The sequence below is a fragment of the Microcebus murinus genome, chromosome 12 (assembly GCF_040939455.1).
Source record: "Microcebus murinus isolate Inina chromosome 12, M.murinus_Inina_mat1.0, whole genome shotgun sequence".
In the NCBI taxonomy this organism is placed as follows: Eukaryota; Metazoa; Chordata; class Mammalia; order Primates; family Cheirogaleidae; genus Microcebus; species Microcebus murinus.
In genome coordinates, this window is record NC_134115.1 from 15,576,899 (window position 1) to 15,648,987 (window position 72,089).

Consider the following 72,089-nt stretch of genomic DNA (forward strand, 5'->3'; position numbering starts at 1 on the left):
TGTAGCAAAATCAATATTAGGCAATAAAAACAAAATAGGAGGTAACAATTTACCAGACTGCAAACTATACTACAAGGCTATAGTAATTAAAACGGCTTAGAACTGGCACAAGAACAGGGACATTGACCAGTGGAACAGAACAGAGAACCCAGATATAAAACCATCCTCATATAGCCAACTAATCTTCAACAAAGCAGACAAAAACATACACTGGGGAAAACAATCCTTATTCAATAAATGGTGCTGGGAAAACTGGATAGTCACATGTAGAAGTCTGAAACAGGACCCACACCTTTCACCTCTCACAAAAATCAACTCACGCTGGGTAACAGACTTGAACCTTAGGTGTGAAACTATTAGAATTCTAGAGGAAAACATTGGAAATACTCTTCTGGACATTGGCCTAGGCAAAGGATTTATGAAGAAGATCCTGTCTCCAGGATTGGTTAAAGGGCTCTAGGTCCAGACTTGGGGGATGCCTGGGACAGGGGCTGCTCGTGCCCAAGCTGGCACGAGGTTTTCAGTGACGTCGCTCAGAATCTCCGTCACTTTCTCCCATACATGAATAGGGCTGGCATAAGCCAAAGATCAGTCGCAGGGGACAGAGAGAAGGAAGCTAAGGGGAAACACAGGGACAACCTGTGGCCTTCAACACTCACTTCCATGAGAGGAGGGCTCCACAGGGTAGCCGCCGCCGTCCTTTGTCCTTTGCCTATGGAAGGCTCTCAGCATCCAGAAAAGGCAGACGTTTGCGAGCAAACGGCAGCAATCGCCTTCCGCCCCGCCGACCACCCGCCCGCGTTCTGCTGTGTGTCTGCAGACCCCCTCGTGCGAGCAGCTTCGTGACTTTGGCCATATATAGCACCGCCAGCTGAGCAATTGATTATTAAATATCTTTCTTCAAATAGAGTCCCTTTGCATACACATGTGTTTATTAACAAAGGAAATTTGGCCTCTTTACTGTAAATGCAAATATAATATCATTGGCCACCATGAAAACAAAACAGTGTTATTAAATTCCAGCCAAATCTTCTTGCCCACTGTGGACTGTGGATCTGAGGGCTGCTGCCACTCTCTGTTAAAAGATAGTCCCAGCTACTCGGGAGGCTGAGGCAGGAGGATCCCTGGAGCCCAGGAGTTGGAGGCTGCAGTGAGCTGTGATGAGGGCACTGCATTCCAGCCTGGGTGACAGAGCGAGGCTTTGTCTCAAAATAGAGAGAGAGAGAGAGAGAGAGAGAGAGAGAGAGAACTTGCTCTTTGATTAATCAGAAGGACTGAAACAGGCCTGGGAGGGGTGCCCTTCTCACTCTGTGCTTCGGACCTATCTCTGGGAGATGGTGGCCTCTGAACATTCTGGTTTCCCTGGCTCACTTCATGCTCCTCCACATCGCTGGCCAGGGCCCCACATGCCTAGAAAATTTGCAGCAGAAGCAGGTCAGCACCAGAGCCGAAGCCCTCCCAACCCCTGGGGGGTGGTCGGCAGGGGTAATGGAGGGAGGGACAAAGGGAACAAGACAGGACGAGGGAAAGGGAAGCACACAGAACTCACCACCGCCCCTCGCCCCTCCGAGAAGCTGCGAGAAGCTGCAGCCTCCTCGCCTTGTTCACAGCAGGAGGAACTTTGAGCCCTATTGAACGCAGAGCCCTCCTGGCCGCCCTCCTGATTGACTGCCCCGATCCTGTCAGCACCACCATTTGGACTCCCAATTTAAGCTGCAAAAAAAGATTTACCCTTAATTAAAAGCCAAGCTGACCTTTTGGAAGGCTTGTCTCTGGAAGAAAAGAACTGACTTTTAAAGTTTAATAATTCCTAATAAGTTCCATAACCATAAGACCGGTGTGTGCGTGCACTTGAATATCTGATGGCGCCCCCGGTAAGGATGTCATACAAACCCAGGTCACGTCTTCCGGAGCCCAGATGTGAGAGGAGCAGATGGGAGATGGCTGTGCACAGGGCAACCCAATGGCACCCCTGTTGACTTCAGGATTGCAGCTAGCCCTTGGGGGGCAGAGGGCGGTGGCGATTGCTTTGTGTCCCAAGAATCCACAGGAAAGACTGTGCAATGCAAGATGTTGAAGTGAGGGGGGCTGGGGCTGGTGGAGGAGCCTGAGGGTGGTGGGGTGTCATTTACCCTTGGGATCTATTCCCACACTTAGGGGGTTCTGCTTTATGTATTGATAAGAAAGCAGCACATTTCCAGAGAAAAAAGATAGTTTGGACTTACGAAAATCTGAGCCTCATTCTTACCTTTGAAATATGACTAGAAAAAGGCAGAGACAGGCAAAAATAGAAGCAAATATGTCTTGAAGACAAAAGTGGAATTAAAGGTTTCGTGTTCAGTGTATCTAACCAGACGTCAGAAGGATTTGGTTCTGCGTCCTGCCCGTAGGGTGGTTGTGACAGCGCAAATTATCATCTCTGGCTTAGAGTCTTTGCTTGCAAAGAAGAGAAATAATGCCTTCCCTCTGTCAATCCATTTGTCAATTGTTTTCACATGCATTATATTCAACACTCACAATAACTCCGTTGGTGCAGACACCTGAGAGAGCAGGTATCATTGTCCTCATTTGACCAATACGCGCCCAAAGACCTGGGGCCACCATTCCAGTTCTGCTACCTGCTGGCTATGGGAATTTGGACGGCTTACTAACCTCCTCTGTGCCTCAGTTTCTTTATCTGTTAAATAGGAATAAAATAGTACTTATTTTATAGAGTTGGTGTAAGGATTAAGTGGGGTAATATACATAAAATGTTTAGAAAAGTCTTAGTACTTAATAAGGTTTCAATGAACATTATTAACAGTTCTTCTAGACTGAAGTGTCAGACCTGGGATTCTAATCCAGATCTTCTGACACCAGGGTAGATCACTGATTAAGAGCATGAGCTTTAAAGTCTAGCAGACCAGTGTGCAAACCCCAATTCCACAACCTAACTGTAAGACTCACTTTCCTCATCTGTAAAATGGGGAAGTGAAAATAGCACCTACTGCATGCAGTTGCTGGGAAGATTGTACACGCTCAACACTTAGTAGTTGTTTTCACCTTCTTTGTTATTATTCTCTGCTTTCTACTCACTCACAGAGACGTTGCCAAAACCAACTGGATGGATAAGAACACTGTACGATCTTAAGACTAAACACAATTCTAAGACTATGTGATACAGTTGCTCTTCAGTAGGACAACTTTTAAAATAAGCCATTCAGGAATTTCCTGCTAAAGATGGACAATTAGACATCCTCATCCACTTTTGCTCCCTCCTGAAATCCCGCACCCACCCTTACTGCCTGGTACTGCCTCTCTGTCAGCACAGTATTGACGGGAGCAGTTAACAGTCCTTCAAATTTTTTAGAATGGAGAAAAATGGCAAGGAAATGTAACTGCCAATGAGTTGGGAGACAAAAGAAATAAAATGAAATACAGATTTATAAAGAAGTATGAAAAGTAAAAAGAAGGTTACATTAATAGTGGTTTTTAATTTTTATCGTACAAAATTTAAAACATATACCAAATGATAGTTTAGCGAATACTCATATTTGTATTATCCAGATCCAGCAATATCAAGATATAGTTAATAGTAGTTTTGAAATAACAGTAATAATGTACTGAATGCTCACCATGGGCTAAATATGTTCTAAATATTACATACAGGTTGTCACAGATTAAAAATGGTTGAAAGTTCTTTAGCACTATTCCCATCAAGAAAAAGTCGGCTCTCACATCAACTCTAGCCTGGCCCTGTGACATGCTTTGGCCAACAGAAGGCAGCATAAGAGACACTGTGAGCCTCCAGGGCCAGGTCCGGAGAAGCCGTGGTGATCGGTTGGACATGTCAACTTGGCTAGGCTACAGAACCCAGTTACTCGATCAAACGCTAATTTAGGTGTTGCTGTGAAGGTATTTTGTACATGTCATTAAAGTCCATAATCAGTTGACTTTAAGTAAGGGAGATTATCCTAGTCATCTAGGTAGACCTGATCTCATCATTTGAAAGGCCTTAAGAACAGAGCTGAGGCTTCCCTAAAGAAGAAAAATTTCTGCCTGTGGACAGTCGATTCACCTCCCGCCCCAGAGTTTAACGCCCGCCCTTCCTGACAGCTTGCCTTGCATATTTTGGACTTGCCTAGTCAACCCACACAATCCCGTAAGCCAATTACTTGAAATAAATCTCTTAACGTGTATCTCCTACTGGTTCTGTTTCTCTGGTGGAACCCAAACTGATACAAATTTTGGTACTTGGAAATGGGGTGTTACTGTAATAAATACCTAAAAATGGAGAAATTGCTTTAGACTTCGGTAATGGGTATAGGGTGGAAGAATTTTAAGGAGTATGATAGCAAAAGCCCAGATTGCCTGGAACAGATTTTTAGTAGAAATATGGATGTCAACAACTCTGCTAATGAGGAATTGGAAGGAAGTGAGGAGCATAGTGGGGAAAACTCACAATCCCCTTGAAAATATTTCAATGATCATAAACTTGCTATTGGTTGAAATGTGGACATTGAAGGGCATTGCTGGTGAGGGCTCAGAAAAGATGAAAAATATGATATTAAAAACTGGAGGAATTGGGATCCTTGTTATATAGTGACAGAGAGCTTAGCAGAATTATGTTCCATAGTTACGTAAAAAGCAGAACTTATAAATGATAAGCTTAAATATTTAGCAAAGGACATTTCTAGGCAAAGTGTTGAAAGTATGGCCTGGTTGCTTCTTGCTGTTTGTAATAAAATGAGAAAGGAAAAAGATAGATTGAGGGAAGAGCTGTTAAACTAAAAGGAGCCAGAATTTGAGGATTCGCAATATTCTAAGCCTATCCAAATTGCCAAAGACACTAAAATTAGGATATTTAGTGTCAGGGAAAAGTGCTCTGGAGAGAAAACCATGGGTATGGCTGCACAACCTTTTGTGAGTGCCTTGCAGCATCAAAAGTTCCGATTATTCAACCACACAGAAGGATTAGGCATTTAGCTTGAGGAGATTAGGCACACGACAGCGGGATTCCCTGAGCCGTCTCAGCAGAAGCCAGGAAGAGAGAAGGGATTATCCAGAAAAGATTGTGGAAGAGCCTCTTGTCTAAAGAAGTGTATTCGCAAGACATACACAGTAGACTGACAAGATCTGAAGAATGCGTACCAGCATGAACACATCAACTTGAACTGAAAGGGATAAGAAGAAGATGAAAAGGCTGCCAGACTCCCAAAATTCCATAGGAAAAGTGGACAGGCTGTCTGCCTGTAGCATGGGGGAGAAGCAGAGGAGTCAGGAATAACTCAAAGGCTTTTGGCCTGAACAACTGCCAGGGTGGAGGTGCCAACAGCCACGACAGGAGCATGGAGGAATCTGCTTTCTTATGGGTGATAGGGAGAGTTCAAAATCATAGGACTCAATATTTGTGATCTTGGATGAAATAACAGTTTCTTAGATAGGACAGCAAAAGCACAAGCAACAAAAGAAAAAAAACAGTTCAACTGTATTTCAAAACTAAAATCTTTTGTGCTTCAAAGAACATCATCAAGCAAACAGAAAGAACAAATGCAGAATGGGAAAACATATTTGCAAATCATATATCTGATAATGGACTTGTCTCTAGAATATGCAAAGAACACTTACGACTCAATAATGAAAAGACAACTCAATTAAAAATTGGGGAATGGATTTGAATAGACATTTATCCAAAGAAAATATACAAATGGCCCATAATCACATGAAAAGATGATCAGCTTCATTGGCCATGAGGGAAATGCAAATCAAACCCACAATGAGATACTGCTTTATACCGAATAAGATGGCTATGATCAAAAAGACAGTGACAATGGTTGGCAAGAATGTGGAGAAACTGGAATCCTTGTGCACAGCTGGCAGGAGTATAAAACAAAGTGGCCACTTTGGAGAACAGTCTGGCAGTTCCTCAGAAGGATTATACACATATATTAACATATATTATACACATACTATTATACACATATACTATACACATATTATACACATATATTAACAATTACCACAGGATTCAGCAATTTCACTCTTAGGTAAGAGAAATTAAAACATTATGTCCACACAAAAACTGCTACATCAATGTTTGTAGCAGCATTAATAACAATAACCAAGAAGCATAAAGGACCAAAATGTCCATCAATTGACAAACGAATAAATAAAATGTGGCATATCTGTACCATGACATACTATTTGACAATAAAAGGGGATGGAACACTGATTCATGCCACAACATGGATGAACCTTGAAAACATTATGCTAAGTAAAAGAATCCAGGTACAAATGACCACATCTTGTGTGATTCCATTTATACATAAATTTTCATAATAGACAAATCTACAGAGACTGAAAGTAGATTACTAGTATCCCAGGGCTGGAGGGGGTGGTACCGGTGGTAAAATGGAGAGTGACAGCTAAAGAATATGAGATTTCTTTCTGGAGTGACAAGAATGTTCTAAAATTGACTGTGCAGATAGTTGCCCAATTGTATAAATGTACTAGAAACCATCGAATTATAACGTTAAATGAGTAAATTGTGTGGTATGTGGATTATAACTCAATAACGCTTTTACAAAAGGAAAGAAAAACCATGCCTGAGGTCTACTCTGTGTTCAGCCATGTGCTGGGATGTGTGGGCTCCAGATATATAACACATTTTCCTGTTTCATAGTTTGGGCAATGGAGGTGGGTCAGGGGTCACAGTGAGGCGATAGTCGGTCTCAAGCAGGCTGGGTTGTGCCTTTCTAGCAGCAGACACCGGCCATACTCATTTGCCCTGGGCTGAAAAAGCAGGGGAGGGTGTGGCAGATAGAACTACTCAGCTGCAAATATATGTTACTTTTTTGGAAAAAGAAGGATAACTCTAAGGGCAGAGTTGTGAGTAGAGTCTTGAGCCACAGAGGATTGTTTCTAGGCTTTGAAACCTAATAGAGTGTTCCCACTTGGATTTCAGAATTGTTTGAGACTAAGGATTCCTTTTTTCCTTCCACTTTCCCCCCTTTTGAATAGGAATCTCAAAGGCCATTATCCAATTCCTGTCCTGAGATTGTATTTGGGGAGCAAACAATCCACGGATGGAGAGGAATGTTGCCCCAGGACGGGATCATACTTAGAGTCTCAACCATACCTGATTTAGTCTATTTAGATCAGGCATCCTCAAACTACGGCCCGTGGGACACATGCGAGTGTTTTTGCCCATTTGTTTTTTTACTTCAAAATAAGATATGTGCAGTGTGCATAGGAATTTGCTCATAGTTTTTTTTAAACTATAGTCTGGCCCTCCAACGGTCTGAGGGACAGTGTACTGGCCCCTTGTTTAAAAAGTTTGAGGACCCCTGATTTAGATGATGAGATTTGGGACTTTTGGGCTGATGGGATTTAGATGAGATTTCCAACTGTAAGTTGATGCTGTAATGGGCTGAGAATTTGGGCAAAGTTGGAATGGGGTAAATGTATTTTACATGTGAGATGGACATGAATCTTGGGGGGGCAGGAGGGTAGAGTACAGTAGGTAGAATAATGGCCTCCCCAAAGATTTCCACACCTTAATCCCCAGAACCTGTGACAATGTTGCTTTACATGGTAGACAGAGGGACTGCAAGTGTGACTAATTTAAGGATCTTGAGCTGGAAAGAGTGTCCTAGGTTATCCCATGTAATTCTGTGAGTTCTTATAAGAGGGAGGCAGGAGTGTAGGGTCAGAGAAGGAGAAGGAATGATGGGATGATGGAAGCAAAGGTCAGAGAAAGGACAGATTCACAATGCTGCACTGCTGACTCTGAGAGTGGGGGAAGGGACCTTTAGAATCTGAAAAATTCAAGGAAACAGAATCTTCCCAAAGCACCCAGAAGGAACGCCTCCTGTCAGCACCTTCATCTTAGGCCCCTAAGACCTATTTCAGTCTGCTGACCTCCAGAACTGTAAGATAATAACTTTGTGTTGTTTTAAGCCACTACATTTATGGTAAGTTATTTCAGCAGCAATAGGAAACTAATACAGAAGCGTTTAGGCTTCTGCCTTCATTCTCTTAGAAGTTGGCCACGAAGTGAAAAATGTTTGACTCCCCTGATAGACAGAGAAGCCACAGGGAAAGAGAAAGGGCCTGGAGGGCCAGAGACAATGAAGAGAGAGAAAAACATACCCAGACAGTCCCTAGCCTTTGTAGCCATACTTTTGAGGCATCAGTCATGTGAGTAATGTATCTTGGATCCTGAGGTTCAGTTGAATCATCCCTGCCGTACCACGCGGTGCAAAGACCAGCTGTACCACGCTCGGGCTGCAGAACCATCAGCAAATAAATGGTTAATATTAATTTAACTCTCAAGTTTTGGGGTAGTTTTTTATGCAGCAATAAATAACTGAAACAATATGATATCCTTTAATGCTCATCACTAGCCAATGAGATAGGGACTAATATTTCCATTTCACAGATAAATACACTAAGGCTTAGAGAAGATAAACTAATAACTTGTCCAAAGTCACAGTTAGCAAGTGGAGCCAGGATTTGATCCTAGGCAGCAAGATTTAAAAAGAAAAACACCTATGCTCTTAACTTGGAGGATTTCATATTATTTAGCCATGACCTTTAGTTTTAAGCATCAAAAGTTCACCTTGAACTAACTTTATTTGATATTTAGTGGAAACTTTTATAATAGCAGGAAAATCTGAAACAAGACCTGAAACTAAGTCTTGATGGCTGTTAAAACTTGTGTGTATGTGTGTGCGTGTGTGTGTGTGATGCATTTTTACCCAGAAGTGTTGTTTTCCTTCTGTCAGGCTTTCTCCAAAACTTTAAAAGTTTTAAGGCTAAAAATGGCTGCATCATGGCAGAAAATATAGCTATAGCAGGTCATAGACTCACATCTTCTGACTTTGCCTTAAAATAAACAAAAACAAACAAAAAAACATCGAAGACTGCCTCTGGCCCCAATTAAAAACTCTTGGAGAAGGATTCTAATTGGTCCTTCATGGCTCAGGTGCTTGCCCTTGGAGCAAAACACAGCTCGAAGGAGTGAGATGTTTAAAAATATGGCAGCTCCCGTTTGCACATGGTTTACACTCTAGAAAGGAGAACTTTCCAGGAGAAGGCGGGGATTCGTGTGCTGATCTAGTTACACAAGCAGCAGACACCCACTTCAAACAGAAAGGGCTGGGTTCAAAGATGCAAAAACCATGTCAATGAAAGACATAGGGAGATCAAGGTGGGGGGGGGTCAAAATTCAGAATTACCATTTTTAATCTAGGATATCTGCCCAAGAGAAATGCGTACTCTATGAACTCGCATAAAATGCTTTCAGAAATGTTCCCTCTTTTTTTTTTGAGACACAGTCTCGCTCTGACGCCCCAGGTAGAGTGCCGTGGCGTCAGCCTAGCTCACAGCAACCTCAAACTCCTGGACTCAAGCGATCCTACTGCTTCAGCCTCCCGGATAGCTGGGACTACAGGCACATGCCACCAGGCCCAGCTGAGAAACTCTTCCTCTTGATTGTATTTATAAAAGCCTTCCTAGTGAGGTGGAATCAGTCAGCCAGAAGCAAACTAACACAACAAGCTTGGCCCTTGGCAACCAGAAGGCTCCAGGCAGAAAACGGTCCAACACAAAACAAGACAGGACAACTGGCTAATAAGCCACATAAAACCCAGAATTTCCAAGCCAGAGGAACCCCAGAGCCCCTCTAACCGTTTTGCCAACCACTGACCCTTGCATATACAGCATCAGTGTAACTACTTAGACACATCACTAATTACTTCCCCAACTAGAAAGTCTGAAAAGAAATTTTCCATACAACCAGCATCCCTCCTCCAGGCCCCACCACAAACTAAGTTCCTGAAGAGAACCTGCTCCTCTCTACACTGTCTGTGAAACCCAAAGACAGAATTTCAGTCACAGACGTGTACACATGATAGACATTAAGTGCTAGACTCGAGGTAGCACTGCCCATTCTAGTAGACCTTAAGAGTTATTAATAAAAATCCACACCTTTTACTTGTCTATTTATATGTTATATTCACGAAGACTATCAGCACAAGTAAATTAAAAAATCTCTACACGCAACGCTTTATTAATGCAATAATCACAGCCTTGAGCAGATCTGTAATTAAATACAGATTTCTAGAGATTTAAACAGATTATTTTAAAAGTTTGTTCCTGTGGCCTGTTGATGGGCATTGAGAGCACTAAACATGAAAGAAGCTGTCTTCTTTTCAGTAGGAATGGCTTATTTGGATCCGAGGGCGTGAAGGATGAGAGAGTTTCCAAGTTCTGCGCAGTGCTCTGAGCTGGGCACGCATTCCCAAGCGACGCCCTCCCAGGCTGATTAGGGCTTGGCGCTTATTTGCATCTGGTACTTGTATTTAATGAGTCCTTCCTCTCTGCTCATATTTAATCACTCTTCTCTTTTATCAAGATGTTCTCTGTCCATCTTCATCATTGTGAAATAAAATTTTGCTCTTGAAATCTAAGTGCCCTCTCCTCTCATGTTTCATTAGCATTTCTTCTATGGTTTCACAGAATTCTTGCACATGATTCAGACATTTTTAAACTGCCAAAAACTTTTAAACCTTTTATTATTAGTAGTCATATAAATGAAGGTCTCCAAAGACTCAAAATTCCTTGAGGAATAAATCTTTAAAAACCCAGACAGTTTTTAATATATGCTATCTGCTTAAGGAGTTCTAACCTTAATTTTACTTTTTTTTAAATACAATATTTTATTTTTTCTCACCTAAAAAACAAGCAACCTAGAATTAAGATATACATAAGCTTCTCAAATTTACCCTAATAAAATTTTGAATATTTATACGATTTCTACAAAAACATACAGTGTATCAAAATCTGCATAAATCAAATTTATAAAATATGTAGAAATGCATAGTGATATTATCAACTTACAAAGCAAGGATATGGGAATTATTTCCAAAGCAGCCTACCATAGAAAATAGTCATTATGGCAGCAGCTTCTGCTGTTTTTTGTTTGGTAAGGTTTCTGATTTCAATATAAAGAATTATATCCATAGAATATCTTAATGAATTGCACAAAATACCCATTTAAAATTTACATGCACAGTTCATTGACACCTTTCTTAGGCCTATGCATAGTTAACAAGATTATAATCTACTCAACTTGGAAAACGGAGCCTACCTGCAAACACACAAGTAAAGTATCAACTCTCTCTTAGTTTCTTTTTTATGGTTGATTTATTTTGCAATTACATAAGCATATAAATGTATTCCTTTTAAACATCCTTAGACATGAAAGTTAAAATGGTTGATCACAGACCAGTAGCAAAATACAAATTGACAATTCAAAATAATAAATAAAAGTCTGTTGAGGATGTTTAACTTTGACTCTCCAAATATAAAAGCTAAGCTTGGAAGAAACAAATTTGTAGGCTTTTCTTTTAGACAAATGTAAGTTTTTTCTTTTCTTTTTTAAGCTTTAAGTAAAAATATTTCCGGCCGGGCGCGGTGGCTCAAGCCTGTAATTCTAGCACTCTGGGAGGCCGAGGCGGGCGGATTGCTCGAGGTCAGGAGTTCGAGACCAGCCTGAGCAAGAGCGAGACCCCGTCTCTACTATAAGTAGAAAGAAATTAATTGGCCAACTAATATATATAGAAAAAACTAGCCAGGCATGGTGGCGCATGCCTGTAGTCCCAGCTACTTGGGAGGCTGAGGCAGGAGGATCGCTTGAGCCCAGGAGTTTGAGGTTGCTGTGAGCGAGGCTGATGCCACGGCACTCACTCTAGCCTGGGCAACAAAGTGAGACTCTGTCTCAAAAAAAAAAATGTTTCCCTCTTAAATTAAAAAAATATATATACATGGGCAATATATGTAACCTTAACACTTGTACCCCCATAATACACTAAAAAAAAATATATATATATATATATATTTCCCTCTGGCAGTAGTTTATGAATTCCTTTCATTGTAATGACATCATGACTGCAAGATCAATAATGCTTAATTTACTTGTCATTCCCTCATTGTTTTATTTAGCACTAAATTTAGGCATTTTAATCTTTTGGGTGATAAAAGATTACTTATTTAGAAATTAAAATCTAATTGGCTATTTGTAGTATTTGGTTCTCCTATAGTAGGTGCTATCTTAATAAATGTTTAAATCCAAATAAATCTTTTCACTGGAAAAGTACTAATCAAAATTATGATTCCTAAAAAGAAATTAAGAAACACTAGGGAACTAACACCCAATCTAACATTATGCATTTCAACATTTTTTAATGAACTATATCAAATAGTCTTTTGTTTAATTTTAAAAACATGTAAGGAATTTCATTTGGATGAAAATAAAAATGAAACATCAATTCACTCTTGTATTCATAGGTTGCACAGCTTAGGTTATAATGCACAGGAGTTTTATAAGGCTTAATCTAATAAGGGCTTGGAAATTCTTCAGTCAAAATGAACCTTTGACATGTTTATAATGGTGTTTTGTTATCTCTTGTTACTCCCCTTTCAAGTTTCAAAATTGAGAATTATTTATAGTTTTCTATAGTGACAGGTACGAAAGAAAAGTAAATCCCAAATGTTAGTGGACAGTTTCCCTCGCTAGTTAGAAGATTCCTTTGCAATCCTGGGTGTTGGCACAGACAGAGGGCACTGGGAACGCCAGCAGGTAAGGAAGATAATGCCACACAACTTCAAATCCTATGGAATAGCCTTGGGATGTTCCATATTATTTCTTTCTTAAGCTAAACAACATTCAACTTCATAGCAAAGGGCAGCACATAAATTCATTTCTGAGTAGTAAAAGTATTCCCCATACAGGTGACAATTCCATCATTACCATCCTACAGATTTCATCAAAAGCTCTTGAAATATATACTGAGTAACGAAAGAAACACTAAATGTGTTGAAATTCACATTTTTTTAGTCTCTTTTTCCTGTGAGCTAATCTTTCCAAGATCTGGGTAAGACCGGTAAGGAGGGCCTCAGATAAAGCCTGACTGCATCCATCATTTACTCCACTGATATAGATTTCCTCTGTGGATGCACAGTTCCCCTACAAAAGGACAACTTTTCTAAGCTATTCCTATGTCTGCAGCCCCTCTGAATAGCCATATTGATATATGCCAAAGAAGTATATTTGGGGTGGCATATTTTGGTTTTCTTCACAAAGATCAGGCCCTCATGAGATGCTGAAATTGCCAGTATCTTGATCTTGGATTTACCAGCCTCCAGAACTGTGAGAAATAAATTTCCATGATTTATAAATAAAAAAAAAAAAAAAAGGCAGCATGGCTGTGAAGGAAGGCTACCTTGGCTAATAACCTGTGGCAGTGCTTAAAAAAGATGTAAAATTAAATAAAGACACGACAGGTTGATAATTACCAAGTCATATATGAAAGTCTGGTGACTCCAACCTTTTTTCAAGTGTGTTTAAAAAAAAAAAATCAAACTTCCTTTCAGACCCCTGAGTGTAATCCCAAAGAAGACAACATGCTTTTAACTCTATTCTAATAAAAGAGAGCTAAAGGCACAAATTACCAACATCATCTAAAAACAAAACAAAAAAAGATGTAAACATCTACAAAGTTTAAGGTAAAAGCAGTTTTGTAAACAGTAACTGCAGATGATAATGTTATTGTAAAAATCACAGTTTATTAATGTCCTTCAAACTGACCAGGAGGTTCCGGGTTTGGAGCTGTACAGAGTTAATAACAATAGTTGCAGCAGGTTTCAGGCGGTTTTCAGTCCTGTATAAATTTACTTGTCAGTAGGTAGGTTATTGGTTTCTTTTATTCTTTCTAAACATCATGAATGTTATTCATTTCCCACTTTTGAGTCTTTTTATTGGAGTCACAATTGGAGATGAATACTTGATGTAGGACCTCTGAGCAATCTAAGCACTTTTCCTGAAGGAATATGTGAATAAATTTGTGCAGGTTCTTGAAGTACTGCCATTCCTTAAATCCATTTAGATTACAGTGTGTAATCATAACTTTTGATCCATCAGTCCCCTTTGTCAAACACTGGTCATACTGCATGAGTTGATTTGCTTCATGGATTCTGAAAAGCTGATCCCTCCATCGGATTCCCTGCCATCTTGTGGCAGGGTCCTAGCTCAACCAAGCCTCCAATTGTTCTCCCCATGCTATCAATGCAGTAAGCAGTTTCAAAGCCACAGATTTCTCCCCAGTCAACATTTTTGGGTGGCAAAGGATAGTGTGAGGGGATATCATAAGCTATTTCTTCCATGAACCACTTGAAACTTTTGCAGTTGTGATCTTCTTGAAATTTTTTCAGCTCCGATATATCCCCATATGGGAATGCCTTTGATTCAGGACGACTGGCATAGAAGTAGTCTTTGTGTTCATCCCACCAGACCTCGACAACCCTAACATAATTCTTTAGAGTTGGAGAAGAACCAACAGAAACAGGTGGAGGATTTCCTTGCCAGCCAAGGCAAGACAGTAGATGTGCCCAACATAAGAACAAGGGACAAACAATAACTTGCCACCACACTGTCATATCTGTTTAACTCAAGCTGTGACATAGTTCTCTCTCTCTCTCTCTCTCTCTCTCTCTCTCTCTCTCTCTCATTTGAAATGGGGGTAGGAGGGGGGGTTGAGTGGGGGCTGGAGCACAGAAGGTGGTATTGCTCAGGGAATGCCTCAACAACAGGGGAGGTGCTGCAGGAAGACAGCTCCAGGGTCAGTCTGAGGAGGCACAGTCACTGTGGGGGTCTGCTTCCGTCTTGAGTCATCATGTCCTTGTACGAGATCTCAAAGTTTTCACCACTCCAAATCTGGAGACCTGGATCATAGAGACCCAGTTCAAAGAGGAATTCTCGTTCAATGGCAAATCCCCCAGCCATGGCTGGGGACTGATACCATTCAGTTTTGTCTTTCTCAGTCTCTTCTCTTGAAGGGTCAGAGGCACCCATTTCCAGAGCATACCCCAATCCCATGCTGCTCGGGCATACCCATCTTCACCACCACCACCTTGGGGGACAATTTCATATGTGTTGCCATTTATGACATCTATAAGCGGCACAGTGCAAATGGTTCTGTCCTTAGAAATGGGAGCTACACGTGGTGCATACCAGTTAACTGCCACCTCGCAGTGAGCATCAAGGTATATCAAAACCTGTCCGGGTTTAGCCTTCTGAGCACCAATATTTCGTGCTTGAATTAAACCTTCTCTTCTCTCATTTCAAAATACCTTTATGAGGCCATTCCACAGCTTAATGTATTCATCCAGTTTCTCTTTTAAGTGTTCTTTATTACTGAAGTCATCGATTAACACAATTTCTGCTAAATATTTCCTTGGAGTCCTTTTAATCACACTGTGGACTGTTCTCATCAGGGTTGACCAGCCTTCATTATGGAGCACAATGACAACACTCTAAGTGAGCAGGTTTTCATCATAATGCCAATACTTGCATACTTTCCCAGGTCTGGCCTCAGCCTTCACCCCACAGCTGGCTCCTCAATTTTACTTTTTTAAAAATACCAAGTAAGGCCGGGTGCGGTGGCCCACGCCTGTAATCCTAGCACTCTTGGAGGCCGAGGCGGGTGGATTGCTCAAGGTCAGGAGTTCGAAACCAGCCGGAGCAAGAGCGAGACCCCGTCTCTACTATAAATAGAAAGAAATTAATTGGCCAACTAATATATATACAAAAAATTAGCCGAGCATCGTGGCGCATGCCTGTAGTCCCAGCTACTCAGGAGGCTGAGGCAGTAGGATCGCTTGAGCCCAGGAGTCTGAGGTTGCTGTGAGCTAGGCTGATACCACGGCACTCACTCTAGTCTGGGCAACAAAGCGAGACTCTGTCTCAAAAAAAAAAAAAAAATACCAAGTAAATGATCAGCAATGGTTAGTTATTTTGAACAGTCACTACCTACAGTTCATGTGGAATTTATACATTAACGGGAGTGTCTCCAAGTGATCATTGGATACTTGCACACTCATCGGTTAGAGCGATCAAGTGAAGTGGAAGCTAAACTCGGGGGCTTTTTGTATATATGGGTACACTGGGACAGAAGTGGGAAGCCCACCCATGAATAGGCTGTCCCAGGAGGGTGACACAGGAAAGAAGAAAAGAGGGACATGAGATCAATGGCATCATACAAGAGACTGGAGAGGTAAGTGGATGAGAGAGAGAGAGTTGGATGGGCAGAAGGGAGCCAGAGTGGAACACCATAGGATGCTAGGAAGTGTGTTACTTTAGGAGCTACCAAGCCAAATGCCTCCAGGGAGCACACTTATAGAGGAGTCAAAGTAGGGAAACGATAAGGTGAACTGGAACAGGCAGGCCTCACCCAAAGGCATTCAAGTTCAATTTAAAAAATAATCTATGAATGTCAAAAACAGATCTGTGAGCCAAATTCAGCCTATAGACTCAGTCTGTGACTTCTGCATTAAAGAAAGGTTATATCAACACTTTAGTTGTAGTGGCAGAGTACAGACTCAGGAGCCAGACTATTCGCATGAAATCCTGCTCCACCACTTACCAGCTCTGTGACCTTGGTCAAGCAACTTCACCCTCTAAGTCTCAGTTTCCTTAACTGTACAATCAGGGTGATAACTGGGCCTGCCCCAGAAGGAAAGTGATTATATATCCAGGTTGGCCTATGAGATCCTGGCACATGGAATATTTTTATAATAATTAGAATGATTAGAAGTATAATTATTAACAGTTTCCCTTTCACTGTCAAAATTGTCCTACTTACAGGGTCAAGTGTTAAAGAGATAATAATCCATGTAAAGTTCTGACCATACTGCCTAGAATACAGAAAGTGCACCAAAAAAAAAAAAAAATGACAACAGCTTTATGCAGACTAGGCGTGGCAGAATTAGGAAGTAAGAAAGGTCTGTCCTCACAGTTGTCTCATCCCCCAACCTCATCCTGATGCCACCCAGACTGCTTCACCTTGGCTTCTCACACTGCTCAGACCATTCTCAGTGACCTCAAAATTTGGTGTCCCTGGATCTATTTTTTCAGGACTCCCCTTCAGAGCTCAGCTAGCTCTGAAGTATTGCTGGGTCCCCAGGAAATGTATGTACTACCCTTTCTAGGTGAGATGAGATGAACGTGGATGAATGGGGTGGGGGGTGGTTAGGCTGAAGAAGGCACTTTTGGGTAGCTTTAGCTATTCCTTCAAATAACACCACACCAAAGCTTCTTATGAACATGAGGCCTACCCTGCTTACTGTAATTTATTTTATATACATACATATATATATATATATATATATATATATCCCAATATGAATTTATTTCAAGCATGAAATGAATGAGTTCAGTGCTTTCTAGACAAATACTATTCTAAAACATAAACCATGGCATTTCTTCAAGCTATCCTCATTTATCATGAAAATTAACAGAAGGCTGAGAGTTTTAACAAAAATACAACCCCTTAAGTTTCTTAGTTAAATTGTTTCAGTGATATGTTGCTACTTAACAAATCACCCACAGAACTTAGTGGAGTAAAGCAACTATGTCCTATAACCTCTCATGGTGCTGGGGGTTGATGGGCTCAGCTGGGCGGTTCTCACCTGGAGTCCCTCATTTGGTTGCAGACAGGCCTCAGCTGGGACTTGAGCCACTGGAATATTTTTTTTCACTCTCATGTCTAGTGCCTGAGCTGGGAAAGCTGAAGGCTGCTTGACATTTATCCTCAAACAGCCTTTCCATGTTGGCCTTCTTTACAGCTTGGTGGTCTCAAAGTGATTGGACTGCTCACATGGTCCCCGGATTCCAAGAGGGAGTATTCCAAGAGATGCAACAGAAGCTACAAGGCTTCTTATGATTTGGAAGTTAGATGGTGTCAGTTCCAGAGCAAGTCACAGGCCAGCCTAGACTCAATAAGCTGGTGGAATATGTTTTGCACTTGTCTATGTAGGGATAGAATGAACGGACGGCATCTTAGAGATAAGCTACCATACCATCCACCCATCTCTTTCCACAACGCTAAGAGTGGAATTCTTTCAGAATAACTGGAAGAGAGGATTCTGAAAGTTCTCACCACAAAGAAATGACAAATGTTTAAGGTGATGCCTATGCTAGATACCATGACTGGATCCTTATACAATGTATACGTGTATCAAAATATCACACTGTACCCCATAAATACGTACAATTATTATGTGCCAATTAAAAGCAAAACAAAATGAATGGAATGGAGGACGAAGAAAGTAAGATTTGATTATAATTTCCTGAATGGATAGTCTTTGATTTTTAAAAATTATCATATAAATGTTATGTAATATCTGTTCATTAGCAAACAGAAAGGAGTAAATAAAAAATAAACAAATGACTCCTGTCACCCAGAGAAAATCACTGCCAGCTTGGTTACAGTGAAATTAATATTCACCTGACTAGGAAGCAGGCAGACATAATTTTTCAGCTCTTCCCCTTTTGAATACCAACTTAGTGCAGGAAAGCACTCAATGTTACTCAACTTAGTTGAACAGGCAAGGAGCCAGCCCCCAGATGTCAGGACAAATATAGGGGCTTAGCAATTGAATGGGTTAGAGGAGACAAATGATTTGAGCAGATGCCACGTTGAAGTTGTGAGAGGGAACATCTGCTGTCGCATTCGCTAAGGTATTTGGTAATCAGGAAGATGGTATAAATGCACAAATGGAGCAACCTGTATTGAGATTCAGAGCATGAACGCTGATGTCAATGTTTTGTAGCTAATTAGATGGAGAGTGTTACATTGTGTCTCTAATTTTACAGAATGAAAGCAGAATGTTCCTCTCTAGCAGAGTTGACTGGCAATTTTCAAGCAGAGAGTGGCCTCATTCCCATCCTCCGACAACATAATGAACGAAAATGAACCACAATAACCAAGCCTGAGTTCCTTACACTATATAGCCCAAATGTCCACGCTTCACCAGTTTCAAACGGCATAATAAAGTCACATTTCTTTATGATACAGAAATTGTGGTGCCTCAGGTTCCCACTGACTTGGCCTTACGAAATCCAGTTCTTCTACCAGCTCCCTGTCTACCAGCCTTCCTGGGACTCCTAAAGAACTGTTTCACACACACGCCAGGATGCTCTTTCCACGGCTGATGGCAGCCTCGGGCGCAGAGCAAGCTCTGGCTATTGGTGGCCCCTGGACCTGCCTCTTTCCGGCCTCTGGTTTCTGCTGTGCCATTTTTGCCCCCCAAATGGACTCCCCCCCCCCACTGCCTCTCATTAAAAGTAGAAACCAAGCCATGATATTTAAAGGGGTTTTATGGGGGGCTTGAAGTTAACAGAGAGGAATTATTAATAGAACAACAAAGGAGAGAAATCTGGATGGCAGATACGGGTCCCTGTGGCTCACAGACAGTCTCCCCTGCTGGTCTCTCTCTGCCTGACCTTCCACACCCACCTTTAGACAGTGTTAACTTACCATTCCCCGCTAGAGGCCTCCTCAAATACCTATTCTATTTAGTGTCGGGGGCATCAGCCTCCACGAGAAGACAAGAGAGAAGAACTCCCTCCACCTCACCTTATTCCAGCCTCAGACTTGCCTCCCGAACCCTTTTCTGGTCCCAGCTCCTGCTTCCTTACAAAGCTGGTTGACAATGGCCATGTCCTTCAGCCAGACATTATGTCCAGAGACTTCTAGTCAGTTTTCTGTGACATCATTGTGAGATCCAGGTCTGGGGTGACCAAACCCAACTGAGATAGGGAACTGGCGGGTACCGCTCAGCACTAAGCCAAAAAGTCCCTACACACCCTGATCAAAGACAGGATGTGGGGACAGAACGAGTTAAGACTAGTCAAAACCAAGATGGCAAGGAAACCAGCTCAACCTTGCCGCTCATTATACCTAGTTATATGTTAGCATGCTAAATGAAACTCCCACCTACTCTATGACAGTTCCAGGAGGGACCTTATAAAATAAAAAAAGGGGAGGGTTCCTGGTTTTAGAAAATCACTGCCCCTTCCCAAGAAATAACATAGGGATTACTCCCCTGCTTAGCTTATGATTAAGCCATTGCTTACATTTAAAAAATCAAAACAACTGAAGGTGCTATTCTCCTCAGCAGGAAGAACTAGCCCCTATTCTGTCTGTGGAGTAGATCTTCTGTATTTCCTAAACACAACTTGCTTTGGCTTTACACTGCCGGCTCACTCTTGAATTTTTCCTCCTGGGAAGCCAAGGACCCACTTGGACTTCAAGTGATTCCCAGCATTGGGAATGTCCTTAAGCAACAGCTTAATATTCACACACACACACACACACACACACACACACACACACACACACACACCCCTCCCAAGAACAAGCAAGAAGCACGTAGATGTTGAAATTCTTACAAAGAGTGATTATGGGAACAATTTCAGCAAATGGGAACAAAGGACCGCAGAGAAAGCCAGCATCGATATTTTGCTTTTTGCATGGTTGTGGATGAAAAGCAAGGTGGCACGGATTCCCAGGACACTGGCATACCTTGGCAAGCAGGCACGTCACCTTTGCAATAAGAACTGATTGCAGGCAGACCCCCAGGGCATAAGACCCTTTTTATTTTACTGTGCATTTAAAGATCAGTTTATCAAAATAACTAAGACATCTACAAAATAAATAAAACTTTATTTTATTTAGAGAGAGAGAGAAAAAAGAAATTCTTACAAAGAAAAGCAATGCTTCCTGTCACTACCACTCAAAAAAGCAACCAAATCTACAGAAGAACTCGTTAAAACACCCACTCCATTACTGGTGCCCCACCAGACCACTTAGGGAGGGACTTCAGGCACCCAACTTCAGGAACCCAAGCCTGGGCCTTTGGGTAAATTCCCAGTATTCACAACTTCCACAGGGACAAACCAAGGGTTCTTGCTTCCTGACTAAAGACTCATTGTGGTGGTTTTCCCAAGTAATCAGACAGACTGCTTGAAAGGTTAATTTAAATCCTAATCCCTTAGAAAAGGAAATTTTCACCCTGGAAGCTTATTGTGGGGCTGATTTGTCCAGCTCATACCTACCCCTTGGAGAGAGACAAATAGCATTCTCATCTACAAATGTAACATATAAGCAAATGTATTCCAACCTGGCATTATGTTACCTCTCAGGGGCTGGTCCCAGAGAAAGGAAAGTTCCCATAAACAGAATTGGGAAGTACATTTTTAAAATTTTAAACAAATTTTTAATTGATGCATAATAGATGTACATAGTTTTGAGGTACATGTGATAACTTAATACATTCATATAATTTGTAAAGATCAAATCAGTGCACTTGGGATATCCATCATCTTAAATATATGTCTTTATGCTAGAAACATTCAAATTATTCCCTTCTATTAATAGCTACTTTGAAATGTACAGTAGATTATTGTGAACTATAATCATCCTACTGATCTATCAAACACTAGGTCTTATTTCTTCTATCAAATTGTATATTGGTACCTATTAATCGACTTCTCTTCATTCCCCCTCCGTGGCTCTGGTAACCACCAATCTACTGTCCACCTTCACAAGATCCATGTTTTTAGCTCCCATATATGAGTGAGACCATGCGATATTTGTCTTTCTGGGGAGGTACATTTTTGAAAGCTGTTTTTAGACCACCTGGCTAAGAAAGGAACCTTAATGATCAGACATTTGTGCAATGCGGGGCAGCTTTGGATGTTTACTTCCTATTCACCTGGCTCCATCCCCAGATTCCCTCATGGATACTCGCACCTCCCTGGGCTCCTCTCCCTCTCTCCTCTCCTCTGTCTCCCTTTCTTTCATTCTTGCTCTCACTTCCTCTCCTCCTTGTGTGTAGACAGTTCTTTTAACTACCTGGAGAAATAGTAACTGTGAAGCTAGTGAGGTAGGGAAGGTCCCTACCTCACCTCACCATAAATTCCTGGGCCTCAAACCTCACAAAGAAGTAGCAGGACTGCCATGTCTGAAGGTACCACGTGGGTGGGGTGCTGGGCGTTTTAGGAGTAACCAGATGACAAGAGGCTCACCCTCCAGGGCTTTGGCAGTATTGTAAGGCCTTTTTAAACCCGGAGGTGAAGATTCAGAGCTCCAATAATGACCAACATTCAGTTTTTCACCAACCCTTACAAAAAGTTTAAGAGAATTCAGAAAATTTTAGTAATACAATCTTTCTTGCACACCAAATTCATAATCTGAGAAGCATATGGGGCCACTTCTGCAAAGCTTTGAACCTAAAACTCCCCAATTAAACTTACCGGCCAATCCTGATAGAGACCTGGGCCCAGGCTCTGGGTTCTGCACTAACAAATGATGCTGCTTTTGAAGTTCCCAAGGCTTGTTTTGTGCATCCTGCCAGATAGCCTGCTCTTTCTATTAATAGCTGTTTTCCCTCAACTGTTACAAATTACAAACAGTTACAGATAAAGAATGTGCATTAGCTTCTTTTCTCATTAATAGACTTTATGTTTTAGAACAGCTCACAGCAAAATTGAGTAGAAAGTACAGAGAGTTCCCATATATCCCTACCCGCTCACACCCACAATCTCCCCGACTACCAGCATCTTGAACCACAGTGGTACATTTGTTACAATTGATAAACTTGCATTGGCACATCATTATCACCTGAAGTCCACAGTTTCCATTAGACCCTGGTGTTATACATTCTATGGGTTTTGACAGATGTGTAGTGACGTGTATCCATTATAGTATCATGCAGAATAGTTTCACTGTTCCCCAAATCCTCTGTGTTATGTCTATTTGACACCCCTTCACCCCAACCTCTGGTAGCTACTCAGTATTTTACTATTTTCATAGTTTTGCCTTTTGCAGATGTCATGCAGTTTTAATCATATACACAGGGCTGTCCAGAAGGTATCCAGCCATTCTTAATGTAACTTTTCATATTACATGGCTGGATACTTTCCAGACAGCTTTGGTAGTACATAGTCTTTTCAGATTGTCTGCTTTCACTTAGTAATGTGATTTAAGTTTCCTCCATGTCTTTTCATGGCCTGATAGCTCATTTCCTTTCAGCACTGAACATTATTCCATTGTCCGGACATACTACAGTTCATTTACTGAAGGACATCTTGTTTGCTTCCAAGTTTTGGCAATCATGAATAAAACTGTTACAAACATTTGTGTGCACATTTTTTGTAGACATAAGTTTTTCAGCTCATTTGGGTAAATACCAAGGAACATGATTGCTGGATCGTATGGTAAGAGTATGTTCAACTTTGTAAGAAACTGCCAAATTGTCTTCTAAGGGTCTATATGATTTTGCATTCCCACCAGCAATGAATGAGAGTTCCTGTTGCTCCACATTTTTGCCAGCATTTGGTGCTGGGTTTTGTATTTTCTCTATTCTTATCGGTGTGTAATGGTGTCTCATTGTTGCTTTTGCTTGAAATTCTGTAATGATATATGATGTGGAGCATCTTGTCATATGTGTATTTGCCATCTGTACATATTTTTATTGAGGTGTCTGCTCAGATCTTTTGCCTATTTTTTAATTGGATTGTTCATTTTATTATTGTGGGGTTTTAAGAGTTCTTGTATACTTTGGATAACAGTTATCTTCTGCAAATAATTTCTTCAGGTCTGTGCCTTGTCTCTCATTCTATTGACAAAATTTTTTATTTTAATAAAGTCCAGCTTATCAACCATTTGTTTTATGGATCATGCTTCTGGTGCTGTATTTATTATAAAAAGTCATCACTATGCCCAAGGCCATCTAGGTTTTCTCCTATGTTATGTCCTAGGAGTTGAATTGTTTTGAATTTTACATTTAGTTTGATTATCCATTTTGAGTTCATTTTTGTGAAAGGTGTAAGGTCTGTGTCTAAAATTTTTTTTTTTTTTTTGCATGTGGATGTCTAGTTGTTCCAGCACTATTTATTGAAAAGACTATCTTTATTCCACTGTATTGTCTTTGTTCCTATGTCAAAGATCAGGTGACTATATTTATGTGGGTCTGTTTCTGGGCTCTCTATTCTGTTCCATTGATCTATCTGTCAATACCACATTGTCTTGATTACTGTGGCTTTATAGTAAGCCTTGAAGTTTTGCAGTGTCAGTCCTCCAACTTTTTCCTTCTCCTTCAGTATCGAATTGACTACTTAGGTCTTTTCCCTCTTCATACAAACTTTAAAATCAGTTTGTCTATGTCCACAAAGCAACTTCCTGAGATTTGGATTTGGATTGTGTTGAATGTGTAGATGAAGTTGTAAAGAAGTGACATCTTGAGTCTTCCTATCCATGAACATGAAGTATCTCTTCATTTAGTTATTCTTTGACTTCTTTCACCAGAATTTTGTATTTTTACTCATATAGATCTTATACATGTTTTGTTAAATTTATATCTAAATATTTCATTCTGGGGGGGTGTCGATACACATTCAGCCTTCTGTATCCTCAGGATCTGCATCTGCAAATTCAAACAACTGTGGCTCAAAAATATTTAGGGTAATGATAAAAATAACAGTATAGCAATAAAAAATACAAATTTTATAATTAATATAGTAAAACAACTATTTACAGAGCATTTACATTGTATTAAGGATTATAAGTAATCTAGAGATGATTTAAAGTATATGTGAGCTGAGACATTGTGAGTACAATGGGAAAAAAGAAAAAAGGAAATAAATAAGAATTAAATATTTATATATAAAAAATTAAATAAATAAATAAAGTATATAAGACGATATGTGTAGGTTATATGCAAATACTATACCATTTTATATAAGGGATTTGAGCATCTGAAAATTTGGGTATCCTCAGGGGGTCCTGAAACCAATCCCTTATAGATACTGAGGGACAACTGTAAATGTTATTATGTTTTTAATTTCAAATTCCACTTGCTCATTGCTGATGTCTAGGAAAGTGATTGACTTTTGTATATTAATCTTGTATCCTGCAACCTTGCTATAATCATCTACTAATACCATTTTTTATTTATTCTTTTAGATTTTCTATATAAACAATAATTTCTTCCTTCCCAATCTGCATATATTTTTTTTTTGTCTTATTGCATTGGCTAGGACATTCAGTATAATGTTGAAAAGCAGTGAGAAGAGAGAACATTCTTACCTTATTCCTGATCTTGCCAGAAAACTTCTAGTCTCTCACCATAAGTATGTTAGCTGTAGATTTTTGTAGGTATTCTTCATCTTGAGGCAGTTTCTCTGTATTACTAGTTTGCTGAGTTTGTATTATGAACAGGTAGTGGATTTTGTCAAATGCTTTTTCTACATCTATAGATATGATTGTTAATTTTTTCTTCTTTAGCCTGTTGGTGTGATGAATTACATTAATTGATTGTTGAATGTAGAACCAGCCTTGCATACCTAGGATAAATCCTACATAATCATGTATATTATTCTTTTTATACTTTGTTGGATTCAATTTGCTAACATTTTGTTGAAGATTTTTACATCTATGTTTATGAGACATATTGTTCTGTAGTTTTCTCTTCTTGTAATGTCTTTGTCTGGCTTTGATATTAGGGTAATGCTGGCCTTGAAGAATGAGTTAGGAGGTATTCCCTCTGCTTTTATCTTCTAAAATGTGTTGTAAAGAATTAATATCATTTCTTCCTTAAATGTTTGGTAGTATTCCCCAGTGAATTCATCTGGGCCTGGTGTTTTCTGTTTTGGAACATTTAAATTATTGATGAAATAATTTTTTTATAGATATAGGCCTATTATGATTATCTATTTCTTCTTGTATGAGTTTTAGTTTGATTGTGTCTTTCGAGGAATTTGTCCATTTCATTTAGGTTATCAAATTTGTAGGCATAGGGTTTTCATAGTATTCCTTTATTATTCTTTTGATATCCATGGGATTTGTAGTGATGCCTTCCCTTTCATTTCTGATGTGAGTAATGTCTGTCTTCTCTCTTTTTTTCTTAATTAGCCTGGCTACAGGCTTATCAATTTTATTGATCTTTACAAAGAATCAGCTTCTAGTTTCTTTGATTTTCTCTATTGATTTCCTATTTTAATTTCATTGATTCCTGCTCTAATTTTTCTTTCTTTCTTTTTGCTTTCTTTGGATTTAATTTGCTCTTCTTTTGCTAGTTTCCTAAAGTGGGAGCTTAGATTATTGTTCTTAGATCTTCTTTTCTAGCATATTCATTCAATGGGTTATATTTCTTGCTAAGTACCACTTTCTCTACATTTCACAAATTTTGATAAGTTGTATTTTCACTTTCATTTAGTTTAAAGTATTTTTTAATTTCCCTTGAGATTTCTTCTTTAACCCATGTATTATTTAGAAATGTGCTGTCTAATCTCCAAGAATTTTGAGATTTTCCAACTATTCTTTTCTTATTGATTTCTAGTTTTATTTCATCATGGTCTGAGCAAATATTATATGATTTCTAATCTTTTACACTTGTTTAAGTGTTTTATGTCCCAGAATGTGATCTACCTTGATGAAGGCTCCATGTGAGCTTTAGAAGAATATATATTCTGCTGTTTTGAGGTAAAGGAGTCCATAGATGTCAATTGTATCCAGTTGATTCATGGTACTGTTGAGTTCAGATATGTTTTTATTGATTTTCTGCCTGATAGATCAGCCTGTTTCTGAAAGTGTTGTATTGAATTCTCCAAGTATAATAGTGAATTCGTCTATTTCTTCTTACAATTGTATCAGTTTGTGCTTCACATATTTTGTTACTCTGTTGTTAGGCACATACATATTAAGGATGGTTATGTCTTCCTGGAAAACTGGCCTTTTGATCAATATGTAATGTTCTGTTTTTCCCTGATGATTTTCCTTGCCCTAAAGTCTGCTTTGTCTGAAATCAATATAGATACTCTCACTGTCTTTTGATTAATGTTAGTATGGCATATCTTTCTTCAGCTCTTTACTTTTAATCTATATTGTATTTATATTTAAAGTGGGTGTCTTATAGACAACATAGAATTGGGTCTTCTTTCTTTAATCCACTCTGATAATCTTTGTCTTTTAATTGGTATATTTAGACCATTGATATTGAAATTGATTATTGATATAGTTGGGGCAATATCTACATTTTTGTTACTGTTTTCTATTGGTTGCCCTTGTTCTATGTTTTTATCTTTGTTTTCCACTCTTTTTTGTATTTTTGTGTTTTTAATTATTTTATATGATTCAATTTGCTTGCCTTTCTTAGCATATCAATTATACTTTATTTTAACTTTCTGAGTGGTTGCCCTAGAGGTTACACTCAAGTTCACTTTCACATAACTCTATTCCACCCATAGACAGTATAAGCAATTTATAGTAACAAATATTCCTAATTCCTCCTCCCATCCTTTGTATCATTGCTGTCATTTATTTCACTTATACATAAAGTAAAATCATTGACTTCATTGTTGCTCTATTATTTTGAACAAACTATTATCTGTTAGATCAATTAAGAATAAGACAAATAAAAGTTTTTGCTTGACCTTCATTTGTTCCTTTTCTTATGTTTTTCTTTCTTTATGTAGATCCAAGTTTCTGACCTATATAATTTTCCTTCTCTATAAAAAAAAAACATCTTTTAACATTTCTTGCAATGCAAGTCTACTGACAACAAATTACTTCAGTTTTTTTTTGTTGTTTTTTTTTTTTTTTGTCTGAGAAAGTCTTTATTTCTCCTTCACTTTTGAAGGATAATTTCACAGGATACAGAACTCTAGGTTGGTAGGTGCTTTTCTTTCAAAACTTTAAATATTTCACTCCATTCTATTCTTTTCTTTCCCCTCAGCTTTACTTAGGTATTACTGACAAATAAAAATTGTACACATTTAGGGTATATAATGTGATGTTTTGATTTATGTATACATTGTGAAATGGTTAAACCAAGCTAATTTACATATCCATCACCTCACATAATTATTCTTTTTTGTTGTGAAAACATTTAAGATCTACTCTCTTAGCCGTTTTCAAGCAAACAATAATTATTATTAAGCATAGTCTACATTAGGTCTCCAGTACTTATTCATTTGGAAAATAAAGGTTTATACCCTTTCACCAATATATCCCTTTTTCCCTTTCCCTATCCCCTAGCCCCTGGTAACCACCATTCTTCTCTCTGTTTCTATGAGTTTAAATTTTTTAGATCCCAAATATAAATGAGATCATGTTTGTCTTTCTCTATCTGGCTTATTTCACTTAGCATAATGTCCTCAAGATCATTCACGTTATTGCAAATAGCAAGATTTCCCTTTTACGACTGAAAAAATTCCTATACACACACACACACACACACACACACCACATTTTCTTTATTCATTCGTCTGTCAACAGACACTTAGGTTGTTTCCATATCTTGGCTATGGTGGGTGATGTTGCGATGAACATGGGAGTGAAGATATCTCTGTGTCATAATGATTTTATTTTCTTTAGATATATATACTCAGAAGTGGACTTGTTGGATCATATGATAGTTCTATTTTTAAATTTTTGAGGAACCTCCATACTGGTTTCCATAGTGGCTGTATGAGTTTCCATTCCCAACAAGAGTGTGCAAGTGTTATCTTTGTCTTTTTGATAATAGCCATTCTGACAGGTATGAGGTGATATCTCATTATGGTTTTAATCTGCATTTCCCTGATGATTAGGGATGTTGAGCATCATTTCGTATACCTATTGGCCATTTGTATGTAATCTTTTGAGAAATGTTTATTCAGGTCCTTTGCTCATTTTTAAATCAGGTTGTTTTCTTGTTATTTTTGAGTTGTTTGAGGCAGACAGATTTAAGTTTCCAATATGTGATTCATAAAATTCCTCCACCGATCCATTTAATCTAAGGCTTTTATTTTGACAATAATTTATTCAATCATTCACTTATTAATTTAGTCAACCAATCATGCAATCATTCGCTCTTTGATTTAATCATATTCAGTCAATTGCCTGCATATATTCAATTATTCATCTATTCCTTCAATCATTTAACCTAGTATTTCTGGAATCATTCACAAAATCATTCATTCAATCACATACATTCTTTCATTGAAAACATTACTTCAATCATTCATGTCATCAGTCCCACAATCAGTCTGTCACTAATACTTCCTCAATCTGTGGTTTCAGTTTTGATATTCATTTAATCATTCATTCATTCAGTCAGTCAGTCATTCTTTCATTTAATCACATTCATTCATTCTGCTGTAATTATCTATTTATCTATCTAATCATTTATTCACTCTTTACTAGATACCAGACACTGCACCAGAGATGAAAAAACTATACCCCTGGAACCTGCATACCCTGTTAGTGGGAATGTAAATCAGTGTAACCACTATGGAAAACAGTACGGAGGGTCCTCAAGAAACTGAAAATAGAACTACCATGAGACCCAGCAATCCCATAGCTTGGTATATATGCAGAGGAGGGGAATTCACAATAGCCAAGATATGGAATCAGCCTAAGTGTCCATTAATGGAGGAATGGAAAAAGAAATTGTGGTACATATACAAAATGGAATATTACATAGCCAAAAGAAGAATGAAATCCTGCCATTTGTAACAACATGGATGAACTAGAGAACATTATGTTAAGTGAAATAAGCCAAGCACAGAAAGACAAATCTTGCATGTTCTCACTCATATGTAGGAGCTCAATATTAAAAACAATTGATTTCATGGAGACAGAAAGTAGAATGACGGTTGCCAGAGGCTGGGAAGGGTAGCAGAAATGGGGGGAAGAAAGTGAGGATGATTAATAAGTGCAAATATATAACTAGATAGTTAGAATGAACAATATTTGATAGCACAACAAAGTGACTATAATCAATAATAAATTAGGGTATGCTTTCAAATAACTAAAAGAGTATAATGGGAATGTTCTCAACACAAAGAAATGATAAATGCCTGAGGTGATGGATACCCCAACTACCCTGATTTGATTAATTCACATTGTATGCCTGTATCAAAACATCACATGTACCCTGTAAATATATATGACTATTATGTACCCATAATAATTAAAAAAAAATTTAAATTCAAAAAAAAAGAAAAAAAAACTGGACCCCTGAATTCCAGCATCTTACAGTCTGGTGGAAAGACAGATGCGATTTACAGTGCAGTGCTTTGTTCCTATAGCAGAGAGTTTATGTTCCCTGGGAAGAAAATTCCTTGATGGTAAAGAAAAACCTTCAAAACTGACCTGGGATATTGGCTTCTCTTTAGAAAAAAAGACAGGAGCTGGCTCCACATGCCAGCTTAGAGCCTGACTATGGAGTCCAACTGTCTGGGTTCAAGTCCAAACCCTGTCACCAGCCAGGCGTATGACCTAAATCAAAGCTCAGCCTCCCTAAGCCTTAATTTCCTCCACTGTAAAATAGGAAGAATAATATAAGCTACCCATTAATTCATCCATTCAAAAATAGATTTTGAATGCTGGTACTTGACTGGCTGCCATTAGCTATCATTGTTGTTAATTCTGAAGGAATTTTGCAAATTTGCAAATTTGCCCATTTGCAAAAAGGCATCCACTTCTTCCCATATTGTGACAAGGAAGGGCTAAGGTTCTGGAGGCAGGGTGAGGTGCAGGCACACACCTTCACAGAGCCATGCTTCACAGTCATAACAGCCTGACCTAGCATTTTCATCCTTCCTGCAGCCCAGTTGACCCATCTGTTGGAGTTCATAGTCCTTGGAGGCTGCCCAAATGGATACAAGCTCTACCTGAATATCAGCACAGCCTTAAATGGAAGTTAATTTCAACATTCGCAGTTCTCCCAAAACTGGATTTCTTGAAGAGTTTTTGATGATGCTGGCCTACAGGCCCATAGCTTTTAATACAGTCTTCTGTCCCCAAGGAACTGAAGCTTCCCCTCAATTACCTTCCCCACCACAAAGGGTTGGCACAGAGTTATCATAGACAGATGTGGTATTTCATGATGCACTGGAATGGGGAAAATGCCTGGAGTCCCACACAATGTAAAACAGGAAAAATTCCATTGAAAGGATTCTATGAACCACATAGTAACCATTAGAGTTCCATGATGTAATTTGACATCTCTCCAGCCCAGTCTGATAGGGTTACAAGCACTAAAGCCCAGTTTGCAGAGAAGGGAGGAAATTTGTTTCCTTCATGTCCTGCTTGATGAGAACATTCACAAATAATGATGATTATACTCTGTAAAAGACAGGAGTTACATACATGGATGGGATCCGTTTGAGAAGTTTTCAATAGGGTGGGCACTTGTGAAATTGGAATACTCTTTTCTCCTAATCCATATGGTGGGAGCTATTTTTCAATTAATTCATTCAAACATTCACCGAGCACTTTGCTAGCTACTGAGAGTAGAAAGCAGGAGCAGGTAGTTCCATCACTGTCTTAGGGAGCTAAAGTCCAGTGAAGAAACAAACAGGTAAATAATAAACTCATCAGAGAGATGTCACACGAAGTCTAGCAGGCAGATACAGGGTGTGAATATATAGCAGATACTGGTTTCCCTTAACTTGGAAATTGCATTTAGATATTATCTAAAGGTCCACTATCTGCTGAGAATGCCCTACAATGTTTGAAGCCCTGTACCAAGTGTTTTATATACTCTTATTTCATTCTTTCCATAACTGTGCATGGTAATTATGATTATTTTCATTTTCCATAGGGAGAAACTGAGACTACAGCAAACATTAAGTAATGTGTCTAAGTGAAACATTTACAAATTGGTGGAGCCAGAATTTTCACTGAGAAAAACAAGTTAGAAAGCTTTGATAGTCATCCAAACAAAAAAAGGAATGATAGCAGCCCCCTCTTTTCCCACCGAATCAATCTGCTTCTTCAAGTGGTGTATAGTACCTGTGTCATCCAGATACTTGTTTTCCCGTTGCAAGAATATGAATCCCTGGCTCTTCAGGCTGACTGACCTTGACTCTAGAATGACCAAGTCAACAATGTTTTAAAATCTTCAAGCTCAGCAGCCACCTAGAAAAAAAAAAGTGCCTACTCCCCATTTTGGCTTTACCATCATTCAATAAATTGAATATTGACTAAATATTGAATTTAGTCATTCAATAAAGATCCAACCATGCCCACACATGAGAGAAACTGCTAATGAAAGCATCTGAGAAGTTTGGGACAGAGGTTTAGCATTCCGTGTGGCCCTTCAGAGCCACTTCATTCATTAAACATTAAACATTCATTTAATGTACCTTGAAATGTGTCACTATCTCCCTGGTCAGGGGGTGTGGAGTAGAGTTCTCTGAACCATTTCTTTGCGGCCTTTGGGTCAAAGCTTTCACTATTGCTCCCACCTTGGACATTCCGTTTGATTGTATCTCCCCTTTGAGGGTATGAGTTTGAGCTAACGATTTACACTATTTCACCCAACCTCTCTTAACTAAGTCCTTGGACCTCTCTTTTTTAATCCATCCTGACACCCTGTGGTCCCCCCAGTGGCATCTACATGCACCTGTATTTAGGACGCCCACACTTGTAACCACAGCTGGACTTTTCCTGAGAACTGCTGACTCTTCTACCCAACCATCTAGTCTATGTTTTCACCTGGATGTCTAGAAATATCCCAAATTTACCATGTCCAGAACTGAGCCCTTGATCTTATTTTATTAAACTTTTTTTTTTGCTTTATTGAGACATAATTCACATAACATGTAATTCACCCATGTAAAGTGCACAATTCAATGGCTTTTAGAGTTCTCACAGAGTTCTGCAATCATCACTACAATCAACTTTAGAACACAATCAATTTTCATCACCTCAAACAGAGACCGCAGACCCTTTAGTAGCAATTCCCTACTCTCCTCTCCCTCTCCATCCTGGGCAACTGCTTGTCTACTTTCTGCTTCTATAGTTTTGCCTATTGTGGACTACAAATGGAATCATATAGTCTTTTGTGACTGGCTTCTCTTATTTGACATAATGTTTTCAAGGTTCATCCATGCTGTAGCACGTATCAGTATTTTATTCCTTCTTATGGCTGAATATTCTGTTCCATGAATAAAGCACATTGTATTTATCTATTCATCAGCTGTTGGACATTTGAGTAGTTTCCCAACTTTCCCCAAAAGTTGGACTTTTTGGCTACGAGAAACTTTTTGTCTAGAAACATACATGTGGAAGTTTTTATGAGGACATATGTTTTCGTTTCTTTTGAGTTTATACCTAAGAGTAGAATTGTTGGGCCATGTTGTAATCCTGCCTTTAAACTTTTAAGAAAATGCCAAATGGCTTTCCAAAGTGGCTGTACCACTTTACATTCATACCAGCAGTTTTATGAGGGCTCCAATTTCTCCACACTTTCACCAGCACTCATCATTGTCTCTTTTTATTGTAGTCATCCTAGTGGTTGTAAAGGGGTATGTCATTGTGGAGTTTTAGGGATTTTTTTCTGGTTTTTTGTTTCTATTTTATCTTTTGAGACAGGGTCTCGCTCTGTCACCTGGGCTACAGTGCAGTGGCATCAGGCTAGCTCACTGCAACCTCCAACTCCTGGGCTCAAGTGATCCTCTTGCCTCAGTCTCCCGAGTAGCTGGGACTGCAGGCGCACACCACACCTACCTAATTTTTCTATTATTTGTAGAGACGGGGTCCCGCTCTTGCTCAGGCTGGTCTCAAACTCCTGGCTTCAAGTGACCCTCTGGCCTCCACCTCCCAAAGTGCTAGGATGACAGGCATGAGCCACCCACCATGCCTGGGCCATTGTGGTTTTTATTTGCATTTTCCTCATGGCCAAAGATGTCAAACATCTTTCCATGTGTTTATTGGCCATCTGTACATCTCCCTTGGAGAAATGTCTATTCAAATTCTTTGCTCAATTTTTAATTGGCTTATTTGCTTTTTCCTTATTGAGTTCTAAGAGTTCTTTGCCTATCCTAGATACAAATTCTTCATCTGACATATGATTTTCAAATATTTTCTCCCGTTCTGTTGTTTGTCTTTCACTTTTTTTAAATTATATTTTTTCTTTGTTTTTTTAAATTTGTATCCTGGAGTACAAAGAACAATTTTGCTGCATTAATATATTGCATTGCCATGAAGTCAGGGCCTTCAGTGCACCCATCGCTGGAGCGGCTCACACTGTACCCGCCACGCAACCTCCCGTCCTTTGAGCTCTTGATCTTATAAAAAAGCAGATTCCTCAGGGTTCCCCATCACAGTTGATGGTATGTCCATCCTTACAGTTGTCCAGGCCAAAAGCTTTGCGGTTATTCTCAACTCTTCTCTTTCTCTCCTACCTACAGCCAGCCCTTACCACCTCCCGCCTGCTCTAACTTCAAGGGTGTTCAGGATCTGACCACTTCTCATCACTTCCACGGCTGCTGCCCTGGTCTGAGCCTCAGTCGTCTCTCAGCTAGTCACTGGAACAGACTCCTCATTGGTCTCTGTTCTGTACTTGGACACTCAACGTTGTAGTTGGCTTGATCCACTTAAAATGTCAGCAGGTCCTGTCACCCCTCTGCTTTAAACCTTCCAGCGGCATTCCATCTCCCTCTGAGTGAAAGCCCAGTCCTTGGAGTGCCCCAAGAGCCCCTGCTCTCTTTCCGATAGCCATTCCTACTATAGTCTGACTTACTTCCCACACCCTTGGGGCCTACAGGGTGGCTTGTTTTGCTGAAACACACCAGGTAAGTTCCTACCTCAAGGTCTTTGCACTTGTTATTCCCTCTGACTTGAATGCTAATCCCCAAATTATCTGTGGTCTATCCTTCATACCATCAAGTGTCACCTTCTTAACAAAGCCTTTCAAGCTCATCCTGCTCAAACTTGAGCCCAGCGACCTCTTTTTTCTCTACAGCATTTAACACAACGTAACATGCTCTTTATTCCTGCCTAGTTATTTTGTTTATTGTCTGTTCTTGTCCTGTAGAGGGTGAGTTCCAACAAGACAGATATATTTGTCTGGTTCGTTCACTGCTACATGCCACAATGCCCAGAAGGTTATGCGGCACGTTTAAGTGGTCAATGAATATTTGTTGAATGAATGAATGAATGGGATGAGTATGCCTTCTGTGTTTAAATAACAACACCCATGAGTATAGAATTCTGGAGTCTTTTTTTAAAAAAAAATAGATTTTATTTTTTAGACCAGTTTTAGGTTCAGCAAAATTGAGTGGAAATTACAGCGAGCTTCCCATACACCCACTGACCCCACACACACTCAGCCTGCCTCACTATCAACATCTCTGTTATGGACCAAATTGTGCCCACCCCCCCCCCCAATTCATACGTTAAAGTCCTAATTGCCACTATGTCAGAATGGAACAATATTTGGAGATAGGACCTCTAAAGAAGAAATTAAGGGTAAATGAGATGCTATGGGTGAGCCCTAATCCAATCTGACTGGTGTCCTAATAACAAGAAATTCGTACACACAGAGAGACACCAGGGATGGGCACACACTAAGGAAAGCTCATCTGAGGACACAGCAAGAGGGTGGCCCTCTGCAAGCCAAGGAGAGAGGACTCAAGAGAAAGCAATCTTCCTGATACTTTGATCTTGGACTTCTAGCCCCCAGAACTATGAGAAAATTTATTTCTGTTGTGTAAGCCACCCAGTCTGTAGTACTTTGTTATAGCAGCCATGGCAAACTAATACAATTTCAAACTGGAGTGGTACATTTGTTACGGCCAATGAACCTGTGCTAACACATCATTATCACCAAAAGTCTGTAGTTTTCATTAGAGTTCACTCTTGTGCATTTCATGGGTTTGGACATTGTATAATGACATCTATCTGTCATTACAGTATCATACAGAGTATTTTCACAGCCCTAAAAATCCCTTGTGCTGTGATGATTCACCCCACCCTCCCTCCAACTCCTGGCCACCACTGGTCTTATGGTCTCCATAGTTTTGCCTTTTTCAGAATGTCATGTAGTTGGAGCTATATAGTATGTAGCCTTTTCAAATTGGCTTCTCTCACTTAGTAATATGCATTTAAGTTTCCTCTTGTCTTTTCAGGCTTGATAGCTCGTTTCTTTTTAGCACTGAATAATGTTATATGTGTGGATGTACTACAGTTTGTTTACCCATTCATCTACTAAAGGACATCTTGCTTGTTTCCAAGTTTTGACAATTGTGAATGAAGCTGCTATAAACATCCATGAGCAGGTTTTTGTGTGGAAGTAGTTTTCAGTGCATTGGGGCAAATACCAGGCAGTGTGATCGCTGGATCTCATGTTAAGATTACGTTTAGTTTTTATGAAACTGCCAAATTGCCACAAGCAATGAATGAGAGTTCCTGTTGTTTCACACCCTCACCTGCATTATCAGTGTTTCAGATTTTCATCATTCTTTTTTCTTCTTAATGAATTTTCACCTTTCTAATAGGTATGTAGTGGTATGTCATTGTTTTAATTTGTAGTTCCCTAATGATATATGATGGTCAGCATCTTTTTATATGTTTATTTCCCATCTGCATATCTTCTTTGGTGAGATATTTGTTCAGATCTTTTGCCCATTTTTTCATTGAACTGTTTTCTCATTGTTAAGTTGTAGCCTTTTTATTAAAATGATGTTAATAAATACATGTTTAAATATTCTCATTTCAATTGACTCATTCAACCAGTATAATATGATATACCAAGGTAAATCAGGAATCACATAAGCATGGGAAGGAGTGGAGAAAGGAGATTTCAGTTTATTAAGCTAATAATACCAGTTCACCCTTTGACTGTTTTCATATAAACTGGGCACCTGTTTACAAAGCCGGAAGTAGAGACAGAGTCTGGCATCTGTTACCAAAATTAAGAGACCAGAGATTCTGAACTGACTCTGCAGGTTATGATCATCCACCCCCAAGAAGGAAATAAGGCAGTGCTCACACCCCCAGCTTCACACCTCAGTTCCTCACCTGCCTTGCTAGGATTCACAAAAGAGAGTTATAAAAGACAGTGGATTTTTTTTTTTTTATTCAGTAATACCAACGTACACCAATCAGGACAAATAAGGTTGCAAAATGTCTAAGTCTGTTGATTTATTGCTATTTGTAAGGCATGTGGGCAGCACAGATGCGGGAAAAGGTCCTAGAATTTGTCCAGCAAAACATTAGCATGTCCTGGTCTTTGTTCTGTCAAACATGGGAGAGCTGCCATTTTGCTGCGATATTTCATCTTTCTCTGACTGATTTTTCATGCAGGTTTTGTGTTACAATGGAGGCACTGGTATCTATTGAGTTCCTGTTGCAGAAAGATGTGCTCCACTTCAGGATGGAGCCTGCAGCTCTGGCCTTTGAGACAGCCCACCAGCCCCACTGCCCCCACCAGCCCCATGGCCCCCACCAGCCCCACCGCCCCCACCAGCCCCACCGCCCCCACCAGCCCCATGGCCCCCACCAGCCCCACTGCCCCCACCAGCCCCACCAGCCCCACCAGCCCCACCGGCCCCACCGGCCCCACAGGCCCCACCAGCCCCATCACCCCCACCAGCCCCACCAGCCCCCACCAGCCCCACCAGCCCCCACCAGCCCACCAGCTCCACCAGCCCCCACCAGCCCCACCATCCCCACCAGCCCCCACCAGCCCCACCTCCCCCACCAGCCCCACCAGCCCCCATCAGCCCCACCAGCCCCCACCAGCCCCACCGCCCCCACCAGCCCCACCAGCCCCACGGCCCCCACCAGCCCCACCGCCCCCACCAGCCCCCACCAGCCCCACCGCCCCCACCAGCCCACCAGCCCCCACCAGCCCCACCAGCCCCCACCGCCCCCACCAGCCCACCAGCCCCCACCAGCCCCACCAGCCCCACCAGCCCCCACCAGCCCCACCAGCCCCCACCAGCCCCACTGCCCCACCAGCCCCACTGCCCCCACCAGCCCACCAGCCCCCACCAGCCCCACCAGCCCCCACCGCCCCCACCAGCCCCCACCAGCCTCACCGCCCCCACCAGCCCCACCAGCCCCACCAGCCCCCACCAGCCCCCACCAGCCCCCACCAGCCCCACCAGCCCCACCGCCCTCACCAGCCCCCACCAGCCCCCACCAGCCCCACCAGCCCCACCAGCCCCCACCGCCCTCACCAGCCCCCACCAGCCCCCACCAGCCCCACCAGCCCCCACCAGCCCCCACCAGCCCCACCAGCCCCACCAGCCCCCACCAGCCCCCACCAGCCCCCACCAGCCCCCACCAGCCCCACCAGCCCCCACCGCCCTCACCAGCCCCCACCAGCCCCCACCAGCCCCACCAGCCCCCACCAGCCCCCACGGCCCCCACCAGCCCCACCAGCCCCCACCAGCCCCCACCAGCCCCCACCAGCCCCACCAGCCCCACCAGCCCCACCAGCCCCCACCGCCCTCACCAGCCCCCACCAGCCCCCACCAGCCCCACCAGCCCCCACCAGCCCCCACCGGTCCCACCGGCCCCACCGGCCCCACCAGCCCCACCACCCAGTGAGCAATCTGCCGGCACTTGCAGCTCACAGGAAAACAGGTCAAAGGCTCGTTTTCTGTGGACACTTGTTTGGCAAAAAAAGCCAAACGATTTCCACTATTTATGACACCTCAGATCCCTTTGTTGACAACAACCAGGTACTCCCCCAAATTAAAGGGAGTCCAAAGGAGGGCAGAGCATACCTGAAAGACCCTCATAAATCTCATGGTCTAATTCACCAGAGATCAGATTCAGTCTTTGACAGATCCATGCTTAGGGGTTTGTTTGTTTTCACTCAAAAGAGCAAAAAGATACTGCCATTTCGGACAACTCTTTGGCGGTTTCTTAACAAAGTAAGGCGCACACCTGCTGTAGGCCCGGGCAGGCGTGTACTTCGGTGTTTACCCAAGAGAAGAGACAGCAAATGTCCCCAGGAAATGTCATACCCAAATGTTTACAGCAGCTTTGTTCAAAATAGCCCAAACTAGAAACAATCGACATGTCTGTGAACAGAAGAACAGATAAATTGTGCTGCATCCATGTAACGGATTACATCTTGGCGACAAAAAGGAACACACTGCTGAAACAGGCCGTGATAGGAATGAATCTCAAAAACATTGTGCTGCGTCAAAAAAAAAAAAAAGCCAGGCCTAAAAGAATAGGCACTGTGTGATTTCATTTATGTGAAGTACAAAAGCAGGCAAACCTCATCTGTGGTGCTGACAATTCAAACAGCGCTTGCTTTCTGGAGGAAGGTAGACAGACTGGGAGGGGGAATGAGGATATTTCCCGGGGCAATAGAAATATTGTGTATTTTATTGGAACAGTAGTTATGTGGGAATATACAGTCGTCCACACTCAGCAGACTGTATACTTAAACCGGGCACATTCTATTGCACGTAAATTATACTCCAATTTTTAACAATAGAAGACTGGGGGGAAGAAAGAGGAGAAGAATCCCCGTTAAGGCGAAAAAGAAGGGCGGTGGCCCATGATTTCTGCAGTAATGCAAGCTCCATATCTGGTCTGTGTGTGCAAATGAATTTTGATCACCCTGGGACTATTGAAAGTCATCGTCAGCCAGATGACAGCAAAAAGAAAGAGGAGACAGACCTTCCAGAAATAATGTTCCCACGATTTTTTTAAAGCGCATTTTTCAGTCATTATCTTGAGAGAAAACAAGCAGCTGGGTCTCCCAACAAAGAGGTTTAATAGAATACTGGAAAAAGAAAAACAGGGGGGAGACATGCAGGCGAACAATCCTGTTTCCGTGCCAGCCGCACAAAACCAACCTCACAAGGTGAAGCCGGTGCTAAATCGTTAGAGGCGCAGCACTCGATAATGACGGGTCCCCTAATTGTGGGCGTGATTTGAAGCATATTGTTCAAAACATTCTGAAACCTGAAATCGCGGCAGCAAATGCATTGACAGCCCTCACCCTCGGCTGCGGAAATAGATGTAAACGCAGAAAGAAAGAAGATTCGCGGCCCTTCGGGTCTCTGTGTGCATTGTCGACGCGCGCTGTCTCTAGCTTCTTTTCTACCTTGCCATTTCAAACCCATCTGGGCTCCAGCCGCTGGTTTCAAAGTTTCCACCTGACCTCCAACCCTGTTTGCTCACCTCTTAACTCCTTTCCAGGAGCCCACAAAATTAGCCAAATGCAAGTAGTAGATGATTTGTAAGGACATCACGGAACGCGCTGAAAGGCAAAAATAAGGGAGGCTTGGGTTTTGTTCAGCAGCTTTCTCTCCTCGCCTGAGACCACACACGTGCATGCGGTTTAATTGTAAAATTCAGATGTTGGATGGTGGAGGGGGAGGCCGGGTAACAAAGGAGCACAAAGATGCCTTCTAAATTCTACTTAGTCTAAATTAACTGTGTGCGCAACAATACAGGTGCTGCTTTTTCCTTAAACATATATATTAGCAGAGACGCAGGCTAAATGAGTTCTGTTTAGTGGGAAATGAATTATGTAAATGTAGTTTATAGCATTAATGTGGGTTTGTAAATTTAATCCACTCAAACGTAGAAAGGTTTCCGTGCAATGAATATTTCTGAGGTTGTTTAATATGTTAAAATAAATATTGAACAGCTGACACAAAAACATGTTCTCTGCATCCCCCAAAGCTGTTTTGAAACAATAATTTAAGTGCCTGCTGAATATTTACGATCATGAGTTTTTAACTCTTAGGTAAAATTTCTTCCTAAAATATATTCAACATGCTATCCCCTCAAGGGTCAGGCCAGTTCTGATGGCAGCAGATCAAAAATGTACATGCCGGGAACACTTTAGGTAAATGAGTGCCACAGTATGAGATGACGGTGGAGGGGAGTGCTTTTTGTAAAATAGGACTATTTAATCCCGCCTGGAAGGCAGCAAAAAATACACACACAGGCATACCTCAGAGATACCGTGGTTTCAGTTCCAGACTACCTCAATAAAGCGAATATTGCAACAATGTGAGTCACCAGTCACAAAATATTGCACTGGTTTCCCAGTGCGCATAAAAGGTATGTTTACACTATACCGGAGTCTATTAAGTTGACTATAGCATATGTCTAAAAAATGTGCATACCTTAATTTAAAAATATCTTATTGCTAAAAATGCAGCCATCAGTGAGTCATTGTCTTTTTGCTGGTGGATAGCTTATGCATGAGCGAAGAAAGTGGTTTCTTGAGATGGAATATGCCTCAATATTGATGGCTGGTGACTGAGCAGTTGGGGTGGCTGTGGCGATTTCTTATAATAAGACTACAATGAAGTTTGACACATCAGTTGACTCTTCCTTTCATGAAAGCTTTCTCTATAGCAAGCGATGCTGTCTGATAGTATTTTACCCACAGTAAACTTTGTTCAGAATTGGAGGCAATCCTCTCAAACCCTGCTGCTGCTTTACCTACTAAGTTGATATGTTTTAAGTCCTTTCTTGTCATTTCAACAATGTTCAAGGGACTTCACCAAGAGCATATTCCATCTCAAGAAACCACTTTCTTCACTCATGCATAAGAAGCAATTCCTCATGGTTTCAAGTTTTATAATGAGACTGCAATAATTCAGTCATACTTTCAGGGGCTACATCTAGTTCTCTTGCTATGTCCACCACCTCTGCAGTTCCTTCCTCCACTGTAGTCTTGAACCCCCTAACGTCATCCATGATGGTTGAAAAAAACTTCTTCCAAACTCCTGTTAATGCTGATATTTTGACCTCTTCACATGAATGATGAATGTTCCTAATAGCATCTAGCATGGTGAACTTTTTCCAGAAGGTTTTCAATTTACTTTGCCCAGATCCATCCGAGGAATCACCCCTTGATCCCTGGGTCGCAGGATGGATGTTGTGTTAGCAGGCATGAAAACAATATTCATCTAAAGATATACAACTCTTATGTGTCTATAATAATTAAAAATAAAAATTAAAACAAAACAACACTCATCTCTATGTACATCTCTATCAGAGCTCTTGGGTGACCAGGTGCATTGTCAATGAGCAGCAATACTTTGAAAAAAATCTTCTTTTCTTAGCAGCAGTGGGCTTAAAATATTTAGTAAACCATTCTGTAAACAGAGGTGCTGTCATCCATGTTTTGTTGTTCCATTTATAGAGCACAGGCAGACTAGATTTAACATAACTTTTCAAGGCTTTAGGAGTTTTGGAATGATAAATGAGCATGGGCTTCAACTTAAGGTTACTAGATACATTAACTCCCAACAAGAAATGCAGCCTGTCCTTTGAAGCTCTGAATCCAGGCATCGACTTCTCCTCTCTAGCTGTGAAAGTCCTACATGGCATCTCTTTTAAATAGAAGGCTATTATTCTGTCTACATTGAAAATCCGTTGTTTAGTGTAGCTACTTTTGTCAATGATCTCAGCTATAACTTCTGGATAATTTACTGCAGCTTCTACATTAGCGCTGGCTGCTTCACCTTGCACTTCCACGTTATAGAATAAACTTCTTTCCTTAAACCTCATGAACCACCCTTTGATAGCCTCCAACTTTTCTTCTGCGGCTTCCTCACCTCTCTCAGCCTTCGTAGAATTGAAAAGTTAGGGCCTTGCTCTGGACTAAGCTTTGGTTTATGAGAATGTTGTAGCTGGTTTAATCTCTTATCCAGACCACTCAGATTTTCTCCATATCACCAATACGTTTGTTTCAATTTCTTATCATTTGTATGTTCACTGGAGTAGGACTTTTTTTTTTTTTTTTTTGAGACAGAGTCTCACTTTGTTGCCCAGGCTAGAGTGAGTGCCGTGGCGTCAGCCTAGCTCACAGCAACCTCAATCTCCGGGGCTCAGCGATCCTACTGCCTCAGGCTCCCGAGTAGCTGGGACTAGAGGCATGCGCCACCATGCCCGGCTAATTTTTTGTATATATATATTTTTAGTTGGTCAATTAATTTATTTCTATTTTTGGTAGAGACGGGGTCTCGCTCAGGCTGGTTTCGAACTCCTGACCTTGAGCAATCCGCCTGCCTCAGCCTCCCAAAGTGCTAGGATTACAGGCGTGAGCCACCACGCCCGGCCAGGAGTAGGACTTGTAATTTCCTTCAAGAACTCTTCCTTTGCATTCACAACTTGGCTAACCGGCACAAGAGGCTTCGCTTTTTGCCTATCTTGGCTTTCCACACGTCTTCCTCACTAAGCTTAATCATCTCTAGCTCGCTTTTGACTCACAGTGAGAGATGTGCGACTGTTCCTCTCCCTTGAACACTTAGAGGGCATTGTAGGATTATTCATTGGCCTAATTTCAATATGATTGTGTCTCAGGGAATGGCTTGGGGCAAGAGAGAGAGACAGGGAACAGCCAGTAAATGGAGCAGTCATAAGACACACAACACGTATCGATTAAGTTCACTGTCTTATATGGGCATAGTTCGTGGTACCCCAAAACAATTACAATGGTAATATTAAAGATCACTGATCACAGATCACCACAACAGATATAACAGTAATGGAAAAGTTTGAAATATTGTAAGAATTACCGAAATGCAACCCAGAGACACAAAGTGAGCACAGGCTGTTGGAAAAATGGTGCAGATGGACTTGCTCAGTGCAAGGTTGCCTCGTACCTTCCATTTGTAAAATAATGCAACACCCGTGAAGCACAATAAAGTGATGTGCAATAAAAACAAGGTATGCCTGTATGGGGAAACTTCATGCTGCCCCAAAGCCCCCCGCCGTTCACCTTCACCTTGCTGAAGCATTTATAATGGTGACTCAAATATTAAAGGGAAAAGGAGTGAGTGATTTCAAAGTGTTTTATTTCAGAGGGCAAACATGACTTTAAACAAGGTATTTTTAAAGACATAAACAAAAAGTATAGGACAAAAATTACTCATTCTGCTCTTTTGGGGGGGAAAGGGGACCTAAAGGTTATATTTAAAAGATTACTAACTGAGATACTTGAGGGAGGTCAATTAGCATCCATTTTGGATTCAATGCTTGTTTCTGCCTACCTTCCTGGAGGGGACTTGTTTGTGGCTACGAGGTGTGATTATGGGTACAGGAGCAGTTTACAAACTGTAACGTCTTGACAAGGAAAGTTTGTTGCTTTTTATTTGGGAAGTGATCATCATTTCTCATATTGGGAGTATCAGGTTAGAAGGTTCCTTGAAGAAGACAATGGAGCCCCTGTGAATGGTTTCTCTATGCATGCTCTTCTTCCTTAAGTTCCTGCAGCTGTTTGTGTAGCCCTCTCTTGGAGCACAACTAGACTCCTCAACAACCAAAAGAAGCAGCAACTGTGTCTTCCTCGCTTATCTCACCCCTGCCCCAGTCTTGAGCCAGGCCAGGCAGGCTCTCGGCAGGCATTGCTGAATGAACTTACATCCAGTCTCCCCGTTCCCACACTCAGGACTGGATCGTCCCCACGGCTTTTCTTCTTAAATGCTTTTGACCTCTAGGACCTAAAGAGTAAAGAAAGTAAGACCTGGCAAGATGTCTGTGCTTTGGGCTGGTGTCTCCTGGGAGTACAGAACTTTGAGCCCCCATCTCTGGCCTTGCTTGCAAAGACACAGCATGTTTAAAAGGAGTGAGAACAGATGTAGGGATGCAGCGTAAAAAATCAAAGATTTTTCTGAGGCACCACTATCTTGAAATTATAATAGGATTAAATGGAAAAATACGATTTGATATAAAAATTCTCTCCATGCATAGGGCTTTTGGGGAACATTTAGGCATAAAAATGAAGCAAAATTTTATTGCCAAAGCAAAGTCACATACTGCCTTTAAGTAGGGTTCCCTTGGGCTGCACCAGCATGATTTTAATAGGATTAGAAATCATGGCTTGTACGGAATCTAAGGTGTGCTACACTGTCCATATAGTAGCTAATAGCTACACATGGCTAGTAAAACTTAAATTAATTAAAATTATATTTAGAAGTCAGTTCCTCAATTGCACTAGCAACATTTCAAATTATCGATTGCCAGGTGTGGCTCCTGGATGCTTTATTAACATATTGAACATTTCTGTCACTATGGAAAATTCTGTCAGTGCTGGCCCACAGCAAACACAAAATGACAACTTTCTGCATCGAAGAGAAAGTATTTAGTACTTTGTACTGAGAGCTTAGACAAAGGCTTATGAGACATCAAAGAGATTTTAGAGACATTGAATAAATCAAATAAATATAAGTGATAAAGATTAATCTTAGAATACACAGGTGTTTAACAATGGGTGTAGGTAACCAATAAATTTTAAAAAGTAGCTAACATAAAAATAGTAATTTTTAAAAAGATTTAAAAAACCTAACAAACTCTTAGAGTTGGCTTCCTCTAGTTTTTATTGGTCGACATTTTGGCATTTGCAAAGTGTTTTACAGTTTAATGTGCAGGCTTTGTTGGTCCAAGGGTCACTGTGTGTGGTTGTTCAGATTGTGCACTGAACAACTCTCGGGACATCATTCACATACACGGCAATGTGCACTCTAAGAGTGCAGGGTACAGGCTGCTCAGAAACACACAGCAGCCCTGGCTTCCCTCACAGCCATTCTAATTTAGAACATTGCTCAGTAACACAATCAGCAGTGAGGAAGCTGAGGACTTAGGACTCAAAGCAAATTTTTCTAAATCGAAAATTCCTGTTGACCGCAGAATCTTGGTTTTAAAATACATAATCTAATGAGGATTGAGACCAAAAAGGTACGCTTTTGTTTTCACAGAGTCACGCTTCACCACAAACCCAGCTGCTTTTCTGGAATTGGGGACACTGAGGTCCCGACAGCACTGGAGGGGACTTTCACACGTGAGCTTCTTTTCTGACACACGGACACACTTCCAAGGCTTGGGAAAGAACTGTCGGTTGAACATGCTCCCTCAACCCGAAGGTCGAGGGTGGGAAACACTGTAAAATTGCCTTTGTCCTGGGTACCCAGTAAGAGATAATGTTCCGATGAGAATGCTTCCAGCCTTTTGTACATGCACATTTGCGTGTGTTTAGAAAACAACGCGGCAAATAATCGTGTAAGTGATGGAGTAGCTCGCCCGTTCCCGGCGAGCTCAGGAAGCGTGGCCGGCACTATCTCATTACGGCTGACAGCTGCCCCGCCGACGCAAGGAAGGGCGGAGTAACCTCGACTGAACTTTCCCGGGCTTTGGCTGCCAGGGGAGGGGAACGCATCTAAGTTATCCAAGGGAGGCTGCTCGGCTCTGTGGCTGAAATAGGACACTGGGGGTTGAGGCTCCAGAGCTCTTGGAACCAGGACTCCTGCCCAGCCTTCCCGGGACAACAGCAGCTACAGGGGGGCAAAACCCATTTCGTGTCAATTCGGCTTAAGCATTCAGAGTGTGGCCAGAAACCACTGGGGTGGCATCTTTGGGTCTGGGAGGGCTGGCCGGGAATGGCCGGGCAGAGTGGGGAGGGACAGACACAGCAGGGGAATGAATGCCTCAGGCAGGGGACACTGCCCCTGGCCACAGACCTTGCCTCTGGTCCCAAAGTGTGACTAGAGTCCAGGCGTTGGGATTCCCAGCCCCATCTTTGCTGCTTTCTTGTAATCTCAGTCACCAGTCTTGAAATGCCACAGAGCAGCACTCTCTCTCTCTCTGTGTCTCTGTCTCTGTCTCTCTCTGTGTCTCTGTCTCTCTCTGTGTCTCTGTCTCTCTCTCACACACACACTCACACACACACACGAGCACTGTGGGGCCCCATCCTTCCCTCACCCAGTCCACTGCTGATGACTGCAGCCAATGCTGCCAGTGCCCTACCTGGCGCAGGTGTCTGTCACCTGTACCAGGCCGAGCGCATAGCTTCTCCTGCCACCAGCACGGGCCTCCATTTGCCTCAGGCTTTCACTGCGTCTTGGAACCGGCGTGGCTGCCTAATAATAGGCCGGAAGTGCCATGGAATTAACACCGGGGGAGCAGCCCTCCACCGATTATACGCGCCCGCTCTGTTGGCTCTGGGACTCTCCCCACCGGCTCCAGCTCCGGTGGCCCGCAGAGGTGACTACTTGAAATCACACCATGTGCTGGCTGCCTTCCCGTCCCTGCTGCCTCGCTTCCCACTCCCCTGCCTAGATCTCCTGCAGCAGCTCGTGTAGGGATCTGCTCTGGGGGACCCAGATTAAGATAATGACCCAGGAAAAAGTGTTCAAAGCAACAGGGCAGAGACCCGCTAGCTGGTCCCCCTGGGCTCGGAGCTGCCCACAGTCTCCCGCCCGGCGGTGAGGCCCAGCGCACCCTGGGCTGGCGCTCCTCTCTCCGTCTCACTGCCGGCCTCGCCACATTGTCCCCACGCCCTTCCCCAGTAACTGCTCACACCCTCTGTGCCAGGGGCAGAGGCGAGGAAACCTTCCAGCGTTTCTCCGTGCCAAATCCAAGAACCTGTTCCATGTAATTTATTGGAAGGTATTACACCTAAAAATTGTCCTTAGATTTATATTCAGACGCACTCAAGCCATCCTTTCTTTCCAGACTTTATTATCAGCCACCTGCATTTCAGTTTCCGGTGTGTGCTTACGAACAAGGTGCACTGCCTTGTGGCTAAAGCGCGTGAGTTTTGGAGTCAGAGGTTCTAGGTTCAAATCCCACATCCTCCCCTGCAGAAAGCCTCTCAGAGCCGTGGAGAGGAGCTAGCAGAGTGGCTGCGGCACTCTGAGGGTCTCCTGTCACACTCCGGGCGACAGGTTGCATGCCAAGCTGCGGGGGAGGGACGAGGGACTCCATCCAAACCGCCTCCCGCCTCAGTGACCCTCTCCCTTCAAGCACTGCAGCACACGAGAAGCCAAGGAAATGCTGTCCGGAGGCCACCCTTGCTCTTCTAAAGCGTTCTGGAGAGAGGGCGCTCTGTCTCGCCTCCCACATGCCACCTGGGGCTGGGAGCCCTGCGTGCCACTCTGTAAAGATCAAGTGCTCCTGCGCGCTGGCAGAGGGCAGGGAGACCTGGGATCTGCGGCCTGGCACGCTCGGAACCTCTTCACTCTGTTTACGTCTTCCAGGTCTACTTTTAGAGTCAGGCGATGTTAATGTAAAAACTGCCTCTCCCGTGGAGATGCGATGGCGAAGTCGTGGCAAGATGCACTTTTCAAAATTGCTGTGGTTTGGGGGGTCAGAGAGACCTGGACTCCGGTCTCAGCTTTGCCCCTTAGTAACTGTCCCCTCAGGCAGGTTGCTTCTCTACTCCCCAGTGGAGGTGACACAACCTCCTTCACCAGGGTGACCCCTCGATTGTAGACAGCAAGGAAAAGGACTTGCCCATCTCCTGGCATAAGGGACTGTTTTTACAGCAGATAACCCCACAACTTGGTATTACTTATTTTCAGTCTACTATACTTCAGTCCTTGTAGAAATATTGCTAAGAAGGAGCAAAGCTCATCTGATTAGACTTTATTGTTTTTTTTAATCCTACTTTGTCTTTTCATTCAAGACTTTAACTAATGGGAAAATGGCCAAAAGTATGGTGAACAGAAAGGAAGAAAGGACAAAGGGTCCCAATAATCCACAAATGAGACATGCTGTTTATTCTAGGTGGGATGGATTTTGCCCAGCATCAAGCAGACATTCAAAATGAAAAATATGCTTTATGTATGAATGTTAGCAAAGATTTAATTAGAGATAGCTTTAAAAACGGGTGATTAGGATCAAGCAATTTCATTGACACATTAAATAAGGCTTATAGTTGAATATTATGCTAAAATTAACCATTTGGAACTACCTATATGTTAGAAATCTGAGTGGCTTAAGATTGTTGGTATTACCCATTATCTGTTCTTCCATAGCAGTAGAAATTTTAGCTGAGCATATGACCCCCCAGAATAAAGACTACATTTGTTACCCTCCCTTGCAGATAGGTATGGTCAAGTTATTAAGTTCTGGGCATGCAGAGAGAGAGGAACACTCCTACACTGCTGGTGGGACTGCAAACTAGTTCAACCTCTGTGGAAAGCAATATGGAGATACCTTAAAGTGATACAAGTGAATCTACCATTTGATCCAGCAATCCCATTGCTGGGCATCTACCCAAATGATCCAATGACACTCTACAAAAAAGACACCTGCACTCGAATGTTTATAGCAGCACAATTCATAATTGCAAGGCTGTGGAAACAGCCCAAGTGCCCATCAATCCAAGAATGGATTAATAAAATGTGGTATATGTATACCATGGAGTACTATTCAGTTCTAAGAAACAATGGTGATATAGCACATCTTATATTTTCCTGGTTAGAGCTGGAACCCATACTATTAAGTGAAGTTTCCCAAGAATGGAAAAACAAGCACCACATATACTCACCAGCAAATTGGTATTAACTGAACAGCACCTAAGTGGTCACATAGGTACCACAGTAATAGGGTATTGGGCAGGTGGGAGGGCGGCAGGTATATACATATATAATGAGTGAGATGTGCACCATCTGGGGGATGGTCATGTTGGAGACTCAGACTTGTGGAGGGAGGGGGGAAATGGGCATTTATTGAAACTTTAAAATCTGTACCCCCATAAAATGCTGAAATAAAAAAAATCAAAAAAAAATCTAAGTGAAGTATCTAGAAAATGGAAAAGCAAAAACCACATGTACTTACTATTAATACATTGACTAGAAAAAAAATTTTTTCCTTGGGGCCATGGTGTTTTATTATGAAAACAGAATAAAAACTTTGAAAACAAAACAAACAAACAAAAAAGTTCTGGGCAAAGAAATGTAAGAGGACGTAGTGTTTGCAATGTCACAAAACTGTCCTTAAAGGTAAGCTTCTCCTTTTACTCCTTTTTCCTGGCTGGAATGTGGACATGATGGCTGAGACTAGAACAGCCATCTTGGGCAATGAGGTGAACGTGGGAATAGTGAACAACATGGAGAAGGAACACAATATTCCCTGGTATTGTGAATAATCATACCAATCCCTGAGCCATGTACCAGATTTTCATATGAATAAAATAAATTTCTATCTTTTCCCAGCCACTTATTATTTTGGATTTTCTACTGCTTACAGCTGATTCTAATCCTAACTAATTCAACCTGGATGGCACGGATACACAATTGGCTATGAAATGTGGAATTTCTTGAATTTTTTATATGCATCAAAATCAGGCATTAAGATGCATTAGCTTGGTTTCCCGGATTTGTTGGTTGTGCTATTAACAGAAGTCCTACTTTATGAAACAACAGGAACTGTCTTGATTGTGACTTAAATAAAATTTGCTTTGCATGTACAGAAGTCTTGTTTGTCCTGCCGTTTGATACTTGGGAGATTTGGGTGTTTAATGAATCTTTACCACTGAAGATTTTTTTTTTCCCCAAGTTGTACACAGATGCTACTCTTCAGCTGTATCCATCCCTGCCAGCAGATAAACATCCTCAGAAGATATTTCCAGTTTTGTTATTAAGGGTGGGGGTGGGGGGTGGATACCTCACCTCTCTGAAGTCATCAAGTAACCCAGTCCTACAAACACATGTTTTTTATTTGGATCAGGAATCCATCTCTTCATTCTTCTCCCTCTTGTTTGTTTTGTTTTATTTTGTTTTTTGTTGTTGTTGTTGTTGTTGTTGTTTGTTTGTTTGGTTGGTTGGTTGGTTTATTTGCTTTTTTGCAACAGGAACAGAGATCTGGGATACATGAAAAAAGTGGAAAAACCGAGAGCGCCTGCCTCCCTCCCTCACTCCCTTCCTTCCTTCTGTCCTTTTCTTTTTTTTTCTCTAGACACTTCGAATGGTAGACCCCTTTGAGAGACTAAAGAAAATATGAACTTTGGGGGGCAGGGGGGAAGAGGATCCAAACACGCAACACTTTGCATAATGCATAGTCTGTCAAGGGCTTGTGGACCCCTGGGAGCCTCACTTTAAGAACCCGTGCCTTTGAGTTTGCTGCAGAATTGGAAGCTCCCCGGTTTACAGGCAGCCTCAAGAACAATGCCCCCCACCCACCCACAGTCTCCCCTTGTCATTTGTCTAGCACCTGAGAACCATCACTTACCACTGCTGTTTCAAGTGACTCACTTTTTTCTTTTTTTGAGATAGAGTCTCACTTTGTTGCCCAGGCTAGAGTGAGTACCGTGGCGTCAGCCTAGCTCACAGCAACCTCAATCTCCTGGCTCAAGTGATCCTCCTGCCTCAGCCTCCCAAGTAGCTGGGACTACAGGCATGCGCCACCATGCCCAGCTAATTTTTTGTATATATATTTTTTGGTTGGTCAATTAATTTCTTTCTATTTTTAGTAGAGACGGGGTCTTCCTCAGGCTGGTTTTGAACTCCTGACCTCAAGCAATCCGCCCGCCTCGGCCTCCTAGAGTGCTAGGATTACAGGCGTGAGCCACCACGCCCGGCCTCAAGTGACTCACTTTTTTAACTTAAAATTCAATAACACACACAAAATGAAATCACAGATAGGATGTGCAATTTATATTTTTCTTGGTACATCTTAAAAATACATGGCCATTAAAATAAAAGTGTGTACCCATGTGCCACTGTTTTAGGTTGGGTTGGGACTAGGATTAGAGTACAAATCATTTGTTTGAGAGGTGCTCCCAGGAAGCAGCACTGGGGCTCTGGAGAAACGAGAGTGAAGACAGAGAGTCTACGCAGGGGACGTTAATGAGCAAGACACTGCTATGGGGTCTGGGGGTTGAGCCCCGCAGGGACCCTCTGGGAGAGGCAGAGAACGTGCCTTCCTCTGAGGCTCCTCCTGTGGGCGTGGACATTAACTCCCTAGCACGCAGGCCTGCCTCGTCGGTGGGCAGAGCCAGATCCCCCAACCTGGGCAAGCCTCAGGCAGAGTCCCGGGCATTTGCAGGGAGGAGCCATCAGCACAGAGAGGAGCCGCCAGGGCCAGGGCGGTATGCTCAGGGCACCAACTGCATCTGCTACAACTACCTAACACATCTTGCATCCCACCATTAGGATATGTGCCACACTTTGGGAAATCCTACCCAAATGGCCTGAAACTAATGTTAGTTTGCACAAGAGGACATTTTGGTCAGGTGGGATAGGCATCCAGTTACATATTATGATTTTTAAAATGTTAGCAAAGGTCCCCTCCACAAACAGATCTCCTTTGAAACCCCCACTCCACTCCTTCCCTTTCTCGAGGTAAGGTACTAAAGTCTTTTTAGCTGCAAGTATTTTCTGGGAAGAGCAAAATGTTGTCATTAGCAGCCAATAGTTTAGATGTCATTAGCTTAGCAGATGTGATAAACCTGTAAGGCTCTTGCTAATTATTTGTAATCATTTATATCACATTTGCCTCACCCCTGAGAGTGTAAATCCCACAGGCCAGGAGCCAAACCTGTTCTGTCCACAGCCTTGTTCCCAGGGCTCAGGATTGTGCCCGGCAGAAAGCAGGGCTCAGTCAACACTTACTGAATGGATGGAGAGATCAGTGAATAAACAGAGTGAGACACACCAGGTTCTGATAGAATAGGGAAACAAAAGCTTATACTTCTCCCAAACTGGCATGGATTATAGGTAAAGGTAGATAGGCCAGGTTGGGGGCAGGGATCAAAGAACTTGGTAGAAAGGGAAGTTAAGTGCTGCAGAAGTCTCTAAAAGAAAGTTTGCCTAATTCAATTCAAAAACTAAAAAATTATTTGGAAAATAAAATTTTATATTCCACTCAGTCTATCTTCATGGCACAGAACATTGCGAAACATGAGAAAGTACTGTTGGAACAACTCAATGAAATTATTCTAATTGAATATCACAATCTTGATTCATGTTCTTCATCTTTGTGAACTCCGGAAAATTTTTAGATGACGAAACAAAAGTGATAACTTACATCCCTCTCTTAATTCTGCCTATATATGTCGACTTAGTGCTAAGTCGACAATATGAAGGAGGACATGGAGGAGCTCTCAAGCCAGGCTTGGAAACCCTCCAGATGCTATTTAAAGGTAGATTTCCTGGTCTTTCCCTTGATCTCTGAATCAAAATCTCCAGGGGCTGGACTTGGGAATCTGAACCGTTAAGTTCCCTGTGTGATTTGGATGCAGGCAACTGTTGCAAGTGAGTCAACCCACATTGGGGATCCTTGCTCCTGAGGATGACTATCATTGAGATGATACTATCGTTTTCATGAGGGAGTTTGCCATCTCTAGTGCAATTACAAGACACAGATATAAATAACAGAATATATTATAAGTGAGATGATGCGTATGACAGACCGTTGACACTCTCTTGGGGAGAGTTCATATGGGAAGTAGCTTTTGATCCAGACCATGATATAAACAGACATATGATGGCCAGGCCAGGAATGGGTGTAAGTGGATTTGAGGAAGAAAATCTGGTGAGCTTTTAAAAGTCAACAAGAAGCTTATTTTTATTATCATAAGACCATAGACACCGCAGGAGACCCTAGAGATACCTGGTCCTCTGTTCACAAGGAACACAGGGCTCAGAGGACTAAAAGGGCCAGCACTGACTCACACAGCCAGTTACCAGGAGGACAAGCACTAAAGCTCCAGTCCAAGGCTCTCACCCCGCCTCCCGTTGCTCTGGCCACAGAGCTAGGAATGTGTTGCTTTTTCTCCAAGGGACTGCCTGGCTCATGTCCCTGAGCATGCACTGCCATATGGGACCAGGTGTCAGGAATGGCCTCCTGGGGGCCAAGCAGACCACCAGGCCAGCTGGCCACCTTTTCCCTCTCAGCAAGGCCCTGTTTCACTCCATCGTGTCACTCACAGAAGCTCTAGGGACAACAAAGTTGGGGAGGATGGGAAAAACACACATGCACACTCGGTGAATGAGTCATTTCAGAGACACCGAGATGCCGCCATTGCCTAGGCTAGAGTTGCAAACCAAGGAATTTCTGCCAGAGGCTTCACATATCTGGGCTCGTGACACTCTGCACGTGCTCATCCACATTCACCAGGGAGAACCTAATGGGCCAGCTCCTCAGTGGTGCCAGCCACCCGGACACGCTAGCGGGGTGAGCATCCTGTGTCCCAGCCAACGACGGCTATTCCTGGAGATGAAAAAGCCACTCAATCCAATTTGGTGCCGCTGATTCAAGGCATTGCTGAGGCAGCAGCAGCTGCACTTCTGTGAATTCTACAATTTGCAGCAACATTCTTAAAGTGAAATTTGTATTGAAACAACATACAAAAAAGTGCACAGATTATAAGTGAATCACGTCACCAGCCCCCAGAATAAGAAACAGAGCATTACCAACAACACCCTAGGATAACCACTATCCTGACTTCCAGCACAGTTTATAAGTTTTGCCTGTTTTTGAAAGTTACATCAATAGAATCATACATTACCTTTTATCGTCAACATTGAAGTTGCATGGGTAGTGAACAAGAAATTGCTTGTGAAGTTTCTTGCAAGTGTAAAGAACTGAAAGAGCAGAAAGCACAGGCATGTGCCACACAATGACCCCTCAGTCAATGCCAGACTGCATACATTACAGTGGCCCATAAGATTATAATGGAGCTGAAAAATTCCTATCACCTGGTGCTGTTGTAGCCATCATGACACAGAGCAGCACATTACTCACATGCTTGCTGCAATGCTGTTGTAAGCAAACCTATTTCCCTGGCAGCTGTATAAAAGTGTAGCATGTACAATTATGTACAGCATATAATACTTGAGAAGAAATGACTCTCACTGGTTTATGTATTTGCTGTGTTTTTTATTGTTATTTTAGGGTGAACTCCTTCTACACATCAACAAAAAGGTTAGGTATAAAACAGCCTCAGGCAGGTCCTTGAGGAGATATTCCAGAAGAAGGCGTTATTGTCACAGGGGATGACAGCTCCATGCATGTTTTTTGCCCCTGAAGACCTTCCAGGGGGACAAGATGTGGAGGTGGAAGAGAGTGGTATTGGTGGTCCTGACCCTGTGTAGGCCTTGTGTGTGTTTTTGTCTTAGTTTTCACTCACCACCTACTCTCTGATTCACCAAGAAAAACTTCCAGTCCTGAAGCTCTGCTCATGGTAAATGCCCTATATAGGTATATCATTGTGTTTTTTTTTTATCTTTTATGCCATATTTTTACCGTACATTTTCTCTATGTTTACATACACAAATACTTACCATTGTATTACAATTGCCTGTAATAGTACAATAACATGCTGTACAGGGTTATAGCCTAGGTGTGCAGTAGACTGTACCATCTAGGTTTGTACACTCTATGATGTTTGCACAATGATGAAATCACCTAATGGCACACTTCTCAGAACACATCCCTGTTGTTAAGCAACATAGGATTTTGTGTGTGTGTGTGTGTGTGTATGCACAAGCACACATATACATACGTATGTATGTGTATGTATATGTATTTGTATATATGGGAATAGGTATAGCTATACCATCTAGGCTTATGTAAGTACACACTATGATATTCGAGCAACAAAGAAAGTGCCTATCAACACATCTCTCAGAATGTCATATCCCCGTCGTGAAGCAACTCATGACTGTACTTAACAACAGGGTTTATTCTGGGGCAGGCTAGGAGAGCTGTTTGGTCTGGACCTTGCTCTCAGAAAGGGCCTCAAATTTAGATCTTTGACATCATCTCCAAATGATGTTAATGTACATTTAGAGATAGACACATTTACAGGACTGGAAAATTGGGCCCATCATACAATTTTAAAGTCATGTTCCATTTCTGGACTACATCTCCTATCATGAATTAATATTGTAAAGAAATCTTATTGTCTGGTGAATTTAAAATTATATTACCTTGAATTTTTTGTGTTAAAAGTACTAAATAATTAAATGCAAACTATATATATTATATATACTGCTATTTTGCTAACCCTGTGTCAGCTCTGTTCATTTTTATTGTATTAAAGTGGCCCAGGCCTCACTCGACTTGTAAAAACAGGCCCTGCTTAGTGACAGCCCTGGAGGTGTTGCTGCCCGGCCCAGGGAAAGGTGTGTGCTGCCAACAGAGTCCCCACAGAGTAGAAAAATAAGGAGGAGGCTGGGAAGGCAGTGATGCAGCCCTCGTCCTACCAGCTTCTTGCCAGTGAGATAGATGTCCCTCTGTAGTCCTTCATTCTCATGGCTATTATAAACATAACTTCCATGGTACTTGGAAAGATATTTACATCTTACTTTTAATTCAGTGGATCATCGTAACTTCATATTTGCCAAATTCCCTTTATGCCTTCAATTTTTCCCGTGTTTCATTGATGTCAAGATATTCAGCCTACTGTAAGGATGCTTTTAAAAGCATCATACCATGGCAACCTCTGGGGTGGTCTATCTCAGTGTGAGGTCCTTACATCGCCTGAGTCAGGGGGACCCAGGAGGCTTGTTCTATATGCACATTCCTGGACCTACCCCAGCTCTCCAGAAGCAGAATCTCTAGAGCTGGGGCTGAGGAATATGGATCTTAGCTTCAAAACCTGCAGCTTCCGCATCACCATATGTTCCTCACTTCAAGGAACTGCCTAGATTTCTGCATTTCTGAAAAACGTTAATTACCATATTTTAGTAGCATGACTTCCCAGTCTACATGCAGATCTGCCATCGATGGGAAGATCCACATTGGAGCTAATACTGCTCAGAGAAGCAATTAAGTGTGAAGGTTAAAATCTTGATCCCTAGCTTAAAATCCAGCCCAGACCCTTCCTGGCAGCATTTCCTTGAAACTCAATCACTCTAAGCCTCTGTTTCTCACTTGTAAAAGGAGAAAACTATCAGGACTGATATGGTTTGGATGTTTGTTCCTTCCAGATCTCATGTGGACATTCGCTCCCCAGTGTTGTAGATGGGGCCTCTTAGGGGCCCCCATGTTTGGGCCACGGGGTAGATTGTTCTTGAAATGATTAATGCCCTTTCATGGGTGTGAGTGAGTTCTCACTCTATTAGTTCCCACAGAGCTGGTTGTTAAAAAGAGCCTGGCACCTTCTCTGTCTCTGTCTTATTTCCTCGCTCACCATGTGATCTCTGCACACATCGACTGCCCTTCCCCTTCCAGGAGTGGAAGCAGCTTAAACCCCTTGCCAGATGCAGATGCTCAATCTTGAACTTTCCAGCCATCAGGATCATGAGCCAAATAAATCTTTTTTCTTTATAAGTTTCCCAGCCTTAGGTATTTGTTTATAGCAACACAAAATAGACTAAGACAAGTACCTAACTCCTAGAGTCCTTGTGAGAGCCTTGCAAAGCTGTTTTCCTGGCTACAGATCTTATACATGTCCTGTTAAATGACCTATATGGGTGTCATATTTTCGATGCTATTGTGTCACAATATTCAATTTCTCATTATTCATTGCTAGTAAAGAACTACAATTGATTTTTACATATCCTGCAATCTTGCTAAACTATCATATTAAGTTTAATCACTCTTTTGAAGATTATTTAAGGATTTTTTTCATGTTGATCATCTGTGAATAAAGATAGTTTTACCTCTTCCTTTCCAATATATTTGTCTTTTATTTCTTTTTCTTGACTTGTTGCACTGGCTAGGACCTCCAGTACTATGTCAAATAGATATGGTGACCACTGACATCCTTGTTCTGTTCGCATTCTTAAGGGGAAAGTATTCTGTCTTTCGCTGTTAAGTATGATGTTAGCTGTAGACTTTGGTATATGCACATTATCAGGGTGAGAAAATTCTTTTGTATCCTTAATTTCTTGAGAGGTCTTTTTACAAATAGGTGTTAAATTTTGTTAAATTCTTTCCCTGAATCAATTGTGATGGAATATGGTGAGTTACACTGTTTCATTTATAAAAGTAAAAGCAACCTTGCATTCCTGGGATAAATTCACTTTATCACGAGGCATTATCCTTTTTAATATATTGCTGGATTAGCATTGCCAATATTTTAAAGATTTTTGCACATACATTAATGCAGGAGAAAATGTGTTTTCCAATGTTTTGCAGCTGGCCAAGCCCTAAGGTATTACATGAGAGAGAACAAATTGCCCAAGATGCAAATTACATTTCTAGTAGGTGCTAGGCCTCTGTCAATCTTGTCACTTAATGACAGTCAACAATGCAGAGGATCTTACTTATGAATGTTTTATTCATTATAATAGCACAATAAATAAACATCTATTCGGTAACTTTGCCAATGAATATTCCTTACTTATAAATGCATACGTTTTCTCTATTTCATTTCTGAAAGCTAAATGCTAACTGACATCATGTTTTTGTGTTTTAACCAAAAGAGTTTTTACATTTAAAAAATAGATATCCACAGTATTTTGTACTCTACTATAAGTAAAGTTAAATATACTAATGGAAAAATAATAAACTAATTAATACTAATTAAACTAATTAAATGAATTAATGTTTATGTTTAAAAATCATATAATAACAGTGTAATAATGGTAATGACAATACTGTGCAGCTTAGAAAGCAGTTTTATATGCATTTTCTTATTAGATTATCCCATTTTGCAGGTGAAAAACTAAGGCTCAGAGTTTTCTTACCACTCTTATGGTCCCTCAGCTAGTAAGAATCAAAGTGTTTAGAAATAGAAAATAATTTTTACATACACAAACAGAAACAACTAATTAACATATTAATAAATTGTTTGTATTTTAATTCCAAAGCCTAAATTCTGGCTTAAGTCACATTTTTGTGTCTTGAAAACAAATGCTTTCATATTTTAAAACGATGGACATTCATTGTGCTTTGCTCCCTGCAGTAAGATGATGACATATTCAAATTCGCTTAAGGAAATACAAATACAATATTTACTGGCAGCCATTAATTGTTCTAATAAAGGCAGAAGAAACTAGTTTAAACAAATGACAGGAGAGTCGGAAGTGATTGAATAATTGTGAATATTGTAATTCTTCTTCTTCAATATATTCATTAACCCTAATTTTGCCTTTAAGGCATATCTCCATACAAACTGCTCTTTCTAGTCTTAAATTATATGCTCCTGATTGTCTCAGCCACTTGAACCCCAGACTAAACAGCTGCCTCTTCTTTCTTTAGACTCTTCTTGGAAACTCCACTCAAATACAACAGAGTAGCACCCTTGTACATTCGGAGCCAAGCCACAGGAGGCCAGAGCCCCTGAATGGTCCACCAGTCGTTGTCCCCAGACTCACTCTAGCATCTCAAGGGACAGTAGTTTTCAAACTCAAGTGTGCATCAGTCACCTGGAAGACCTGTTAAAAATGCAGCTTGCTGGGCCCACCCCTGAGTTTCTGATTCAGGAGGTCTGGGGTGGGGCCAGAAAATCTGCAAGTCCCCTGATGGCTTTGATGCTATTGGTCCCAGGACCACACTTTGAGACCATTTCAACTAGATGAATGATTGGGGCTTTGATTTTCCAGTTTCCTTATTTTTCCCAAGAAAAACAGAAAAAATGGAGACTTTTTTAGGAAAGATGTTAGATTAGAAACTAGTCCTAGAAAAGCTTGTCTCTTTGCTCTGGAGACCAAATAACAGAAGAACTGTGGATTTACAGCAGAGCCTGGCCTCTGTGAATTTTCTCTCTTCTATTTGAATATTTTTAATGTGAAAGCTCGTTTACATAAGGAACTAGGAATTTTACATTAGGATCTTTTTTTTTTTTTAGTTTGCCAGCTAAACTAAAAAGTAGTAGTAATCTCTTAAGAGTAGAATTGTGAATAATGCATTTTTCTTTTGGCTTATTGGCATTTCCAGTCTTTACTTATTACAACATAGTTGACCTACGTCCTACACAAATGCAGCTAGGAAAAATCAAGTGAGTAAATAGCTCTGCCAGGTATTTTAATAAAGGCGTAAGCCATAACCAACATTTATTCCTGCTTCTCTGCAACCTAAAGCATTTTAGAATGTGTCGATTTTTCAACAAGACGTAAGACCCACCTCCCTCTGCTCAACTCTTCACATTACAGTGCACACTTGGAACCCCGTGGTAAGTCCAGAAGCAAAACGGAGCTTTGCGCAGTGGTCGTATCGTAGCCAATGAGGTTTATCCGAGGCGGGATTATTGCTAATTGAAAACTTTTCCCAATACCCCGCCATGGTGACTTGCAATATAGTCGGCATTGGCAATTTTTAACAGTCCCTACGGGGACTGAATAAGAAGGAAAAAAAAAAAAATGAAATGGCAAGTTTTGAGAGCTGTGGTCCCCTCTCTGGTCTATACACTGAGGTCTTCCCAGCTGATGACCTTCCCAACCGTCTTGCTCTGCAGCACTGGCCCCTCGCCTGTTTCTTCCAGGCCTTCTGGAGCTGGAAGCGGTAGCTGACAACTTGTGTGTGCAATGTCCTCAGAAACGCCTACAGACTGAGGAGGAGCAGGCCCACCACTGACCCCGTTTTTATTCACAATTGCAAACCAAAGTTTATCTCACCAATTCACACGTTTCCCCGAATTTACTATCAGAACAGACTAAGTCACTGTAAAAAAAAATAACAATAACCAAGTTAACCCCAGTTTATAAGTGAGAAAATCAAAGCTTTGTCCACTCAAATTTTCCTATATGTTTGGGTAATATCTCACAATATGCAAAACAACAGAAGCTGGTTTTTGCCACATTCCACTTCCTTGTCTATACAAAATAATATTGGTTTTTCTTTGTTATCCCTGCTCATTGTAAGAGCTTTCTTTTTCTTCATGGATTATTTTAAGTTGCAAACTGTAATATTGAGTTGAAAATTAAGGAAAGGTTTTGGCATATTACACATGCCAATATTTTTTTTCTTCCTGACTAGTTAACTTTAAAATCCAAATAACAAGGATGCCTTTTCTCTGGCTTGAATAAACATGTAGAGCCGAACTGTGTGACAGTGGAAAAGCCACATTCTCTTGATTATTGTTAATTCATTGCCAAATTAAAATGCATGCAGCCTCTTCCTCCTACCGCACAAATTGCGCCTGAAACAAAATAATAATTCCACTGTGTTGAACAAAAACATCATCCAAACCAAGACAAGGTTTTTCTTAATGACCTAAAATATGTGTTTTCTCTAAAAAGAGGAAGAAATTTAAAAGGCAATGACAACACAGTGTTCTTCCAGGAGATAGTAATTAGAAATGAATTAGAGCTTCCGACAGAGTGAAAACAAGAAGGTCCCTGTTTACCTCTTGCGCTAACTGCAGCCCGGGCTTATGAACCTTCATTATCCCAGAGTCATTGCTCAACCGTATCCTACAAATGGATGTGATTTGTAGCTTTAGCTCAACTGGGATTTCAGATATGTGAGTGGGTTGTTTTGGCTCTTATTTTTTTAATCTTAAGAGGGACCGTTTCATTATCTCTAAACCAATTTCAGCATAAAAAAAAAATGGCAGCTATGCTGCATATTCTCTTTTTATGCCTTTTAAAGATATTTCAGCATTATTCCGAGAACTCTCAAGCAAACTCACTGAGACGCCAATGTCAGTCTCTGTAATTGTGAGCAGAATTCATTCCTGGTAGCTTTTTACTCTGGGCATTGCAGTTAATCATTCCTCCAAACGGAGAAAGCAATCTACAGAAACAAACGTGCATGAGAAGTCTGAGGCAACAAGAACACAACCCTCTGGAAGGTCTTCATCCCTCTCTTACACCTGAAGGCTTTAGTCTCACTCCCTCGATACTCTCGCATATTCTTGAGTAACCATCGTTCCAGCCAGCCTCAACCACCCGGCCCCCACAAAGCAGCATGAACAGACATGGGAGAGTTAAAGATGAGAAGATGTCATAACCCAACTTGGCTGACCTGTAGAAGAAAAGGAAAAAGTCAAATCCTACTGGCTCTAACCCTGGAAACTCTAGCCGCGGCAGGAAAACTGAAAGCCACGTGCTGGAAAGAAGAAAAACTAAAAGCCAACCCAATAGAAAAGAGGGGCACATAGCTGAGAGAAATAAGGCACAGAAATGGTGACTTGGATTAAGAGAATGACAGTCAGAGAAGACCCTTCCTTAGGGAAGGGCCAGGCGTGTAGGGGAAGGCAGGGAAATCCAAGAGAGAGAAGGGAATCACAAACTAGACCACTGAGGCAGCTGGGACATGCAGTGAACGGGCACAATGCTCACCAAACATCCCCAGTGGCACTCATTGTTGAATACTAAGGTATCAGCTTATTGGGTTATAGGTTTATTGCACTGTTTTTTTCTAAGATGTAATGCACCATAGAAAGTTGTCCTTCAATAGTTAGTATAGGATAATTTCAAATATTCAATTATCTAGAAAATTCACTTTTTCATGCCCCAATCCACCTTAATAATTAATTTAGTAATTTCACCTTTTACAGAAGTTCTCTTAATATAGCTCCAAGTCTGTGAATCAAATCGGCTCTCTATTCTCTTAGAAAAACATCCTGACTGGTACCCACAGCACATTGAATCCACCTCGCTCCAACAAGTTGAGCTGGTTATATTTACCAAGGATCAATTGTATGAAAGAATTTATGCTAGTACTATTGTGATTATGTAATAAAATTATAAATATATAAAAGCTGGTGACAGTGGGTGTGAAAGAGTTCTCATGTAAACTAAATGGAATGCTTTGAAAATTTTAAGCAAATTGCTATTTTAAACATTGCTGTTGGATATTTTTAAATGAGAAAAAGAATTTGTAAGAATCTAGAATGATTCTGCATTCGGGCTGTTTCATTGGTGTCTTGAAACTCTCTGTTTTAAAGAAATAAAACCAGGAAATTATAGAAAATGCAGAGACATTTTCAATTCGCAGATCCAAATTCAAAGCAAAAGCCTTGGCCTTACATCAAACCACTGGTAAATTGCCATCCATGTATGTGTTTTATGTTAAAGTGTTTAAGGCATGTATATATCATTCTATGACAGCCAAACTGAGCCAGCTTTTTTCAATTATTGGTCCCATTGGCTCAGAGAAAAGAGCTTCTACTAAATTAAATTTTAAAACTCTGGGAATAGATAAGTTCCCCCTCCATCACCAACTTGAAATCTTCAAAGTGCTCAATAATGCTGATAAACTTCAGCATCTTTCATGCATAGAATGGAATTTTACTTGTGTGGCCATGCGCTGAGGAATCTTTTTGTCCTTATCCTGAAAGAATAGCTGCTCCTGTTTCCTGCACGGTGTGGGGGGCGGGGGATGTCCCACTTTAGCAATAGCCGTGTGCCCTCTGTCACCAAAGCCTGCTTATCTTGAGACTGTCTTGGGTGAAGGTGGTGGTTTTCTTTGAGTTCCTGGGCTTTCTCTGGAGATGCGTGAGTTAGAGGAAGGCAGGTAGGTGTGCCCCCATCCCCGGAATAATTTCTCCTAGAAATTATTATCTCACCGTCACTTTGCATTTGGCAAGGACATCCTTTGCTTGGTTTGTTTCTAAACTAAACTTACAAGTTCAGCACAAACATTCCCAGCTCAATTCCATTCCCAGCTTCATCCAAATCAGGCTTGAAAAGATTTGAAATGATTCTTTTCCTGCCACGTTCTTTTTTGCCCCTGCCCATAAATGAGTGAATAATAAACTTCGAAAAGAATGTAAATTGCTGTGGTGGGTGTTCTGCAGTAATTTTCATTCACTCAGAAGTGGGATTAAATAAAAGGCTTCAAAACTATAATGCATTTCTGTTTATCTCAGCACAAAAATATCTCAGACAGGAAGGGCAAAAAATAGAAAGAAACCTGTAGTCAATTATGTGAGCGCCATGTCGTTCATTCATTATTAGAAGTCTGACCACCAACATACTAAATAAAACCACCAAGCAGCAGCTTATCTTGTAACTGGACACCAATCATATCATTTTTAACAGTCCCTGCCTCTATATAAAATTATTTTCTGTAATAATGGCTGTTTTCTCGATGCGGCTGTTCTGTTTTCCTCTTTAAAGTACACTTTAATTCTAAAGATATTATTCAAATTCCATGAAATATTTCATGTATGAAATAAAATTTGCATTTGCCAAACAAAAGCATTGCACCTCACAGCTCACCACTCTGTCTCACTGTGTAAAGCATAAATGCAAATAGAAGCTCTGTGGTGTGTAAAATGAGTTTCTGTAAAGGATGCCTCAGCCTACATGTTAATTGGAGGGAATATAAATCCGTTGGCTGTGCCTAAGTAGGTAACAAGCTTTCCCACCAAAAATGGGCATTTTCCTATACAAATGTTTTTTTTTTTTCTCAAAAGTAGTTAAGGCCGTAAATATGTTGCCAAGCACCAGATATGCATATGGCTACGTCACTCAACACGGACTGCTGCAACTGTTTAGAACTTAGCACAACACATTGTGTGTGTGTGTGTGTGTGTGTGTGTAGTATTTTATCTTTTACATTGTTTAGAATTGCCAGCACGTGGTAATAATAAAAGGCACACCAAATTTTAGTTGATTTTTTTCTATTTTTATTTATTTATTTCTATTTTTAGTTGGCCAATTAATTTCTTTCTATTTTTAGTAGAGATGGGGGTCTCACTCTTGCTCAGGCTGGTTTTGAACTCCTGACCTTGATTGATCCTCCCGCCTTGGCCTCCCAGAGTGCTAGGATTACAGGCGTGAGCCACCACGCCCAGGCCAATTTTAGTTGATTTTTAAATTTCCTACGATCTACATGCCCCCTCTCTGTACCCAAGGCAAAACATTCCCGCAGCTCTGCCCTTGGTATGGCACCACCACCAGCAAGGCCATGACCATAAGCTGAGGTCAGACAAGGAAGCAGCCCAGATGCAAGGGTCCGCTTCTGGTCGAATCTAGACATAGAAATCAGTAGGGCAGTGGCAGGCTGGGCACAGTGGCTCACGCCTGTAATCCTAGCACTCTGGGAGGCCAAGCCAGGAGGATCACTCAAGGTCAGGAATTCGAAACCAGCCTGAGCAAGAGTGAGAAGACCCCGTCTCTACTAAATATAGAAATAAATTAATTGGCCAACTAAAAATATATAGAAAAAATTAGCTGGGCATGGTGGCACATGCCTGTAGTCCCAGCTACTCCAGAGGCTGAGGCAGAAGGATCGCTTGAGCCCAGGAGTTTGAGGTTGCTGTGAGCTAGGCTGATGCCATGGCACTCACTCTAGCCTGGGCAACAGAGTGAGACTCTGTCTCAAAAAAAAAAAAAAAAAAAAGAAATCAGTAGGGCATCTCACCTCTAGAATATCAGTAAGAACTGATAAAGTATTTGCTGGATGAATTTTTTTAAATGATGTACTAACAAGTCCAGCACTTTTGGGGGATAGTAATGTTTAAAAATAAGATTCCATCTCTCACATCTTGATTAATTAAAACACTGTTTTTCCAGGTCTTCCCTTTTCATTCTGGGTTGTAAATATTTGTTGAGTGAACAAATGAACAGGAGGCTGGGTGTGTCCAGGAGAGGGGTGCTGCTGTGTATATATTTTTTTGAACTCACATCTCTCAATTTACAAAAATAAATGGTACTGGGACTCCCTACCCAGAAGGTGCCCCAGAAACAAACAGGTCAACTGATCAGATAACCTGAGGCTCAGTATCAACGAATTCCAAGTACAGACTAGGAATCCAGAGTGCAGAAAAGAAGCTTGAAGCCTGGGATGCTAATTTTCCCGCGGATGCCAGAGAATGACAAACAGCACCCTAGCTCGTCCTGCAGCCCTTTCTGCTGATGTGAGGAATAGGGCCAGGAAACGAGCAAAGAGAAATAATGGAACCTTCCACCTTGCAAGCTCAGCAGACCCAGCATAAATACCACGTTGGCCACGAAGACTTATGCTTCAGATGATGTCCTGTGTTCTTTCACTTGAGCATAAACTCTAACGTTGGATCATTTATAACCAGCAAGCATTTGGACTCAGGATCAGACAAAAGGACCCATGCCAATGGTTTTCCTCAGTTGCTGTCAGAATACAGGAGTTTTCTACTTTTTAGACTAGACTTCCCACTAGCCAACAATAAAGCTTTTTCATTTATCTTACCTTCTTTCTGTGGATCTAACTCTACGACCCTTTACACAAGGAAGGAAATAGAGAAGAAACTTATTTCAGAAGAGAAATTATTCCACGCCAAAAAGACATACACACACACGCAAAGACGATAAACTCCAAGGTACTTTTGCAATGCGTTTGTTTCCTTAAGTTGGGTAGTGGATTGCACAGGTGTTCATTAAATTATTCTCTATAATGTTTTTAATGTCTTAAGTGTTTGATAATGAAAGGATTTCTGCTCATTGTAATAAATTTAAGCAAGACGAGTTTTTTTAAGTCACCAAAAATCATGCCATTCAGAACAAACTAATTTGATGAATATTATTCAAGATATCTGTGTATGTGTGTGTGTGTGTATTAGTAGAATAGACAAATGCCTAAATGGACATAATTTCACATAAATGGAATCATAATATAGATGCCATTTATTGAAAACATTAACTTAAATTTTTCTTCAATTAAACGGAAGAAAAAGGAATTAAAACTGAAGAAATTTTTTTAACCGCAAGGAGTATTATTTGCTAAAAGCTGAAAGAGAAAAATACAAAAAGACCCTAAGACATTGGAAGCTTCCTTTTTAAAATATTAATAAAAGTGAAAATATCAATTGACTCTCAGCAAAGATTATTGAAAAATGATTACTCTTACACGTCTTTTACATTTCCCAATCTTTGTTCTAGACTATTTTTCTACTATCAAGATTATAACATTTACATTCTGCTCTCATTTGTTTCATTTCAGTTCTACATTTAAATGGGATTCTACATTCACCAGGCCCTTCACTATAGCATTTCTTTTCCTGAGTTCCCTTATTTTATTTATATCTTGCATGGCTTGACTTCGTCATCACAAACTTTTTCAAATAGGAATCAATCCTTTCATTTCTGAAAAGGTATGCCTTTGACCATTACACTTGAACGATAACTTGCCTTAATGTAACATTTGGGGGGTTCGCATTCTTTCATAGACATTACGATAGATTTTTTTTTTCCTGGAATGCAATGTTGCCGTAGAGAAGTCTCTGGCCTGATTTTTCTTCCTGATAAATGACTTGCATTTTCTACCTGGATGCATGAGCAAGTCATTCCTTATCCTTGAAGTTGACAACTTAACCAAGAAATATTTCAGTGATGACCACTCTGTAAGAATTTTTCTTTGAACTCTTTTCAGGAAACTTTGTTCTTCATATGTCTTTGAAGAGTTTGCACACTTCATTGGTTGGGCTGTGCCCCTTAAGTTCACTAATAATTCTTACATGTTTGATTATCTTTGTTGGCCTTTAATACTTATTTAATTTCTCTTAAATGCTTTAATCTTGTTTTCCTCTGCAAGCACTGTGATTATTTCAAGCCTATTCTGTCAGTAATTCAATTTTCTTCTATGTTTATTCTTTTCTCTGATACACGAGATATAAGTGTTAGGTTCATAACTGTGTTGTTTTGTTCTTCAGTTTGTTTCCTTAGGTTTTCCATCCCTTTTTCTTCCTGCTCTGGTGTTTCACCACCTTGTTTCTGAGTTCTTATTTTGTTGAATTTGTGTTCCTATTAAGTTATTTTATTGAATGAAGCTCTCTATTCTTTGAATTATGGGTTTCTTCTGGACTGAATGCTTTGTATTTTTAAGGCTGGCTTTCTTTCTTTCCTTCTTTCCTTCCTTCTTTCTTTCCTTCCTTCCTTCCTTCCTTCCTTCCTTCCTTCCTTCCTTCCTTCCTTCCTTCCTTCCTTCCTTCTTTCCTTCCTTCCTTCCTTCCTTTCTTCCCTCTTTTATTTCTCTTTTTGTGGGGAGCATGGTATGTTTGCCCAGTCCTTGTTCTGACGTGCTGTGGGTAAATTCTCATAGACTCCTTTTCCACTGTATCGGAGATCACATTGTCTTCACCTCTGAGCTAAAGTTTGAGGATATTGTATTGTGTCCATGTTTCTGGTAGCCTGCTATCCTGAGAGTGGAGGGTCAGCTCAATCTATGTGCAGCTTTTACTGGAAGAACCGAACTATTCTCTCTTCCAAGATTTGGTTTGATGTAACTCTTCCAGGGTATACTCCACCTAGGGAGGGATATGTCCCATTTCCACAGGGGACTACCTTTCTGGTTCAGATGGATTCCCAAGGGGCATGGAGCATTGGAACCTAGGCTCTATCAGAGAATCAGCCGCTGCTCTTGACTTCCCCTGTTTCACTAAGCCATCTCTCCTCAGCAGCCATTCCTACTCTTCCAATGCCAAGAAGGAAGGTAACATGATAACTTGTCATTTGGAGGCCTGGCAGTTAATAGTTTTGGGGGGTGGCACTGGAAGAGGACAGAGGGTAAAACTTCACTTAGGGCTTTCCAAGCAACCTTCCCTCCTGTATTTTCACACCTGTTCCCTGGCCTGCCTGCTCAGAGCCTCAGCCTGTTTCTTCCTCTCCAAATTGGGTAGCAATACTTTGCAAAAGAATTCTCAATATTTTACTGAGTCATCTTTTTTCAGCACTGCTTTTGGGGATGTGGACAGAGTTAATAACTGAACTACTCAGAACCTACTTTCTTACTATGTCAGGGTTCCCAAGGCTACCCTCAGGGTTCCCAAGGCTACCCTTATGATTTGCTAGGGGGACTACAGAACTCAGCACATATTTGTACTCATGGCTAAAATTTATAACAGCAAAATCAGCAAAGGGACAAGGTGCATGGGACAAAGTCCAAAGGAAAGAGGAACAAGCTTCCAAGAATCCTTTCCTGGTAGAATTGCACAAGACATGCTTATTTCTTCCAGCAATGCATTGTGACAAGTGTTATCTACCAGGAAAATGTGCCTGAGCCCAGGAGACCAGGGTTTTTTATCAAAACTTGGTCACATGGGCACATAGTGTGCGTATGACTAACTGCAGTCCCTAAAATTCCATGTTCCCAGAAGGAAAGCAGGTATCTAGCATAAACCACATTGTTTGTACATGAAGTTAATCTTATCATTTAAGGAAACGTTTATATCAATGTAGGGAAGTGTTAACTAACCCAGTTCTCAGATACCAGCCAAGGGCTGACCTTACAAACAGGCCAGCAGTCTCAGGCCTGCTACACCTTTCGGCACATATACCTTGGTCACTACTTTTCAAAAGTTAATATAAGACATACATCTATCCACTTAAATTTTAATGTCCCTGCTATTTCTTCCATTATACTCTTCCTATAATAGAATAATGTGAGAAAAATCAAGAAAACCTACAAAGCTACAGCATGAAGATTGTCGCTAGTCACCCTTCCACCGCACAACTGTCTTAATTCCAGCTCCACAATTTTCCAGTACATTAGCTCACATTTTCTTGAGCCAAAATAAACAAACAAAAAGAAAAAGAAGACAAAAGAAGAAAAACAATAAAGGCAATATATTTTGAAGTGTATTTTTAAGGTTTTGTAAAATCTCCAGCTCCAAGTGAAATCAATTTTAGTTAAATGCGATGCTTTATTCAAATCTCAAATATGTGACATAAAAATCAAAATTTACATATGAAATTTTTAGGTAGTCAGATATGCAATATGTACCGATATCACCTCAATGATTTTTTTCATAAGTTTATCATAGTTTTATTATTTGAATAGCTAAAATGTCATGTTCATGAGCAAAAAAGAGCTAAGGGATATATTTTTTTAATCTGGAAGAAACAACGGTAATATAGCACCTCTTGTATATATTCCTGGATACAGCTGGAACCCATTCTACTAAGTGAAGTAGCTCAAGAATGGAAAAACAAGCACCACATGTACTCACCAGCAAACTGGTATTAACAGATCAACACTTAAGTGGACATACAGGAATACCATTTATCAGGTATCAGGAGGGTGGGAGGGGGGAGGAGGGGATGGGTATATACAACCACAACGAGTAAGATGTGCAACATTTGGGGGATGGTCATGCTTGAAGCTCTTACTCAAGGGGGGAGGGGGCTATGAGCAATATATGTAACCTTAACACTTGTACCCCCATAATACGCTAAAATAAAAAAAAATTTAAAAATGTGAAAAAAATTAAAAATTAAAAAAATAAAATTTCAAAAAAACAATCTGGAAGAGATATACTTTGTTTCAACACTTCCTACTCATGCGAATGACTCAAAATTTTTACATGCCATTTTCTTATCCACAAAATAATCTGAGATGTATTTAAGAAAAATTAAGCCTCTCCCTTTAAGTCATTGACTGCATAGTTTAACAGTATCTGCTCCTCAAAATGACTGTTATATTTCTACTTAAAGCTAATATGATACAGGAGAAGATTCATATATCTGCAGGAGTGGGGAGGAGAAAGAGCAAATATTGAATTTATATCTAAATGTTAGAGATCAAACACACATGAATGGAGCAAATCAGGGTTCCAATATCTGCACGTATGTACGTAAGTGAGCGCAAATGCATGCATATGCACACATTTCACCAACTCTCTCAAACTTGAAGGTGAGATGCTGTTCCCAGAGCAGCACTTTGCTAACCTGGAGAACATTTAATGAACGCTCAGCAGTGAGGAATTAGGTATGGTCCCCTTACCACACATCCCACATCTCTGTAACGTCTCAAACCGTGTCACAAACAGGTCTCCAAAATCTTCTTGTTCTCACATCTAAGCCCGTGGTCACCGGGTCTGAGATATATAAAGCGTCAAAAGTAAAAAGCCGAATAACTGAGTCTTACCAGAGAAAGGAAATATTGCTCAGCTTGAATTTCCTCCTCTTTTCCCTGCAAATTGAAATTTTTGCCCTAATTAGGCTGTTTTCAAACACATATGAAATGAACAAAAAGGAAGAGGAAATTAGGCATCCCAGGATCTGCCGTAGGCATGTAATAAGACCCACCGCAATTTCTAGGAGCCAGACGGCGACCACCTTGTTATCATATATTTGCTCTTACTGTAACACATTTTCTCCTAACTAGTTACAATAAAATTAATAGAACTAAAATGCTCATCTCTGTTTTCCTTTGCCCTCCATTTTTCCCTTTCTCTTTTTTGCTTTTTTTTTTTTTTAAAGCTTAGAGAGTTATAGAAAAGGGGGTTGCTTTGGTTACCATTAAACCAATCTCACCTCATATCCTTTCACAAGTATAAAATTAATTCTGAATGATTCTGATTATAGCAACTGTACCCTAGCCCTGATCAGACCTAATTACAATTTGATGCCGGGTCTGCCATTGTTGGAGCGAGGTAATGGAGCCCGCGTTTCAGCCAGCAGTGCCTTGTTAATGAATAGGAGAGATGAGAGGCCTACACATTGTCTCCAATGACCTCTTCTGCGTTGTAGAGAGCGAACTGCATTGATAAACCCACTAAGATGGGTTATTATCCATTATGCAGTTTTACAATTAGTGAACACCTGGCACAGTGGCAGCCAGAACCTCTTTACTTCCCATTTGTATCTATGCGAGCCCCCAACTCTGCCACGATATAGCACGCCAATTTCCCTTCATTAAAGGAAAGAAATGATAAAGAAAGGGCTGAGGGAGATACAGGGAGGTGCTGTTGCTGTTTTTAAGGCTTCTCACTGTTTACAAGGAGCAGATAGATAGTGGCAGAAATCCTACAAATGTTAGAGCTGGCTTTGAGAGACATGGCCTTTTAAATATTGTCCTTTTATTTTCAAGAGGACTTAAAGACCAAGGAGCTCCCTTCCAGCTCCTGAAGCCCAATTTGCTTCCAGATTAACAGAACCGTGAGGAGCTGCGATAAACAAAGAAATGCAGCGCTGCCGTCTTCGTCTTCGAATCTGCAGAAAAGGGAAACCCTTTGCATTTTTCTAAGTCCTGGCTACCCATGGATTTTCAGTTCTCTTCTGCCTTTACAAATCTTTATTTCCAGCATTCAACTTGCTTTAAGGAAGAGGCTGCCTTTGGTGGAAAATATATTTCAGATTTTTTTATCTTTGCATGAATTCATTAATTTATTATCATTCTTTTAAAGGAAAAGAAAATCCAGTAAAGATTTTTTTTTTCTGCCAGCAGCAGTTAATAGGCAAGTTTTGGTCTCCAGGATGGACAATTTCTATTTTCTGGATGTCACTAGGCATGTTTTCTTTATCCTAACAACTTCAGACATTTGGGAAGAAGCTAGGAAAATAAGAGAGAGGGGAATCACAAGGTAGTGGGATGTATGGCCTTATTGTGTGGTTTTAACATACAATTTTGCCAGTATGACGTCTCTAAAATCAGATTAAACTAGGGTGTTCAGAAGTCCTTGGAAAAACTGGCTCTCCACTCAAACTCACCAAAGAACAAACTGGAATCACGAAAGGCAGTTTGGACTAACATCTGAAGATGGGACATTGAGTACAGGTTCTCAACTAGAAATGTCCCCATGTCTTACAGCCAGAGTTGACCAGCCTTTGCACCCAGTGGCTGGCTTGAAGATGGCAGCCCAGATATCCCATAGGTCCTTCATTGGCAAGTGCTCAAAACCTTGCTCATATTTTTCTCTACCTCACAGCTCTTTCCAGCACTTGTATCTAAAAAATGAGATACACACAATACAAAACAAAAACAAAAAGGGATAATTTCCATCCAAGAGGTGTGCAAGGTTCTTCAATTTTACAGTTATGAAGATGAAAGAAGACAAATTCTCACCAAAGCTCAAGGTGGCATCTGGGTATCTCCCCAAGTTTATACAAATGTGGGTGGTTTAGTGAGGCAAGATCAAAGACTATGGGTTCCACGCCACTAAACTGTTATCCTGTCATT

At 41.0% G+C, this 72,089-nt stretch overlaps 1 non-coding gene and 1 pseudogene across 1 annotated transcript; one reads left to right on the forward strand and one right to left on the reverse strand.

The window, feature by feature from the left end:
• Positions 1–13,754: 13,754 nt before the first annotated feature.
• Positions 13,755–41,345, reverse strand: LOC105879498 (N-acetylgalactosaminyltransferase 7-like; annotated as a pseudogene).
• Positions 41,346–59,460: 18,115 nt separating this feature from the next.
• On the forward strand, positions 59,461–59,601 carry LOC142874624 (U4 spliceosomal RNA). The gene has a single exon (XR_012922287.1). It is a non-coding gene; the product is annotated as a U4 spliceosomal RNA (small nuclear RNA).
• Positions 59,602–72,089: the final 12,488 nt, after the last annotated feature.